The sequence below is a fragment of the Eutrema salsugineum genome, unplaced genomic scaffold, assembly GCF_000478725.1.
Source record: "Eutrema salsugineum unplaced genomic scaffold, Eutsalg1_0 scaffold_12, whole genome shotgun sequence".
In the NCBI taxonomy this organism is placed as follows: domain Eukaryota; kingdom Viridiplantae; phylum Streptophyta; class Magnoliopsida; order Brassicales; family Brassicaceae; genus Eutrema; species Eutrema salsugineum.
Genome location: NW_006256895.1, coordinates 9,136,425 through 9,208,513, shown reverse-complemented (window position 1 = coordinate 9,208,513; position 72,089 = coordinate 9,136,425). Strand labels below are relative to the sequence as shown.

Below are 72,089 nucleotides of genomic sequence, written 5' to 3'. Positions count from 1 at the left end.
AGTTAAAGTAAGGAAGTCTAGAACAAAAACGGTTTTGTGGGGGTTGGTAGTGTGTTTAAAATGTAAAAACGAAATATTAAAAAAGAATACGGGAATTAAATGACGTAATAACTAAACTTAATGAAAATGACTAAAAATGATAAAAACGGATATTCTAATGCTTAAATGAAAATGAACTAAAAAGGAAAGACAATATTGAACTAAGGTTGAAAGAAAAATCGGTGTAAATCAATAAGGAAGAAAGCGTTGGGGTTCGGGGAAGTTTTCTCAGGGGTACGAACGATTCAAAACATTGCTAGAGAGGAAAATTGATAAGATCCTAGCTTAAACTTTTCGAACTGGAGTCACTGTCGTGATCATAGACAACTATCTCTCTCAACCCTTACCAGTAGGTTTCCACTCTATCCTTGGAAGAGAAGAGATGCATTATGTTTAAGACTCGTCCTAATTCACAAATCGCCCATAGGTAGGTTTCCACTCCTATGTTTGTTTTGCTCTCCCAAACTAGATCTGATACCGGATGAACACTTTCGTGTCACCAAGCATCTGGATCAGATTGTAGTTCATGACGCTACTCTCATGCAGTAAAAACGAATTCAGAAGAAAACGTTCTAAGATTCGGCTCAAAAGCTCATGGAATCCTCATCGAACATATAAATCTCCATCGAAAATCCCTTAATCCCAACAATAAAACTACTCAGACATAATGAACGAAATCAAAGACATAGTATTAAGAAGTAGAATAGAAATCGAAATTGAAAAAGAAAGAACAAGGGTTCAAGAGAACAAATCTCTCTCTCCCTAAAAGCTAAAGCAAAACAAGTATTCTAAAACAATAAGAAAGATAGAAGATGATCGATTAGGGTTCCTAAGACATGTATTTATAGTGCTCAAGACCTCTCTGGACGTCACTTAGGGTTTCTCCAAATGAGGGAATCATTGTGGGCTTCAGAAATGGGCTTTTGGGCTCGGAGGTTGATGGCCGCGGTCGGGAGTGCTCTGACTGTGGGGAATAGGTGGTTTGCCGCGGTTGGGATGCTCCTGACCGCGGGAAATTGATTGATGGCCGCGGGTGGAAGTGCTTGCCGGCTGGTTTACGGGACATCTTGCTCTTCGCGTATCTTTTGATTGAACCGTTGGATTGCCAAGCTATAAAGTGCACTGGAAAGCTGATACTTCCATCTTTAAGGTCTCCAAATTTGAGCTGGATCAGACGGTGAGAAGTCCTTCAATCAGGGGTGAACTTTCTGACGGTTTGACTCTGAGCTGAAATCTGGTTTTCTATCCATTTTGTTAAGCTTTTCCCTAAGTTACCTGAAAAGAGTCTTGGAACTACAAATACTAGAAAAACGTGATAAAAGTAATTAAAAGAAATTAAAAACATAGAAAAAGTATTTCAAAACGATCCATAAAAGTGGTCAAATACGGTGTTATCACAAGATTGCGTACACTCGCTTCCACTAGATGAGCCAGAGTGGAAACCTACTCGTCAGGGTCTTTGGTGACAGTTGCTTGCGATCACGACAGTGATGTAGTCATACTTTCGAGCTCGAGTTCTAAAAGTTTTAGCTAACATCTTTTAAATCATTTAGCAATGTTTCTAATCGTTCATACCTTAGAGATATCTCGTTTTTATAAGTTCACATCAATTTTTATTTCAAGCTTTTAGTATTAGATTATTTCTTCTTCCCAGCCAATTTTTATTACTTTTTAGAATTAGTTCATTTTTAGTTCCCATTTTAATCGTTTCTTCCTTTTCCCGTTTATTATAGGATTTACGTTTCAGTGACACCCCAAAACCCCTTTAAAATATCGATTAGTTCTAGATTTTGATAACACCGTATTTGTACTTATTTTCACCATTGATTTCAGATGCTTTTCAAAAGTTTTAATCACTTAAGAAACTTTTATTATGATTTCTCTATGTTTGTAGTTTCAAGGCTCTTTTCAGGAAACTTAGGGAAAAAGATAGCAAAATGGAAGAAATCCACATTTTTAGCGCAAAGTCTGACCGTCAGAATTTTAGCCTCAAATGAAGACTTTCGCACTATCTGATATAGATCAAACTTGGAGACATTCAAAAGGAGACAACAAGCTTTCAATAGCACTTTACATCAGGAAAATCCAACAGTGCAATCAAAAGATACATGAAGAGCAAGTTGACCAAATTCACCAGTCCCGGAAGACCTTCACCCACAACAAACAAGTGTTTACCTGCCCTGGATGGCTCTCACTAGCGGTTGACCTATGCCGAATCACAAGGCCCAACATCAAAGCCCATTTCGTCATTTCTCTGCAGAGAAATCCTAAATGAGACCTGGAAGACCTTTGGACCTATAAATACATTTCTTAGCAGTCCTAATCGGGTGTGTGCTCCTGTAATGAGTTTTTGAGCCACCAAACTTTGTTTTCTTAAGGTTAAGCGATGGAAATGGGGATTCTTTCCCTGAACCATTGTTCTTTTCTGCTTTTTATCTAATTAGCTTTCTATGTCATCTTATTAATTAGCTCCTTGCACATGTGAATCACCATTCAGGCGTGATTCACACCACATGGATCGGATCCCTCAGCCGAACCACCACCTTGGAGGCTCGCGAACTCCAATCTACCGAGATGAACCTTATTTGCCACCTCTGGTGAACCAACGACCATCTCACCCCCTACCTCATCAGATTCTGCACCAGTTGAATTAACATCCTGCTTAATCGATTGGAAGCCAAGCTGAATCAGTTCCTTGATTCCCAAGCCATAGTCGATGCTGCCCTGCACGCGTAGATAGACACCATCACGATCAACCTTAACATGAGGTTTGATGATCTCTCTGAGCACATGAAGACACTGGAGGATCAAATAATGAAGTACTGAATGAGAGGATGTGCTCGCCAGCAGTGTTTAACTTGTGCACCATTATACTTAGGGTTAAAAATATTTTTTTTTGAACCATAAATATATTTTTCTGTTGAATATCATTAGAGGTCATTGCTATGCATATGAGCTTAGGGTGGTATTCGGATATCTTCATAACTGCAAGGACCTCTAAAGATATTCAACAGAAAACCCAAATAAAAATATCTCCATCATAAATTGAATACTGTTGAATAATAGTTCGATTTCCTGAACTCTTCACATGTGGCCTCCACTCATGCAATGTGGCATTCCAGACAAATTGATGAGATAATTCAGTATAGAGCAGGATTCTGGCAGTTGCGTATATCTTGTTACACTTCATCCAAGCAATAAATTTTGTATTTTTCATAAGTTTGTCGACCTTGTTTCGCTTAGAAAAATTTGTTTTTGGTAAATGAAATTGAATAATCTCTGAAAACAATCATAAAACTCTTGTTAAAACTGTTAAAAGGAAACAGATAATGTATTATAATAAATTATAAAGGGTAATTCTTTATAATTCTATCAAAATAATTCTTAATCGATAAAAGTAGGACGCATAAGGCTTACATATCCTGTTCATAACAGTAGAAATGGGAAATATGGAGATTTTTTATTCAGTGTAACAAATGAAGTTGCAGGTCACAAATGTATGATGTAAATATATAGATGGATTAAATAGGGCATACACGAATATACGAAAACTTTAAAGATTGCAATATGCATCTGATTTTAGAAAGTAATAACAATATATAAATATCCTTCATATTAACTTTTTTTTAAAAAAATCAGAATATATGGTTAGATAATTCAATTTGTACATAATAGCTTCATAAGAATATTAGTTCAAAACTATCTGAGCAGAATATTATGTTACCATATAAAAGTCATATTCTGATCCAAAATGGCATCATATTTACAAGAGGGAGTTCTGAGCTTACAAATAAGAATTAGAGACTCCTAAATGTGGAAGGAGATGCATCATTTACTTGTTTTCTTATTCCATTAGCTACACCAAAACTCTCCTATATAATCAGAAAACTGGGATTCAATTTAGGAAAAGACATATTCTGATTCAAAATGGCAATATATTGACAATAGGGAGTTCTGCGCTTACAAATAAGTAGTAGAGGCTTCTAAATGTGGAAGGAAATGCATCATTCCAATTATATACACTGGAGGATCAAAGAATGTACTGAATGAGAGGATGAACTCAGTTGAAGCATAGCAAAGCAAAAATAACTATGACATTCGACAAGATGAAAGGGAGCTGCAAACCCTAATTTTCAAGATAGATGATTTAGATAAGGAGCTGAATGAAAGCAAGAACCAAACATACGACTACACATTGGATGATATGATCATGAAAGCACCAGATAAGACCCTTGTGCATTGTTCGACACAAACGAAGTCCAAGGTAAACTGTTTCAGCCCAAATACCACTTGGGATACATTCTCACCTCATCTAGAGCCAGCCTCAAAGAAGATTCAGTCCAATCCGAGCTCAAATGAAGGAGTTATTCACTTTTACAATCAGGCAAACTCAAGCTTACTCGATTTGGAGAGACGCACGTTCAATGGAAGATTCCGACCAATCCAGAAGGAATCAATATATGAAACAATTTTTTCTGGACTCTTCATTCATCACAGAAGCAGGGAGAATTTTATTCACATCAAAACGTCTTCATACATGAAAGATATGAATTTTACAATTCAGCGGATCTGCTTCTGGCCCGATTACACATCTGAGCCAAAGATCGAGCTCCCGAGCCTACCTCCGAAACAATTTCGACATGAAACCACTTGGAGAATCTTAATGGATCTCTTCTGGTTCCAACAAGCCTAAGATCAGGAAAAATGGACATCGGATCACAAAGATACTCTTTATTTCCCAAAATGGGTCGTTCTGGTTCTATACCTGAAGTGTTTTAGGCCTGATTGGTTTGGAAGTTTGCAAACTTATGTTTGGCATCCAGGAGGACTTTCTAAAAAGCCCAGAGAGCAGATTTGTCTTAGCCCATCAAGGAATTCGTCCAAAGATATCAAGAGACAAATCAAGTGAAGAAGAAGTTCAAGAGTTAGTCAAGATTCAAAGTAGATCAAGAGTTATTCAACTCTGAAGTTAATGTTTTGACTAGTCTTTTGCCTAGTTACGAAATTTCTTTGTTTTCTACATCTTATTTCCTATATAAATTCATGTAAGATCTCAGGAATAATCATACTGGATTGGATCATCAAAATTAATCAATAAAACTCTTTTCTCTTATCAAAACTTGAAGAAAACTTCTCTTGTCTTTTGAGAGTGATTCGTTGCCTTGTGTAACATCTTTATCATTTCTCATCTATCTTTGAGAGTGACTCGTTGCTTTGTGCAACATCTTTATCATCTCTTATCTCTCTTTTGTGATCGATTCGTTACTTAGCAACATCTTTATCGATTTATCTCTCAGAACAGAGGTTATTCCGCACCTTCTGTTTCTATTATATCTCTCTCTCAAGCCTCTTTGTGCCGATCCTTGGGAAGATCACATCAAGTGGTATCAGAGCACACATAGAAGCTTGGGTCAAAGATGGATGATCATCAAGATAAAACCAGCAGCAGCAACGATAACAACAAACTCCTGATGGAAGCATTGGCGGCTCGGTTTGAGCAAATATTGAAAACCCGAGGAGAAGAGTTACATCGGATGATTGATCAACTACAAAGAAAGCATCAGAAGCCAAGGAGATCTTCTCAATTGACTTATGGAGTTTCCAGTCCGATTTACCAACAAGTGGAGAAGCAGCCCATTGCCAAACAAAAGGTATTCACTAAGCCTTTCACAGAAACTCAAAACCCTAAAGGCAAGGTTTTGGCTTCCACATCACCAACCTTTGTTGTGAGATGTCTTAAGTGTCTAGAGGAAGGGCACTATGCCGATAAATGCACCAGCAAGAAAACATGTGTTCTTCTAGCCAATGGGAAGATAGAGTTCAGGGAAGAAAATGTTGTTTCTGATTCAGTTCCATCTTTGGAGAAAGATGGGGAGTTACCGGTTAAGGGCGATCTATTGGTGACAAGTTCACTAAGTGAGCAAACTAAAGCCGAGGAGCAGAAACAAAAGGAGATCTACAAAGATCAGCTGAAACTTGAATCAAAGAATGAGGAAGCCACGAAGCACAGTATAAGGGGAACATTTGATTCAGCTGATGCACTCTCAGAGAGGCCAAGAAAAACAGAGCAGGGTTTCGATTTTGAAGGAACAAAAGGCAAGTTAGGAGACTTCCCACAAAGCGGTGCAAACAGAACTCAGAGTCAACAACAGGGAGTCATCTATTCTATGCTAATCAAGGAGAGTTTCCCAGTCTCATGTCAACAATTCCCAACCCAAGGTTTTGCAGTTTCGAGGACGAAACTTTTTGAAGAGGAGGGGAATGATATGATCATGAAAGCCCCAGATAAGACCCTTGTGCATTGTTCGACACAAACGAAGTCCAAGGTAAACTGTTTCAACCCAAATACCACTTGGGATACATTCTCACCTCATCTAGAGCCAGCCACAAAGAAGATTCAGTCCAATCCGAGCTCAAATGAAGGAGTTATTCACTTTTACAATCAGGCAAACTCGAGCTTACTCGATTTGGAGAGACGCACGTTCAATGGAAGATTCCGACCAATCCAGAAGGAATCAATCTATGAAACATTTTTTTCTGGACTCTTCCTTCATCACAGAAGCAGGGAGAATTTTATTCACATCAAAACGTCTTCAGACATGAAAGATATGAATTTTACAATTCAGCGGATCTGCTTCAGGCCCGGTTACACGTCTGAGCCATAGATCGAGCTCCCGAGCCTACCTCCGAAACAATTTCGACATGAAACCACTTGGAGAATCTTAATGGATCTCTTCTGGTTCCAACAAGCCCAAGATCAGGAAAAATGGACATCGGATCACAAAGATACTCTTTATTTACCAAAATGGGTCGTTCTGGTTCTATACCTGAAGTGTTTTAGGCCTGATTGGTTTGGAAGTTTGCAAACTTATGTTTGGCATCCAGGAGGACTTTCTAAAAAGCCCAGAGAGCAGATTTGTCTTAGCCCATCAAGGAATTCGTCCAAAGATATCAAGAGACAAATCAAGTGAAGAAGAAGTTCAAGAGTTAGTCAAGATTCAAAGTAGATCAAGAGTTATTCAACTCTGAAGTTAATGTTTTGACTAGTCTTTTGCCTAGTTACGAAATTGCTTTGTTTTCTACATCTTATTTCCTATATAAATTCATGTAAGATCTCAGGAATAATCATACTGGATTGGATCATCAAAATTAATCAATAAAACTCTTTTCTCTTATCAAAACTTGAAGAAAACTTCTCTTGTCTTTTGAGAGTGATTCGTTGCCTTGTGTAACATCTTTATCATTTCTCATCTATCTTTGAGAGTGACTCGTTGCTTTGTGCAACATCTTTATCATCTCTTATCTCTCTTTTGTGATCGATTCGTTTCTTAGCAACATTTTTATCGATTTATCTCTCAGAACAGAGGTTATTCTGCACCTTCTGTTTCTATTATATCTCTCTCTCAAGCCTCTTTGTGCCGATCCTTGGGAGGATCACATCATTGGAGCTGTGGCAAGGAGTATCTAAGGTTGAAAACAAGACTGAAGAGCTTGATGCTACTTTGGATAGAGTTCTCTATGCTCTAGACGAAGTAGAACTGAAATTTGAGAAACCTTCTAAAGATCATAAGGAGAATGATCTGCACATTGGAACCAATGATTTCGATACCCAAGACGTGCCAAACGTGGAGCCTGATTTTTCAGACTGGGAGTCCTTTCAACCTTTTCCTAAAACCTGTTCAACTGAAGACCGACCCCTAGAGACCAGATCTAGGTTGTTTGACCAAGCTGTTTTCTCAATCACAAGCACCAAAAGAAAAGGAGGAAGCCAATGCACCTTGCAACATGGTTTACACTTGTGACAATGAGCTTCAAGAGCAATTTTCGGAAGATGAAGAGTATGGTTTGTTTGTTGAAGATGAAAACCCTGGAGACTATATATCTAGTAGCAACTCAGAACCAATAACTAAGATCATATCTAGAGAGAGACTAATCGAATTCAACAAATTTGTGAAGTTCATTCCTCTCTTCCATGGATTCGATGACATCTCGAAGCAAGGCTGCGTTCAAATTTTCTTCAGATACAGCAAGGAGACTAAGGAGAACATCTACACTTATTTCAGAAGAGCCACATATATATATATTCCTAGATCATCACCTGATGCAGCTGTTTACAGGATCCATCTCAAAGATCCCCAAGAAGCCAGTGACTACACAAACAAGTTCAGAAAAGAAGCACTCGAAGAGTTCAATCAAGTAGTTCAAACTCTGCCCAAAGGAATTTCATTTGCCTAAGCATGTAGAGACTACATGATCGACCACTTCTTCTGTGACAGCAAAGAATCTATCCAAGAGATGAAAGACTTGTTCACACACGCCCAAGAAGGTAGACCAGTTTGAACTCTGCACAAAGTTCAAGACAAAGATCAATTTCTTATCTCTAGTGACATAAGAGGTGAAAGATTTCTTAATATTTTTTTGTGATTCTGGAGCTTGTATTAACATAATGTCCAAGGCTACTGCTTTGAGACTTGGCATAAAGCACTTTAGAGTACTAAAACAAAGATTAGCTTAGCAGATGATTCAAGTGCAACTCCAAGAGGGATAGCTCGAGACATTCCTCTAAGGACTGGAGATTGCCTAGCACATGTCGATCTCTACATAGAGAAGACCCAAGATGACTCATATCCAGTTATCCTTGGATGGCCTTTCTTAGAAACTGCTGGAGCCATCATGGATTGCCCTAACCGGAGAGTTTCTTTTGCAAATATCAACAAGGACATCTTCTATGAAGCTACACCACTTAAGAGCAAATGAGCAAAATATAAAAGCACAAGCATTCAAACCAGAATAACTCTGGAGTGATGAAGAACATGCAAGAAAAAACAGGAAGATTTCGAAAAGGACTTTTCTTAGGACAAAATCTTATTTGAAATAAGTCTTTTTCTTTGCAAAGTCTAGCTAAAAACTATAAACCAAATTGCTTGATAGGAGGCAATGATGTGTCTGTCGTGGTGAGGGTTGTCAAGTTTTACCCTAAATGAAATCAATAGCCGCAAGTGCACAGCTGATCGATTGTAGTACTTAGGGATCGAATCCACAGGGAAGGAGGATCTTTCCTGCAAAAGCCTTCGAAAGAAATATAAAGTAAGGAAGTCTAGAACCATATTTTTGTGAGGGTTTTGGTGGTGTCTTTAAAGCGTAAAAACTAATCTTAAAGAGAAAATACGGGAATTAATATGACCTAATAACTAAACTTAATGAAATCGACTAAAAACGAGAAAACGGCTAAACTTAATTGCTTAAGTGAAAATCGATTAAGAGAATGAAAATACTAGACTAAAGCTTTGAATAAAAATCGGTGTAAATCTATAGAAAAGAGGGAGCTGGGTTTCAGGGAGGTTTTCTCAGGGGTATGAACAATTCAAAACATTGCTAGAGAGTAAATTTGATAAGATCTTAGCTTAAAATTTTCGAACTAGAGTCACAAACGTATGAATACGCCACTGTCGTGATCATAGACAACTATCTCTCTCAACCCTGACCAGTAGGTTTCCACTCTGGCCATGGAAGAGAAAAGATGCATTATGATTAAGACTCGTCAGCAATCACAAATCGCCCATAGGTAGGTTTCCACTCCTATATTTGTTCTGCTCTCCCAAACTAGATCTGACACCGGATGAACAATTGCGTGTCACTAAGCATCTGGATCAGGTTGTAATAAAAAAACATAGTATTAAAAAGTAAAGCAATAGTTGAAATTGAAATGAAAGAACAAGGGTTCAAGAGATAAATCTCTCTCTCCCTAAAACCTAAAAACAAAACCTTAAAGTAAAATTTCTTGTAAAGTATTTCGTCTCTCTTCTTCTCTCCTAAAAAACGACCTAAATGATATGTATTTATAGTCTCCAATGCTCTCTGGTCTTTAGGGTTTCGGAATTGAGGCTGGGATAATGATATGAGCTTCAGAAATGGGCCTTCGAATTTGGAGTTGGCTGGCTGCGCTCGGGATGTGCGTGACCGCGGGGAATGGATGGTTGGCCACGGTCAGGAAGCCTCTGACCATGGTGAAATGGCTGTTGGCCGCGGGTGGAAATGTTTGCCGGCTGGTTTACGGGACATCTTGCTCTTTGCATATCTTTTGATTGAACCGTTGGATTGCCAAGCTGTAAAGCGTGCTGGAAAGCTGATACTTCCATCTTTGAGATCTCCAAATTTGAGCTGAATCAGACGGTGAGAAGGCCTTCAATCGGGAGTGAACTTCTGACGGTTTGACTCTGAGCTGAAAATCTGGTCTTCTATCCATTTTGTTAAGCTTTTCCCTAAGTTTCCTGAAAAGAGTCTTGGAACTACAAATACTAGAAAAACGTGATAAAAGTACTTGAAAGCAATAAAAAACATAGAAAAAGTATTTCAAAACAATCCATAAAAGTGGTCAAAATACGGTATTATCAGGCAACCTATCTAGGTACTTATTTATTTTTCTTCAACTTTTTTATTTCTATTGAAGTTTTTTTTATTATATAACAGGTCTTAGTATGCATTCAAAAAAAAAGAAGAAGGAAAAGAGCTTACTGCGCCCGAGGAGCTTTCAGCCGTGGCCAGGAAGCATTTCACCGCGGCCGCGATAGTCTGACCGGCGGCGAAGCTCAGTTCGGCCACCCTTGGCCACTTCCACCTCCACCTTGATCCAAATCAGCCCTAATTTGGTCAAGCACCACTCCACATCAAGCACCATCCATGATTCACCATCTTATCATCTCCACAATCACCTATCACCAACACCAGGTAAGTTTTCTTTCCCTTTATCTTTTCAATTATCACATACTCTATTTTTTATCCTTACCTGATTTATTTCACACTGGGGACAGTGTGATTTAAGTTTGGAGAGGATTCCATCCTTTACTGACCACCTTTTATGCATGAGCCCTTGCATTCTGCATTTTTCTTTAAAATTTTTTAATTTTTTCGGTTTTCTTAAAAAGCTCTTTCAAGGCGTAGCTAGAGTATGTACACTACGAAATCCCACCAGATGAGTTCTATTCATGGAGATCTTTCTGACAGGATATACTAGCTCATTTTACTTGGACCTAATTTTGACATCTAATTTTCTCATAAATGGTTTTAGGAAAGCATCATGATTTACATCTAGGACTCTTTACCTTATTGTTACCAATCTTTGTTGTCCTAGATGGCTAGTTCATCTTTAGCTGGTACCACACCCTTAACCTAAATCTCTATGTTTGAACCTCATACATTCTCTCTTAAGTTTTTATCGGCAGATATGCGCAAAAACACCAGAGAGGGAGGAACAACATAGTTTTCAGTCACTCAAGAGAAGAACTGAATGAAACCAGGAAGGAAGTGTACCATGCAATCTTTTCAAGCCTCACGATGTCTCAGAAAGCTCACTCTTAAAGGTAAATTTCGTGCTCCCAAAGACTCTATGTCAAAAGGCGGTTTTCCTTTAAAAAAACAAAAAAAAAGAGGAAACCAAAAGCAAAGAGTCTAAGAAGCCGAAATCATTTGAGCCAAGGCTACAAGTATTCATCTATGGAGTTACGGTATCACCACCTGGACAAAAATCCAAGTCTGGAGGAGTTATAAGGAGAACCTAAAGAAAAAATATCAGAAATCTTAAAGTAAGAAGAATGTGACTGGAAACTGTGGACATTCAACAACTCCATCCTATCTTAAAATCATGTCTCTCCAGAAAAGGTAACCCTAAACACATAAAACCTCACCATTGAAAAGCCCCTGAATACCTAGCCTTGAATGCCTTGTTTAATACTCTTCTGATGAGTATCAATGAAACCTTTAATGAATTTTAAGAGATAGTTGACTAGAAGTTAGTTATAAATGTGTGGATTTTCACATGACGAATTAACATATTAGTTATGTTTGTATTTTGGTGAGATTTTTCTAGACTTGATCTGATCGATGCATTGTCCCTAATTAAGGTCTAGAAGTATGGTTACTGATATTTTTGAGTTCCCTATGATTTATGATAATGATATTTTTCCAGATTGGATCTTGTTTTGTTTAAGGACAAACAAACTTTAAGTCTGGGGAGTTGATAACACCGTATTTGTACCCATTTCACCATTGATTTCAAATGTTTTTTCAGTGGTTTTAATAAGTTTAAGGAACTTTTATTATTATTTTTCTATGTTTTTAAGTTTCAAAGCTCTTTTCAGGAAATTTAGGAAAAAGATGGCAAAATGGAAGAAATCCACATTTTTAGCTCAGAGTCAGACCGTCAGAAGTTCAGCCACAAATGAAGACTTTCTCACTGTCTGATACAGATCAAATTTGGAGACATTCAAGAGGAGACAACAAGCTTTCCATATCACTTTACATCAGGACAATCCAACGGTGCAATCAAAAGATACATGAAGAGCAAGTTGACCTAATTCACCAGTCCCGGAAGACCTAATTCACCGTCAGACCTAATTCACCGTCAGAAGTTCAGCCACAAATGAAGACTTTCTCACTGTCTGATACAGATCAAATTTGGAGACATTCAAGAGGAGACAACAAGATTTCCATATCACTTTACATCAGGACAATCCAACGGTGCAATCAAAAGATACATGAAGAGCAAGTTGACCTAATTCACCAGTCCCGGAAGATCTCCAACCGTAGCAAACAAGTGTTTTACCTACCTTTGAGGACTCTCACCCACGGTGGACCTTTGCCAAACCACAAGGCCCAACATCAAAGCCCATTTCATCATTTCTCTGTAGAGAAGCCCTAAATGAGATCTGGAATATCTTAGGACCTATAAATACATTTCTTAGCAGCCATAATCGGGTGTGTGCTCCTGTAATGAGTTTTTGAGCCACCAAACTTTGTTTTCTTAGGGTTAGGCGATGGAGATGGGAATTCTTCTCCTGAACCACTGTGCTTTCTCCTTTTTTTTTTATCTAATTAGCTTTTCTATTTCATCTTATGCATTCTTTCATGTCTTTATCATTTCATGCATCATGTATATTTGTCCCAGACAGTCAAGTTTCTAAAGAGTCATCGATAGGATCTATGTACGATTAGGATTTCTAAGTTTCTAAACCATAGTCTAGATCTCATCTCTTCTAAGTTGTTTATATTGCATGAGGATAGATTCATGACTTATTCTCTAAGCCTAGGATCGATCAGAGCCACGATAGTGCTGTATCAGATCATCCGTACCTAGCTTCAGAAGAACATAGTCGCTATAGAAGTCAAAAGCTACCTATAGAGAAGATTGAGCATATGAATTCAGTAATAAATGCATGATCTTATTCCTGGCATGAGAGAAAGAGTTAATTTTCAGATTTAAGTGATTAGTTGGTTAAGATGACGAGAGTTGGTTAGCCATACATATGTGTATTCCAGTTCCATGCAGATCCCAGAAATAGATAAGGATGAATCGCCTGAAAGCGAATCGGAAGATGCTTAGCCTATCGATTAGAGTAAACCGGAGAAGTCTAAATCGCCTACTATGAGTTCAGAATCCTTAGATTGAGTTGAGCACTCTTTTAGATATTCTCTAACAACTCATTTGCATTGCATTTAGTTTTGAAATATTAGGTTAGAATAAGTTTTAGTTCCCATAACCAAAAATCCCAAACCCCCATGAGTTTATGACTTCGCTTACTATCCCAGTTTGGTGTTTTTTTGCAGATTAGACATCTTCCCTGTGGATCGATACCCTAAATCTTACAATGTACATTTGTGCACTTTTTGATATTAAAGTTTTATAAATTTAAAACTCCGGACCAGCGGACTTGCAAAATACCTGCGACCCTAAGGCCCATCAGACTTCCTTACGTTAATTTCTTTCAAAAGTTTTTGCAAAAAAGATCCTCCTTCCCTGTAAATTCGATCTCTAAATACTACAATCGATTAGCTGTGCACTTGCAGCTTTAATTGGTTTTATTAGGGTAAAACTTATTCCCTCATACCGCACACATCAATCAGCCAAATTTTTTTTGATCAAATATAATCCAATATTATCATCCTATTGGAAAGCAATTATCGTATTGCGGCATGTCTTCGTCTATTATGCCTTGATGTACCATTATAAATCATATTTTTTACTCTATTTAAGGCAGCCATACTATTACAATAAATAGACAATGCCGGTATTGGTTTCAGCTACTTTGGAATATCTTCAATAAATTTCTAAGCCACTCGGCTTCTTCTGCAGCTTTATCTAATGACGTAAAACCAGATTCCATTATATAACGTACAAATGTACAATACATATTTGTTTAGATGACTTCCAAGACATGGCACTACCACCAAATGTAAACACATAACTACTTGTAGGTTTACTATCCGTTCTTCCAGAGATCCAATTTGCATCATTATATCCTTCTAAAACAGAAGGATATTTTGTGAAATGTAGACCGTGATTAATTGTATGTTTTAAGTATCTTAATACTCTAATTAAAGCATGCATATGTTCTCTGTTTGGATTACTTGAGTATTAACTTTATTGACTCAATGAGTAAGCCAAATCTGGTCTTGTACAATTTGAAATGTACATGAGGCTTCCTTTTGAGTGTATTCCACTTGAGACACACTTTCACCATTATTATTTGAAAGCTTACACATTGGATCAAAAGGAATAACCACCGGTTTATCATCATAGTGACCTAATTTCTTTTGGATATTATCCATATAATGAGATTAAGTGAGTGAATAACCATTTTTATCTCATTTCATTCTTATTCCAAGAATCAAATCAACCATTCCATATCATTCATTTCAAAATTGTCACTCGAAACTTCTTTGTAGCATTGATAATGTCTTTAGTTGTTCCCATTACCAACATATTGTCCACATAGAGAAATACAAAGATCATATTATTTATAGTTTTCTTAATGTAGACACATTCATCACATCTATTTATGGTAAAACCACACGATTTCATTGTATTATCAAACTTCTCATGCCATTGTTTTAATGCTTGTCTTAGTCCATACAATGGTTTCAAAAGTTTAAAAAAAAAAAATTCTTGACCTTTTACTATAAATCCTTCTGGTTGTTCCATATATATTTCTTCATCTCATTCTTTATGTAAAAAATGATGTTTTGACATCTGTTTGATGAATCTCTAAATCGTATATGGTAGCAATTGCGATAGAAATTTTATAGAAGTTATCCTTGTGACTGGAGAATATGTATCAAAGACATCAAGACATTCTTTTTGACGAAATTCTTTTGCCACCAGTCTTGCTTTCTATTTCTCACTGTTCCATCTGGTCTTAACTTCTTTGTTAAAATCCATTTATGTCCATTGGTTTATTCCCTGGTGTTAATCAACCAATTTCCATGTATGATTGTTCATAATGGATTCTACTTCACTTTGAATTGCTTCCTTCCACTAAGGTACTTCTGAAGAATCAATTGCAGCCTTATATGTTTGAGGTTTATATGTGTTAAAATATGTCATAAAATCTGTACGGAAGGCTTTGGGAACTCATGCTCTTTTCATTCTTCTGGTTCATTTTCTTCATCTTGAGTCCTTGATGTTGATTTATTATGTAATATCATCACGTACCCGTCTAATACTTGTACATTTTGGTTCTTTGTATAGAAATACATCCTCATAGAACTCAGCATCATTTGATTTAATGATTGTGTTAACCTTAATTTCAGCTTTATCAGATTTATGAACCAAAATCTGTATGCAGCAATGTTTTTTGCAGGACCAATATAGACACAATCAACTGTTGTTCGTCCCATAATAGTTCTTTTGGGAAAAGGTATTTGAACCTCCTTTAGGCAACCCCACAATTTCACATTTTTATATGAAGAGATTTTTCCATTCTATATTTCATATAGGGTCTTATCATTCTTCTTTGTATGGATTTTATTCAAAATTGAATTTTCGGCAAGAATCTCTCCACCCCATAAGCTGTGTGGTGCACCAGAGTTGTTTATCATGGAATTCATCATTGCTTTAAGCGTTCTATATTGATCTATTTCAGCAACTCTGTTTTGCATTGGAGTAATAGGGCGCTGTAGTTTGATGAATAATTTTATGTGTAGAACAAAATTATGAGAATATATTTGACATTTATTCTCGGCCACGATCTGATCTGAGAATTTTTATTTTCTTATCTAATTGATTTTCTACTATGCTTTAAATTTTTTAAACATATTCAAAATCTCATCTTTAGTATAAATCAAATAGATATGGAAGAACTTTACTGCAATCATCTTTGAAAGAAATATAGTAATTCTTTCTTGCACAACTTGGATTTGAGTGAAAATAACAGAGATCACTATGTATCAATCTAATTATTATGAGATAATTCTTGGGTTCATCCTTAGGGGTGAATCTCTTTATTCACTCCCTTCCATTATAACCAATTAAATATTACCATATAAGATTTAAAGTAAATTAAAAAAATAAAAAAAAATTAAAATAAAATAATGAAAACGAATAAATAATAAGAAATAAATAAATATTAAACTATAATCTCTGTACCGGAAACCATAATTTAGAAATTAAAGAAAAAAATAAAAATAAAAACTAAACCCTAAACCTTAAACCCTAAACCCTAAACCCAAATATTTATATATTTTTTTTTCAATTAAAATTAAAAACTAAACCCTAAATCCTAAATCCAAATATTAAATTTTTAAAAAAATGAAAAATAAAAACTGAATCCTATACCCTAATCCCTAAACCCAAACATAAATTTTAATAATATATATTTGGATTTAGGGTTAATGATTTAATTTTTATTTTTTATTATTAAAATTAAGTTTGAGTTTAGGGAATATGGTTTAGGTTTTAGGTTTCATTTTGAATTTATTTTAAAATTTAATTTATGGATTTAGGGTTTAGGGTTTAGTTTTTTTTTAATTTTTTTATTTAAAATAAATATTTGGGTTTATGGTTTAGATTTTAGTTTTTTATTTATTTTTTTAATTTATAAACTATAGTTTAGTGAATAGAAATTAGAGTTTAATATTTAAATATTAATTCTGTTTTTTATTATTATTTCGTTTTATCGATTTTTTTTTTTTAATTTACTTTTTAAATCTTACATGACATATTTTGATTGGTTATAATAGAAAAGAGTGAATAAAGAGGTTCACCCCTAGGATTGACTCCAAGAATTGTTCTTATGGTGAGAGCATTTTGGTTACAATCCTAAATTCAGCATTCTATATAAAGAACGATAATGAACATGGCGAAGACTTTAATGCCATAAATCATTTGAATTTGCCATAAATCATTTGAATCAAGCAAGTAAACTGAAGCAGTACACGTACAGGCTTGCAATTTTATTATTAATAGGTACAACATTCAGTTTGAAAAAAACATCACTTAGATAGTCTTTACCCACATACAACCCACCTTTAGTGAGTACATATTTGTCAGATTCAGATACAAGCTCACTGCTACAATTCTAGCATTTACCATGTAAAGTTTTTCTCCACCAGAATCATGTTCTTAGGAAGAGAGCATGTTCATATCAGAGCACACATGTTTCGTTGCACCTGTGTCAACCCACCAATCATTAGAGTTGATTATCAGATTTGCCTCAGAAACAACATTAACAAAATATTTTTCAGAAATGTTTGCAGTGTTGGCATCTCCACATGTCCTTCCTTTTTATGGTGACACTCTTTGGCCCTATGATCAGGCTTCCCACACATCCAGCATTCCCCTTGAGTGTTTTTTCTTGAGGTCAGAACCCTTGAGGACAGTAAAAGTTTCTTAGTTTTCTTGTTATTCTTTTAACCCTTGAATTTTGAGTTATAGCCCTCAATCACATTGGCCTTTGCTTCCATAGAAGAGAAATCAGATCTCTCATTTTTACAATTTTCTTCTTCCACACAAAGTTTGAGAAGTAATTGCTCAAGATTCATGTCTTCAGATAGGTACTTATAAATCTTGAAGTCTTTCTAAGTTGGAGGCAACTTTTAATGATGGAAGCAACAAGAAAAGTTTCATTTATCCCTGCTCTCAGTCTTCCGGATTTCCTCTAGTTGTTTTACCATAGAGATGGTGTCACTCATCTTAAAATTTAAGAGTTTTCCCATAATGAATTTTTCGTGGTTCCCACTTCAAACTTGTACTACTTCTCTATTTGATAAACATCATAAAGAGAATCATCCAATGCATTAAGAATATAATTACAATTATACAAAAACTTGTTTTGTGTCTATGCATCCATAGCCCCTTGATGGTTTCATCAGTAATATCGCTCTCTCCAGGTAATTATGGTCCCTCCAAAGTTAAGCATTATGCCAGATTTAATGTTGTGAGATAAACCAACATCTTTAGCTGCCATCTTTTGAAACAACATCTTTGGTTTTTAATGTGACTTTCCACATTGACAACCGCAGCAGATTGTTACATTTTAAATTTCAGAACAAAACAGAAAATTCTATCTTAATTGTTATGGAAATTCCAGTCGAAGATCAATCTTACAATATAAACGATGTTGCTTTAATAAATAAATATGATACAAATATAAATATGTTATACAGAGAAACTAACTTGATGTTTCTTCTTGATCCAAGTAGTAAAGACTTTCATAATGATAGAGGCTTGCTTATGGAAATCTTCTAAGACAGAATTTCGTTCCTACTATAGTGTACGTAGTTTCTTGAATTTTATCTTATAGGATACAACTATCGAACTCTATTTAGTAAACCTTAAATAATTCCTAACAAATTGTATTTTGTGTTTCTTAGAAACTGTTTAAAAAGATCAAGAAGAAAAAATTAAAAATTCTATATCCCTCAATTCTCACTCCTTTATCTATCTATATAGAATACCAAATGGTATGTTGACTAAAGAGATACTTTTATCAAAACACCACATATCTTCTTTTTTTTTTTTGTTGATATATTCATAATTTGTCATGATTAGGACTGCATTTTTGTCCAAATATTGAGTCTCATGCATACATTTAGCTAGTTTTGTTAGAGTTTGTCTTTGGTTCTAGCTTTGTCTAGGATTTGCATTAGGTCCTAAAGTGTCCTGCATTTTTGGAGTGTTCTCAGGTTATTTGGAGAATTTTGGGAGCAACTTGGAGCTGGGATCATGGAGGAACCCTCACCTGTGTACAGCAACTCGGACAGATGGTTTGGTGCAGACAAAACCCTCACTTTGATCGCGTGGGACGAAGGACTTGCAATGCGATTCAACCTCCGGTGTCTTCATCAAGAATTAAGAGGAATACTTCTAGTTTCCGGAACACCTGAGATCGTCCTATTTGGAGATGTGAGCAGAGAGTTAAGCTTGTCGGAAGGCACGCCCATCTCGCTGCCATTTTAGACCGACCCGGTGAGCTCCAAAGATTGCGAAGGATGATGCATTTCCAGACCGATTCAGTCTACAGGGCCTTCATCAAGATTTAAGATAATTGAGTCCTCTTCCAGAACAGTTGAGATCGTTCTATTTGGAGTTGTGAGGCGTGAGTTCCGGAAGAATAGAGACACACATATCCTTCGAGCATCAAGAGCATGGAAATTATGCTAAGTGAAAGGTTGGCACGGTGGAATGCCACGGTCCACATCTGACCGTGGCCCTTTATGCAATCCTTCGGGATCTGACACGGTCTCCACATCACGGTATTGGACTTGGCCATGGCAAACTCCGAAGCGTTCTAAAAGCTGAATGGTCCAAGATCACGATGAACTACCACGGTCTACACTTGACTGTGGCAAGACAACACTTGGGATCATGCGTGCATTCGGGATTTGCCACGAGGTAACGCCACGGTCTACACTTGACCGTGGCAAGACACACTTGGCCGCGACAAGATCATGCAGACATTCGAGACTTGACACGCTCAGTAGACACGGCCTTTCATCTGGCCGAGGCAATCACCGAATGTCCAACTCCTTCGCCACGCCCTGGAAACACGGTCCAAGCCAGACCTTGCCATCTCCAACCAGTTCTTCATCCGAGCCCAGAAGACCCAGACGCGGCCATGCATCACGACCAGAGAGAATCCGTGGCACCAAGATTCATCGAAGAACAAAAGATTCAGCCTTGACACGGTCACATGCCACGGCTTGACCAGGACCTGCTTGACCGTGGCAAACCTCATCTTTACCCATCAAAACCGGGTCAGTATCCGGTTTGTTCCGGGCTGACCCGGTTTGTCCAAGACCAATATAAATACATTTTAGACCTAATTTGTGAAAAATCTTTTTATCTTATCCTTAGTCTCCTTTCCTTTTTGGTAAAAGAACCATTGGTCAAGACCTTTGTTTTTGAGTTAAATATCGATTGAAGAGTGTTTTTCCATCTTGTCTTATCATTTCTCATCATCAAATCACACTTCTAATCATGATTAACAACACATCTTGCAGAGGATCTAGTGTGTTGGTCATGATTAGTGAGTAATCCCCATATTAAGGTCTTAGATATGTAGATTAGGGTGCTTAAGTGGTAGATTAGTGAGCTTAGGGGTTAGATCATTCATATTCCATTCTCTACAACCTGTTCTCAATGCTAGATCCATACACATCATATGTGGTCTAGATTCTGGGCATTTCATGCATCAAAAGTGTTTGATGAAATGCCTGAACCAAGGTTGTTAGAGGTTTAAGTGTTATTCATCATGGGAATGATTGTTTATATGCTTAAATGACAGATTAAACTGGTTCTTAATGCTTGTTAATTCATGTTTCACTAATGATGATTAGGTTAGAAACTGTTTTAGCATAGAAGTTGATACCTTCATGAGAGGATTAACTTAATCAATGATGTTTATGTTGAATGGTTTGCTTGATCACATGATTCATTAGCTCACTAGTTTAACACTGAAGGCACCCTAATCCACTATCATGTCTAAGACCTTTCTCATCATCATACATACATTCTCATCATCATTTTGTTATTTGCTTGTCTTTGTTTGCTTTGCTTATCACTGTTATCTTCTCTTTATATTGTTTATTTTCTTGTTTTAATCATCAGTTCAAACCAAACCTCATTTGTTTGCTTGAATTAAGATCAGTTCATAGTCTAGTGTCTAGCTTCCACATTCTTGGATTGACACCCCTTATACTACTTTGACAAAGGGGATTGATAGCCCTTAAGAGCCTAAAAACTCTTATCTATCAAGCGTGGGTGACTATGCGCAGCTAGTTTTCTGTTGATAAGCGTTTCTAATTATCTGATCTATGTTTAATGCGATCTGTATTGTGGCTTGGTGAGAGGGAATGACCGCTCTCACTAAGCAATTATGTTGCTTATACCTTGTTTTTATGAATGCATGTGATAAAGATGTCTGATCAGCGTGCACAGACAAAGGCTGTAAAAGAAGGGATGGTAAGATGTTGGGTAGTTGGTATAGATCAATGTAATAGCTTATATGCGAATTGATAATTGTACTACAACCTCGATTTAATTCTAGTATTTCCTTTTAAATTTCATTTGGGTAGTTGACTTGTCTTACTGATCCGTTGCACGTAAAAATATTATCCAGATAAAAATTTGACTAAGTATAAAACTAAAAGTAAAATCCAGATTTGAGTGCTACAAGTTGGTATCAGAGTGCGGTTGGTTCTAGACAGAGTCGAACATAAGTAGATTAGTGAGTATACTATCTTTCCAATGCTTGAAGTCCTGCAATAAGACTGATGTTTTCTATGAAAGTGTTAAGTTAGTTTGCCGGATAACTTAGTAGTATCTTTGTCAATGTAGATGGTGAAGGGAGACCAAATATGGCAAAGAAATGAGGAGAACTCTGCTGAGGATTCCAAAAAAAAATACGACAAGAAATCTTGAAGATGTGATTGGAAAAGTCCGTTTGAGAATGTGGACATTTCTTGGGCCGAGAATGAGGCTGATGCTGTTATCGCTGGAGATATTCCTAATGTTGCTGCTTCCCTACTGAAAATGAAAGTGGTGTTGGGATTGTTAACCCAAGGGTTGGCAAGACTGTCGGCTGTTGCGGCTGCAACTATGGCACCACCGCCGGTCGTGCAGCAGGTGATTCCACTGTTTGTGGAAGTTGAAGAAGAAAATGTTAGTATGACAGTCCCATCGTCTTACCTGAAGGTGATGAACTACATGCGAAATCTGGGAACCAAGTTTTTTCTGGTGGAACGAAGCCTACTGAGACTGACGGGAGGATGCGAAAGCTTGAAGAGGAATTTTGAATCAATCCTTTGTCCTGAGCAGTATAAGAAGGACATTGCGTTCACTACCTGAAGGTGATGAACTACATGCGAAAGCTGGGAACCAAGTTTTTTCTGGTGGAACAAAGCCTACTGAGACTGACGGGAGGATGCAAAAGCTTGAAGAGGAATTTTGAATCAATCCTTTGTCCTGAGCAGTATAAGAAGGACATTGCGTTCACTACCTTGAGGATAACGTGCATGTTTGGTAGAGTGGAGCGGCTATGCAGCCAAGTAACATAGATAGTTCATGGGATATTTTTAGTGATTTATTCTAAGCAAAGTACTTTCGCCTGATGCGCAGGATCGGCTTGAAGGTGCCTTTCTTGAACTGCGCCAAGGGGCGAAGACAATGCAGGAGTATGAGGCCAAGTTCAATAGGCTGAAAAAAACGCTGGCTGAGACATGACAAGCGAATGTAATCAGGTTAAACATTTTTTACATGGGTTAATGATTTTTCTTTGTGAGCTTTGTGAAAATTCAGAATTATTGCATCTTCCCTGAACAGGTGGAGAGGGCGGCCCAGTGTGAGGCTATTTTCTCCGAGAAGCTAAGTTGTTAGATAATGTTCTGCTGGGCAGAAACAGAATTATCCTTCGGGAAAGCCACATATGAGTAGCAACATGGGTTTAGCCATTGGGAAAGGAAATGTGCGTGCAAGATGGCATGTGTTTGGTGCATGTCTCTGCTGTGAGTGTATGGAGCACAAGGTGTGAGATCATCCTTAGCATTTTAGATGAATGTGTAGGGACCCTTTCCATGGGTGGTGTGGCAATCCATGTCATGTTTGATTCGGGAGCAACAAATTGCTTTGTGAATCCTGACATGATTGAAAAAGGTTCTAAAGGGAGCTAAGGAAAAACTTTGGCTTGGTCCAAGCTGCTGAAGGACAGGTCATGTTTACCCTTGGCAAAGTTTGAAACGTCTTAGTGATGATTGGTAGCATGAACATGCCGGCAGATCTAGAGATCTGTCAAGTGAAATCATACAATGTACTTCTCAGTATGGATTGGCTGGAAAATTATAAGGCGCATCTTGACTGTTACTGTGGCCGGTTTTTTTAGACCGTGGAATGAATTCTAAAGTATCAGGGTATCAGACAAACCAAAAGAAGCCTGATGTCGTGTCAACTGCGTGAGGGAACAAGTTTTACCCTTAACAAAACAAATGAAAGCCGCAAGTGCACAGCTAATCAGTTGTAGTATTTAGGGATCGAATCCACAGAGATTTGTGTGCCTGGTATTCTTCTACGGTTTTTAACTTTATGTCTAGACTAGATTGGTTTTTAAAGGTTGGTTGTTTGTCACGAATTAAACTAAAGCAAAATAAAACAAATAAATCTATCCTAGAAAGCAAGTAGAAAAATCGAATGGAAAGCAAGTAAAGCGAGTAAAATATCAAACTAAAGTAAATTAAAATGCAGATCTAAATAAGCAAGTAAAAATCGATTGGTTGGTAAACTATGACTAAAAACGCTGAGCTTTTGGGAACTCTAAGGGATCATAATCGGTTTTAACATTAGGGTAGATAGATTGGGATTAACGGATATCGATATATAGGGTTCTAGAGCTAGAGTACGGCGGTATGACTACGTCACTGTCGTGATCATAACCAACTGTTTCTCGCAACCCTGACCAGTAAGCTTCCACTCTGGCCCTGGAAGGGAGAGAACGCAAGAGCTGCACAAGACTCGTCAATACTCACGATCTCGCCGCAGGTAGGTTTCCACTCCTACGGAAAAATCGCCTGTTTCATTCTAGGGCTGATACTTAATGAAAACTTTCGCAACACTAACTATCTAGATCAGATACTAGGTGATCAATCAAGCATACATGCAATAAGAACAAGAATAAACAGAGAACAAAGTTGAAATCCCAGATCTATAAACCTAGATGTCTTAATCGATTATGAGAGCCCCTTTCGGGAACCCTAAGCCCAACTCAGGATCTACTCAGACATGGCTGAGGTCGACATCATCATTGGTTTTAATAAAAGTAATGAAAAACAGTAAAGAAAAGAGATGAAGAAAGCTTCTCTATTGAAGAACTCGGACTTGAACAATCTTCTACAAAAATCGCATAAAAAACGGCTAAAGGAAAAGGGTTTCTGTAAAGTATGAAGGGTTCTCTCTAAAAACGACCTAAATGACAAGTATTTATAGTCTTCAATACTCCATGGTCTCTAAGGTTCTGGAATTGAGGCTGAGAATGACTTTGGGCTTCAGAAATATGGGCTTTAATTCGGAGCTTGATGGCCGCGGTCGGGAGTGACGTGACCGCGGGGATTTAGTGGTTGGTCACGGTCGGGAGGCTTCTGACCGCGGGAAATAGGCTGTTGGTCGCGGTCGCGTGACTTGCTGGCTGTCTTCGAGTGGCTCCGGGGCTAATGGAATATCTTGAGATCCAACCGTTGGAATGTCTCCAAACCAGGTGAATTTGAAAGCTGGTTGATTCTTCTATAAGTTGTCCAATTTTGAGGGTGATCAGACGGTGAGAAGGTCTTCGTCTCTACATGAGAGTTCTGACGGTCTGCATTTATCCAAAAGAGTCTTTTTGTTCCAATTTGTGCCTCTTTATCCCAAATTACCTGAAAAGTCTTTTAAAATCCGGAAACATAGAAATATTTTGAAAACCTTTGAAAATGGAGTAAAAACACCTGTAAAAGATATTAAAGTGATCCATAAAAAGGGTCAAAATCCGGTGTTATCAACTCCCCCAGACTTAGTCTTTTGTTTGTCCTCAAACAAAACAAAGGCTAAATCTCGGTGAGAGGTTTGAAAACGCAGGAACTAAACAAAATCTCAAAGACCAAACTTCTAGACCAATATCAATTAGTATGCATCAATCGGGAATAGCCTAGAAAATTCTCACTAGCAATACAGGCATAACTAGTCCGTTAATCCGTCATGCGGAAATCTATGCACTAAGATCTAACTTCCAGTCAACTAGCTCTTAATATTCATTAAAAATCTCGGTGGTTCTCATCAAAGAAATTCTAGGTAAGGAAATCTAGGCTAGGTGTCAAAAAGGATTATTCTAGGGGTAAGGCTTAAAGTGTTTACGGGTTACCTGAAGATCTGGAGGATGCAGGATATTATGCAAAACCGCAAGAGAGAGTGAAGCTGTTAGTATTCACAGTTTTCAGTCACTTTCTTCTTGCCATAGATTCCTGGTCTTCTTCCTCAGGTTCTCTCCTAACACCCCCAGACTTAGATTTTTGTAAATCTTTCAAAACCATAGCTCTTTAAACAAATAGTGGTTGCTTATTGTTCCACAAATTTCGACAATCTAAAACTCATTAGGCTTTTTGTTTCCCTCTCTCTTTTTATTCGTTCTTTTTTTTTTTTTTTGAAGAGAGGGAACACCTTTAGATATAGAGTCTTAGAGAGCACGAAATTACCAGTTAATATCTGTCTTGTAAAGCTTTATGAGGTTTCTGATACTCTTCCTTCCCAATTCAATTCAGCCTCCTTTGCGAGTGACTGAAAACTGCGTCGCTCCTCTTCTCTCCGACGTTTTTGCACATATCTGCTGATATAAACTAAAGAGAGAATGCATGAGGATTGAAAACAAGGGTTTCGGGTTTAGGGTATGGTACCAGATAAAGATAAACTGGTCATCTAGATGACAAAGAGTGGTAAAAGTGAGGGTAAAAGACGTCCTAGATGTGTATGTCGATGCCTGCCTAAAATCAATGATGAGAAAATTAGATATCAATATTAAGTCCAAATAAATTGAGCTAGTATATCCTGTCAGAAAGAATCTCCATGAATAGAAGTCCTCTGGTGGGAGTTCGTAGTGCAAGTACCGCCTAGTCTAGTGCTAACCACAAATGAGCTATCATGCAAAGTGTAGAAGTGTGCAGGTCTAAATCATCATAGTTTTGCGTCAAACATTCCTGAAAAATACTTAATGTCGAATAGGTTACATATTAAAATTAAAAAAGTGCTTGAAATTTAAAAGCAAAAGCAAGAGAATGATTAGTAAGGATAGACATCCTCCCCCAGACTTAAATCACACTCCCCAGTGTGAAAAAGTTGGTGAGAAAATGGTGAATAAAAGCGAAATAAAATAAGATAAAAGAAAATAAAATGATGATAGAACCGTGATGGTAGTGAAGTGCTGATCAATCACTCATCCTCCGATGTGTCTGCTGCGAACTGGTGCTGCTCCTGTAGGAAGGTGACAACGCGCTCAAAGCGTCGTCCCTGTCTCTCAACTCTGCGCTCCAGATCAGAATGTGTGTGCGATGATGTCGATGATGAGGTGTGGCCGGTCGAAACAGATGGCTGAAAGTGAGCACAGGCCGCAGCTGCATCCCGTTTTGCCTTGGCCACTATGTATTGGCCAATAGTGAATGGTAGACGAGGTACTGATGGCAGAAAATCATCGGGTGATATATTCATAAAAAGGCATCATTTAATGTACATATTCTAGTCCAAATCATGTCTCATTTGCATGCATTTTAGGTCTTTAGGCATTGTTTTAGGACTTAGGAGATTGCATTAGGTCCAAGAGAGTTTTGCATGTTTTGGAGTGTTAAACAGGTGCTTTTGGAGTTTATTTGGAGTGGAGGATGTGATTCAGATGAAGAAATGGAGTTGAAATTATCAAAAATGGTGAAAAGGAGCAATTTTGGGTTTCTCGGCAAAATAATGTACTGATGGCCGAAGATTCTCGGCCAAAAACACGTACCACGGTCAAGTCTCTCGGCCAAAAATCCCGAGTGCAGATACATTTCCGAAATCACGTCACCGGAAGATCTTTCCGGCCGATTCAGCTTACAGGGTCTGCAGTACAGTTGTAGATAATTGAGTCAAGAACCCAGTACAGGTTGAATCAGGGCATTTGGAGCACTGAGCTGAAAGATACGGTCACCGGAAGACAGACCTCTCTCGCATCCATTCCAGAGCAATCCGATACTCCTGAATGATCACCTGTCCGGGGAACCTTCCGGTCCAATTCAGCTGTCGGGTGCTTCATCAAATTTGGATATTATTGCATCATGTTTCCATACCAGGTCGAATCATAGGATTTGGAGGCGTGAGTAGAGAGTTAAGCTCACCGGAAGGCACGCCTGTCTCTCTACCGTTTTGGACCGACCCTATGAGCTCCGAAGATTGCGAAGGACGACGCACTTCCAGACCGATTCAGTCTACAGATCCGTCATCATGATTTTAGATATTTTAGTCCTCTTTCCAGAACGTTTGAGATCATTCAATTTGAAGCCATGAGAAAGACGATAACGTTTCCGGAATGGACACATGTCTAGAAGCCTCTTTCTGACCGTGTCAGTGTACTGCAAAGATGAGCCCTCCGGGAAACCTTCTACTTCCCAAGCGCTGAGGGTTTCGTCACCAAAGTTTGAGATATTTGAGTTGTATTTCCAATGCAGTTGAAATCATGCCATTTGGAGCCATATCCTGGAAGTTACTCTCTCCTCAATGCAAAGTTGTCCGAGAAGGCTTAGGCTGTGCGATACGGGACTGCGACTTGATTAACTCGCACCCATGAATATTCAACGCTCTGGAAACAAGTTGAGACTTTAGAGATGAGTGTAAGGAGACTCTGAGCAAGGTAGAGACTTCCAGAATCAAATTTGAGTAAGTCCACAATGCTGTGCGAGATAGACCTGCGAGTTGGACATGAAGTGGAACCATGTAGCACATGTGTTCGCAAATTACACCGACTTGGGCATGCGACTTGGGCAAGGAAGTGACCATCTCGCACACATATTATCTCCATAATGCGTCCTAGTTGTGCGAGTTGAAGAGAAGGAATCCTGAGCAGCACAAACATTCGCTGTTTACACCTAGATAGGCATGCGGCTGAGGCTGAGGGATTTATGGCGCACAAGGCTGCTTCTATAGCTGTGCGACTTGGGCCTGCAACTTGGGAAGCACCTGACCATGTCGCACACCAACCACCAGACCCAACTGAGCCGGGTCAGTACCCAGTTTGTCCTGGGCTGACCCGGTCCATTAGCACTTAGTATATATAACTTTTTGGAGAAAACCCTAAACATCTTATCTTCTACTTAGTTTTCTCTCTAGTTTTCTTTCCTTTTTAGTGTAAAAACTTTTTTGATTAAGAGATATCTGAAGGGATTTGATCATTCCAAAGCTGTTTCTTATCATCTCATCATCTCATTTCTGCTTCTAATCATGATTAACATCATCTCTTGCGAAAGATTAGATGTGTTCTTCATGATTAGTGATTAGTCATCTTTTAAGCTTCTAGGTGTGTAGATTACGGTGCTTAGATGTTTGATTTATGATGTTTAGGGACTAGATTCTCATTTCATTTCCTTAGTTAGCTGTTCCTAATGCTAGATCTTTGCACATCACTCTGGTCTAGCGCTTAGGCAAATCTCCACCCACAAGGTGTTTGATGAAATGCCTGAATGAAAGCTAACTAAGGGTTTATGCATTAATGCCATGGGAATGTTTGTTAATTGCATAAATGACATATTAGAACTGTTTCTTAATGCTCATTAGTTCATATTTCACAAATGGGAATTTGGTTTGAAAGTGGATTAGTGTAGAGATTAATGCTTTCATGAGAGGATTAGTCTAGATTAGAGTTCTAAGTTGAAATGTTTGAGATCATGTGATTGCTTGCTATGTCTTTCTGTGTAAGATTCAGTCTTCTTGGTTGAGAGATTGTTTGGTCACTATTTAGGCTTGATGCATTATGCTTGTTGATTGCTTGATTATATCTAATGGTTGTTAGACTTGATTAAGTGATTAGCAAAGGGATTATTGTCATGGGAATGAATTAATCTGCTTTTGAAGTCTAGACTAAAGAGTAACTTGCATTGCATTATTGTTCTTAGCATCATGAATTGATATCTACAGCACCCTAATTAATGATCACATCTAGAGGTTTATCTTTTATCATTTGCTTAATCATCATCACTTTTTTTTGTTGCTTGCTTTGTTTAGTTCATTAATCATTGCTTGTTTGTTCCTTGTTTATATTTTCACTTGTTACTTGTCACCAAATCTTTCTTGTTTTACTTGACTTAAGAACTTGTCTTATAAACTAGTGCCTAACTACCACACATATGGATTGACACCCCTTATACTACTTTGACAAGGGGATTGATAACCCATCTAAGACATAAAAATCTTAGTTATCAATTGGCGCCGTTGCCATATTGTGTGGGGATTGTTAGCATTAGTTTCTGATATAGTTTGTGAGATCAAGTTTCTTTTGTTTTACTGATCACCTTTCAAGTTCTGTCTTTGTTTTCAGGTTTATGATCACAAGAAGCCAAGCAAGAAGACAAAGAGAAAGAGCTGTTCACTTGGAAAGGTTAGGAATGGATCAGCAAGTTGGGAATGAGCATCAGGCTCAAGAAGCTGATCACGGTCAAAGAGCTGGTAATGGGATTGGAATTCAGGTTCAACAAGCTCCGGTCCATCAGGGACAAGCTCAGGGTAACCAGCACCAAGACCGACCTCAGGTTAATCCACCACAGCCCCACCCGAACCCACCCATACGTCATCAGCCTCCACCAGTCTTTGTTGGTGAGAATGACCGAGCTTATGCACACCAATATGGAGCAGGAATCAGGCCACATCCTGTCCAAAACAACAACTTTGAGGTGAAGGCCTCTTTGATCAATATGGTTCAGAATCAGAAGTTCCATGGCTTACCTATGGAGGATCCCTTGGAGCATCTGGATCAGTTTGACAGAGTTTGTGATCTCACTAAGATCAATGGGGTATCTGAAGACAGCTTCAAACTGAGATTGTTTCCATTCAGCCTTGGAGATAAGGCACATCATTGGGAAAAGAACCTCCCAAGAGGATCCATCCACACATGGGAGCAATGCAAGATTGCCTTTCTATCCAAGTTCTTCTCAAGCTAAAGGACTGCAAAGCTAAGGAACCAGATTTCCAGCTTCACTCAACATTCTAATGAGACCTTTGGAGAAGCTTTGGACAGGTTTAGAAGCTACACAAATAAGTGTCCACATCATGGCTTTTCAGAAGCCTCTCTCCTTAGCACCTTGTATAGAGGAGCTGTTCCTAGGATCAGGATTCAGTTGGACACAGCATCAAATGGAAATTTCTTGGCAAAAGAAATCAATGCAGCTATGGAACTTGTTGAGAACTTAGCCATGAGCCAAGACACTTATGGGGAAGATTATGATAGAAGCTATAGAGGAGAGGACTCTAGTACCCAACAAAGGTTGGAAGAGAAGATCAAAGAGCTGCATATCAAGCTTGACAAAGCCCTGGTTGCCACTCAAAAGCCTATACACTATGTAGGTGAGTCTCAAGAGAGGAGTTGCTTTGAGAACATAAATGAAGTGGGCCTTACACAAGATGAGCTAAACTACATAGGTAATCAGAACAAGTTTCAGGGTTACAACAACTTCAACAAGAACCAGAACTTGTCTTATAGAAGCACCAATGTAGCCAATCCCCAAGATCAAGTATACCCTCCCCAACAAGGTCAACAAAGCTTTGCTCAAAAGAATCAGTTCCAAGGTAACTTCCAAAGTCAACAAGCTTTTCAGCAGCCAACAGCTCAGCCACAAGGGAACAGCTTCAATAACCAACTCAGCTTCCAGCAACAAAGGCCACCACCTCCTGGTTTTGCCCCACCACCTGTTCAACAAAGTCCTGATTTCAATGTTGTTCTTCAACAGCTCTTAATAGGACAACAAAAGATGGTATCCGACCTGGAGATACTGGGCACTGAACTAAAGGCTATTAAAAAGAACAAGGGCATCTGCACTTCTGAACCACAAGTCTCTTTTTCTGGTAAAGCTGTTCAAACCCCAAAAGATTATTGCAGTGCCATCTACTCCAATGATGACCATTCAGCTGCTGTGCAAGAGATTGAAGACCTCCTTTATGGTCAAGTTTGTAATGAGAATGCACACACTCATGTGGATGAAGACGCCATTATAGATGACTTCATGGGCTTCCTACATGAACTCAATGAGGACATTGAGGAAGAAAGTGTGGGGGCAGCCGGTTCAGTTTTTCTGTTCAGAAAGGGAATGATTCAGAGTCTCTTGAAACAAAGGAGCTGCCAACTGATCAAGCAATACCAACAGATAGTGACTCCACCTCTGAATCAACTCAGATGAAGCCCACCTCTCTTCCAAAGCTGGGTAATCCAGGGAAGTTCACCATCTCTTGCACTCTTGGCAACTTTAAAGTGGAGAATGCTTTGTGTGATTCAGGCTCAAGTGTTAGTATAATGTCTAAGGACATGATGGAAAAGCTAAAGGTCAAGTCTATAACTTCCTACCCTTCTTCTATCACCTTTGGAGATTCCTACTCCAAGAAACCATATGGGTTTTTGGAAAATTATCCACTACAGGTTGGTGAATGCATAATTCCCACTGATTTTGTGATCATGAAGATGAAGAAGACCAAAGAACTCCCGCTATTGCTTGGAACTTCATTTCTCAACACCACTGGTGCAATGATTGACTTTGATACTCAAAGAGTGGTGCTTTCAGAGGTGGATAAGGATGTATTTTACCCTGTTACACCCCCTTTGGCTGAATTTTGTGGATCAGTTGTTCAAGAGATAGAACCCCTTAAGGTACTTGAGATGAAGTATGTAGGCACTGCTGGAATTCTAGATGGATCCCAATCTTTTTCAGTTTTGGAAAAGGAGAGAGACTCTCACCCCAATAGTTACAAGTATGAGAATGGAGGGTCATTGATCAGAGAAGAAGACATCTTGCTCTCATGGTCTCCTACACTTAGTGATCTAAGGATGATTAACACCAAAAGTGATGGCTCAGCATCAGAAGACAATAGTATTAAACCTGATCTTTCTTCTCAAGACTTTAATCTCACTCCTTTGGTTGATGATGATGGATCTCTGAAGTATAAGCTGGATTGCAATGGGAAACCAGGTCTGTTTGCTGAAGTGAGGGCTTGTCTCACAAAGGCCATCTTTGATAAAGTCCCAGATGGTATTCAAGAGCTGGTGGACAAAGGTCTCAAGATGGGATCTCAAGGACAAGGGTCTAATGGTTCACAAAGGCAGCAAACCAACTCAGATTTCTTGCTCAGGCCCATTGAAGTGCTGAAAAGCATCAGTGCTCAACCTCACCCCAGCTAAAAACAGGGTTTTCAAAGTCAAACTTAGTGACTTTAAACAAAGTGCTCTTGGGAGACACCCCAAGCTTATCCTTGTATATAATCTTTTTAATATTTTCTCTCCTTTCTTTTTATGTTTTAGAATCTTTTGATGGGTTTGGTGAGCTGTTCTCAGGTCCCAGGTAACTTTTGGAGGCTATGGCTCAGGGACAAAGTGGAATGAAGCATGTGAGAAGGCTGAGAAAAGGGTTTAAGGCATGGAAACTTGATGGACGCCTGTGTGCTACTTGGGTGTGCGGCTCAGTCAGGCCATATACCAACTCGCACAAGAACTCGCTGTTTACACCTACTTGGTCTTGCGAGTTATTCACCTAGCAGCAGAAGATTTGAGCAAGAAAAATGCTAAGTGTTGCTGTTCTGCGAGTTGGGTCTGCGAGTTGGATGCATGATAGACCAAGCCGCACTAATGTTCGCTGTTTACACCGGCTTGGGTCTGCGAGACAGACCAAAAGGAGACCAGGCCGCACACCAGGAGAAAGAGTCCAAGGCGTTTAAGGATTGATCAGTGAGAGATGAGCATGCAGCTTGAACAAAGGAGGAACCAAGTCGCAGGAACACTTGCTGTTTACACCTACTTGGTCCTGCGAGTTGATTCAATAGGATGCCAGGCCGCACGCTGAGAAGAAGCAAACAGCTTGACCAAGGTTTAAAAAGTGCGACCTGGGCATGCGAGACAGGAAGGAGATGGTCCCAAGTGGCACAGATACTCGCCGAACACACCGGGTTAAGTCTGCGAGTTGGTCCAAGACAAGTCCATGCCGCACAAGGGAGTTCAGGCCAAGCCAAACCCATCTCCAGTGATGTCTGGCCTCATCTGGTGCAGATACTCACTCCCCTTTTGCATAAGAACCACACCAGGTATCACTCCAAACACTTGTAAATGAGCATTTAGCATTTTTCTTTATCTTTTGCATTTCATGTTTGATTTTTCCTCTTTCTCATGCTTTTATAACACAAGGGACTGTGTTATTTAAGTGTGGGGGAGGGGCTTTGTGTTTACTAACCATGTTTTCTCTTGTTCTTATTTTGATTTGCATCTTGAGTCTGCATCTAGTGCATATAAAAACCAAAAAAAATTGAAAAATCAAAAAAGTTTCACAAAAAAAAAAATGTTCATTCTAGTTGCATTTCACATTTTTAAGATTGAGTCTAGTTGCATCATATAGGTTTCATTGTGCATGAGAGTAATGATAGGTTCTTTCCTTGAGAGTACATCACTTTGAGAATTTGGATTAAATATGCTTGTGAAATGACTTATGTGCTTGCAAGGCTTGAAATGGTTTGAATCTGAGAAGCAAGTTTGAATTGAACTCAACTCTAATAAGTGAAAACCTTGAACTTGACTTGAAATTATCTTGTGATGCATTGTTTGAATAAGCTTGTCGATACCTATATACATATTTGAGCTAGAATCCTGTTTTTACCACCCTCTTCCTTAGCTCAAATAGCTCAGTCCACATCTGGATCAGTTTTCCTCACCCTGAACCCATCATTCCTTCAAGCCAAATGTTTGTGTGTGATTGAAAGGCCACCTTGGATCAAACTTAGCGGAAAGTGTTAGGTTTAGAGCGACAAGGGCAAGTCTCATTGAGTGTTAAGTTCCATCATCAAGGAGCTGAGAGATTTGGTGAGAACTAAGTGTGGGGGAATACTTGTTGGTGAGTGGAAAAAGGAGAGATGAGTGGAAATAAAAGGAGAATGGTGAGAACTAGAGGATAGAAAAAGAAAAGAAATCAGTCTTGGAGTTTTTAGTCAAAAAAAAAAGTGAGCTCTAGTGTTTTGAAAAGAAAAAGTCTAGCCTCAAGGTGAAAAGAAAAGAAAAGAAGCCCAAGAGCTCAAATGTTTTAAAAAGAAAGAAAAAGAGGCTAGAGGTTACAAAAGAAAGTGAAAAAGAGCTATGTAAAGTTTGAACTCCAAGACTTAAGTGTGAAAATGAAAAGTGAGTCCCCTAGTGAGAGGAAAATGAGTGTGGAAAGTGAGGTTTTTGAGAGGTTGAGCAAGTGAGAAACCTTTGAGTAGAGTGTGGGGTGGGATGAGTCCTTGCCCTTGTATGCATAGGTTGCTTTTTACCTTTAGCATTCTGCCAAAGTTTGATCATTCATAGAGAGATCCCCTTGCTGCATTGAACCCACTCAGGCGCTGATGAGATCATTTTAGTCTCATTACCTCACCCTAGCCAAACTTTGCTTGTTTGAACATTGCATCATTTGATCCACTTGGTAAAGAGCTTAATGAATGTCAAAGAGTTGAGGAATAAGAGAACTTGTGGAGATTACTGTTGAGTTGAGTTGATACATCAGAGTATGGTCTTGCATTCCATATTGAGCATGAACTTGAATTCTCTTAGTGGTCACTTCTCTCTTTCAAAGGAAAAATGAGCTCCCAATGCATTCAACCTTTTCCTCTCATTTGTTCCTTTTTGCTTGAGGACAAGCAAAGGATAAGTGTGGGGGAGTTGATATATTCATAAATTGCATCATTTAATGTACATATTCTAGTCCAAATCATGTCTCATTTGCATGCATTTTAGGTCTTTAGGCATTGTTTTAGGACTTAGGAGATTGCATTAGGTCCAAGAGAGTTTTGCATGTTTTGGAGTGTTAAACAGGTGCTTTTAGAGTTTATTTGGAGTAGAGGATGTGATTCAGATGAAGAAATGGAGTTGAAATTATCAAAAATGGTGAAAAGGAGCAATTTTGGGTTTCTCGGCAAAATGATGTACTGATGGCCGAAGATTCTCGGCCAAAATCCTTCCCGCGGGTAGCTGTCTCGGCCAAAAACACGTACCGCGGTCAAGTCTCTCGGCCAAAAATCCCGAGTGCAGATACATTTCCAAAATCGCGTCACCGGAAGATCTTTCCGGCGGATACAGCTTACATGGTCTTCTTCAATGTTGGAGATAATTGAGTCAAGAACCCAGGACAGGTTGAATCAGGGCATTTGGAGCACTGAGCTGAAAGATACGGTCACCGGAAGACAGACCTCTCTCGCATCCATTCCGGAGCAATCCGATACTCCTGAATGATCGCCTGTCCGGGGAACCTTCCAGTCCGATTCAGATGTCGGGTGCTTCATCAAATTTGGAGAAGATTGGATCACGTTTCCAGAACAGGTCGAATCATAGGATTTGGAGGCGTAGGTAGAGAGTTAAGCTCACCGGATGGCACCCCTGTCTCGCTACCGTATTGGACCGACCCGATGAGCTCCGAAGATTGCGAAGTACGATGCACTTCCAGACCGATTCAGTCTACCGGTCCGTCATCAAGATTTTAGATATTTGAGTCCTATTTCCAGAACGTTTGAGATCATTCAATTTGAAGCCATGAGCAAGAAGATAACGTTTCCGGAATGGACACATGTCTAGAAGCCTCTTTCTGACTGTGTCAATGTACTGCAAAGATGAGCCCTCCGGAGAACCTTCTACTTCCCACGCGCTGATGGTTTCTTCACCAAAGTTCGAAATATTTGAGTTTTATTTCGAATGCAGTAGAAATCATGCCATTTGGAGCCATATTATGGAAGTTACTCTCCCCTCAATGCAAAGTGGTCCGAGAAGGCTTAGGCTGTGCGATACGGTACTGCGACTTGATTAACTCGCACCCATGAATATTCAACACTCTGGAAACAAGTTGAGACTTTATAGATGAGTGTAAGGAGACTCTGAGCAAGGTAGAGACTTCCAGAATCAAATTTGAGTAAGTCCACTCTGCGAGTTGGACATGAAGTGGAACCATGTAGCACATGTGTTCGCAAATTACACCAACTTGGGTATGCGACTTGGGCAAGGAAGTGACCATCTCGCACACATATTATCTCCATAATTCGTCCTATTTGTGCGAGTTGAAGAGAAGGAAGCCTGAGCAGCACAAACATTCGCTGTTTACACCTAGATAGGCATGCGGCTGAGGCTGAGGGATTTATGGCGCACAAGGCTGCTTCTATAGCTGTGCGACTTGGGCCTGCGACTTGGGAAGCACCTGACCATGTCGCACACCAGCCACCAGACCCAACTGAATCCCCTTGTCAATGTAGTATAAGGGGTGTCAATCCATATGTGTGGTTGTTAGGCACTAGTTTATAAGACAAGTTCTTAAGTCAAGTGAAACAACAAAGATTTGGTGACAAGTAAAAAGTGAAAATATAAACAAGGAACAAACAAGCAATGATTAATGAACTAAGCAAGTAACAAAACAAAGTGATGATGATTAAGCAAATGATAAAAGATAAACCTCTAGATGTGATCATTGATTGGAGTGCTGTAGATATCAATTCATGATGCTAAGAACAATAATGCAATGCAAGTTACTCTTTAGTCTAGACTTCAAAAGCAGATTAATTCATTCCCATGACAATAATCCCTTTGCTAATCACTTAATCAAGTCTAACAACCATTAGATATAATCAAGCAATAAACAAGCATAATGCATCAAGCCTAAATAGTGACCAAACAATCTCTCAACCAAGAAGACTGAATCTTACACAGAAAGACATAGCAAGCAATCAAATGATGTCAAACATTTCAACTTAGAACTCTAATCTAGACTAATCCTCTCATGAAGGCATTAATCTCTACACTAATCCACTTTCAAACCAAATTCCCATTTGTGAAATATGAACTAATGAGCATTAAAAAACAGTTCTAATATGTCATTTATGCAATTAACAAACATTCCCATGGCATTAATGCATAAACCCTTAGTTAGCTTTCATTCAGGCATTTCATCAAACACCTTGTGGGTGGAGATTTGCCTAAGCTCTAGACCAGAGTGATGTGAAAAGATCTAGCATTAGGAACAGCTAACTAAGGAAATGAAATGAGAATATAGTCCCCAAACATCATAAATCAAACATCTAAGCACCCTAATCTACACACCTAGAAGCTTAAAAGATGACTACTCACTAATCATGAAGAACACATCTAATCTTTTGCAAGAGATGATGTTGATCATGATTAGAAGCAGAAATGAGATGATGAGATGATAAGAAACAGCTTTGGAATGATCAAATCCCTTCAGATATCTCTTAATCAAAAACGTTTTTACACTAAAAAGGAAAGAAAACTAGAGAGAAAACTAAGTAGAAGATAAGATGTTTAGGGTTTTCTCCAAAAAGTTATATATACTAAGTGCTAATGGACCGGGTCAGCCCAGGACAAACTGGGTACTAACCCGGCTCAGTTGGGTCTGGTGGCTGGTGTGCGACATGGTCAGGTGCTTCCCAAGTTGCAGGCCCAAGTCGCACAGCTATAGAAGCAGCCTTGTGCGCCATAAATCCCTCAGCCTCAGCCGCATGTCTATCTAGGTGTAAACAGCGAATGTTTGTGCTGCTCAGGCTTCCTTCTCTTCAACTCGCACAACTAGGACGCATTATGGAGATAATATGTGTGCGAGATGGTCACTTCCTTGTCCAAGTTGCATGCCCAAGTCGGTGTAATTTGCGAACACATGTGCTACATGGTTCCACTTCATGTCCAACTCGCAGGTCTATCTTGCACAGCATTGTGGACTTACTCAAATTTGATTCTGGAAGTCTCTACCTTGCTCAGAGTCTCCTTACACTCATCTCTAAAGTCTCAACTTGTTTCCAGAGCGTTGAATATTCATGGGTGCGAGTTAATCAAGTCGCAGTACCGTATCGCACAGCCTAAGCCTTCTCGGACCACTTTGCATTGAGGGGAGAGTAACTTCCAGGATATGGCTCCAAATGGCATGATTTCTACTGCATTGGAAATACAACTTAAATATTTCGAACTTTGGTGAAGAAACCATCAGCGCGTGGGAAGTAGAAGGTTCTCCGGAGGGCTCATCTTTGCAGTACATTGACACAGTCAGAAAGAGGCTTCTAGACATGTGTCCATTCCGGAAACGTTATCTTCTTGCTCATGGCTTCAAATTGAATGATCTCAAACGTTCTGGAAATAGGATTCAAATATCTAAAATCTTGATGACGGACCGGTAGACTGAATCGGTCTGGAAGTGCATCGTACTTCGCAATCTTCGGAGCTCATCGGGTCGGTCCAATACGGTAGCGAGACAGGGGTGCCATCCGGTGAGCTTAACTCTCTACTCACGCCTCCAAATCCTATGATTCGACCTGTTCTGGAAACGTGATCCAATCTTCTCCAAATTTGATGAAGCACCCGACATCTGAATCGGACTGGAAGGTTCCCCGGACAGGCGATCATTCAGGAGTATCGGATTGCTCCGGAATGGATGCGAGAGAGGTCTGTCTTCCGGTGACCGTATCTTTCAGCTCAGTGCTCCAAATGCCCTGATTCAACCTGTCCTGGGTTCTTGACTCAATTATCTCCAACATTGAAGAAGACCATGTAAGCTGAATCCGCCGGAAAGATCTTCCGGTGACGCGATTTTGGAAATGTATCTGCACTCGGGATTTTTGGCCGAGAGACTTGACCGCGGTACGTGTTTTTGGCCGAGAGAGCTACCCGCGGGAAGGATTTTGGCCGAGAATCTTTGGCCATCAGTACATCATTTTACCGAGAAACCCAAAATTGCTCCTTTTCACCATTTTTGATAATTTCAACTCCATTTCTTCATCTGAATCACATCCTCCACTCCAAATAAACTCCAAAAGCACCTGTTTAACACTCCAAAACATGCAAAACTCTCTTGGACCTAATGCAATCTCCTAAGTCCTAAAACAATGACTAAAGACCTAAAATGCATGCAAATGAGACATTATTTGGACTAGAATATGTACATTAAATGATGCAATTTATGAATATATCATCGGGTTCCGGAGTCCATCGCGGACGTCCTCCGTTACACAATCTCGGGACTGTTGGTGAAGGCAAGCTGACTCGGTGCTCCTCAGTGCCAGTGCAATACTTTTAGCCAAACCTGTCTGGATCGAAAGCGGCACGAGAGATAGTATGATTGCGAGAGAGATAAAGTAGGTCATACCAGACATCGGGAAGTGGATCATCAGATGAGAAATCAAATCCTAAAGCCTGTAGTATCGCTGTAATAGCACTCCCGTAAGCTGGAGTAGCGTCCTCGCAACCATGTAAATCATGCTTCACCTTGACCATGTTCTGTGCTATGATCCAGGCAAAGCAAGAAAGTCGTGGGTCGTCCATAAACGAAATCTGAAGTGTAATGAGCTCAGTCTTCAAAACACATCCCATGTTGGCTCTAGAGAAAATCGTGTGTGCTAAGAGTTTGTGCACAACTCTCACTGCGGGATGAGTAAGAAGGGCTGACTTGGATCTCTCGCTATCATAGACTCCATGACCCATCTCTCTCCACAAGTTAAGATCGGGTTCATCTTCAAGGTAAATGTCATCGGTGTATGGAAGCTTAAGAGCTTCGCAGAGCTCAGAAATGGTGAACGAGTAAGGCTGTCCGCGGATAGACAATGACAGGATGCCATCTGATGCTCTGGGGTTCCTCCTCTTCGTGTGGTGGAGTATAATAGTTGCTAAGAACTCGCGGACTAGCTCAGGATAAGTCGGAAGGTTCAGCTCCATGTAGGGTCTCAGCTTAAGTGCATCGATGTACCAGATCACATCCTCTCTGATTCCAAGCATCTCAAGTGTATGATAATCAATGCAAGGCGTGGGTTTGATGTTCAGCTTCTTGAAACATATTGCATAGTCCACTCTCGGGTTTGTCTCCCTGCCAATGTATCGAATCTGTGGTGGCTCGGGAGCTGCTCGTGTTTCTCTTGAGTGCTGGAGCAATCTCATCACATAGTTTCTTCTTCTCGGTCTGGCTTGGTTCAGCATGTACTCTCCTAGAGTAGCATCATCGAGAATGTCCTCAGAGCTGTCACCAGTGCGACGGCTTCTTCGGGATCTGGTTTGTTCCATTTTTCTGCAAAACGAATTGATTTTTGGAAAAAGAGTGAACATGGATGCTGATTTTAACACATTAAGATCAGTTATACTAATACTACTTTAAGAGATTAATTAAAACCATGAGCAAGCAGAATTGACATTAAATCAAAGAAATCAAGTAGTTCATGACTAGATTCGGATTTTTGATGTTCTCAACATAGAAATCTTCTAAAAATCGGTTTTTATGAGCAATTTCCATGTAAAATATAAATATTACCCAATACTAATCACTAATCACACAAGACTTAATCAGATTAATCAATTTTGCTGTTCCAAATTCGATTTTTATAAAGCATGTAGAATCCAAGTTTCAAAAATCTCAATTCCTCTTAAGCTAGGTGTTAAAAACGATTTTTAGATAACCTAAAAGGATAATCTATTGTTCTTAAGCTATTTCCACCATCAATAGATCACGATTTGGGTTTTTTTAAGAAAACCTAAGTTCTAAAATCAAGTAAAAATGGCGAGTTTGAGGTTCATACCTTGTTGGAAAGAGAGATTTGATGGCAGAATTGAAATCAGCTTTGAAAAAGAGTGAAGTTTGGGCCAAGAACTTCTTAAAAAGTTCAAGAATTGAAAAATGTGTTCTATCTCCTAAATCTCCAAATCTTTTGGAAGAGAAGAGAAAAAGGAGTTTTGATCCAAAATGTGTGTTTCTTTTCTTTAAAAAGCGTTTTTGTAGCAAAAACGGAGAATTTCCGGGAATTTTTAAGTTTACGGGAACTTACCTTTCTTGTTTTGCACGCAAGGAAAGTTTAAAACTTACGGAGAAACTTGATGTCGTGTCAACTGCGTGAGGGAACAAGTTTTACCCTTAACAAAACAAATAAAAGCCGCAAGTGCACAGCTAATCAGTTGTAGTATTTAGGGATCGAATCCACAGAGATTTGTGTGCCTAGTATTCTTCTACGGTTTTTAACTTTATGTCTAGACTAGATTGGTTTTTAAAGGTTGGTTGTTTGTCACGAATTAAACTAAAACAAAAGAAAACAAATAAATCTATCCTAGAAAGCAAGTAGAAAAATCGAATGGAAAGCAAGTAAAGCGAGTAAAATATCGAACTGAAGTAAATTAAAATGCAGATCTAAATAAGCAAGTAAAAATCGATTGGTTGGCAAACTATGACTAAAAACGCTGAGCTTTTGGGAATTCTAAGGGATCATAATCGGTTTTAACACTAGGGTAGATAGATTGGGCTTGACGGATATCGATTTATAGGGTTCTAGAGCTAGAGTACGGCGGTATGACTACGTCACTGTCGTGATCATAACCAACTGTTTCTCGCAACCCTGACCAGTAGGTTTCCACTCTGGCCCTGGAAGGGAGAGAACGCAAGAGCTGCACAAGACTCGTCAATACTCACGATCTCGCCGCAGGTAGGTTTCCACTCCTACGGAAAAATCGCCTGTTTCATTCTAGGGCTGATACTTAATGAAAACTTTCGCAACACTAACTATCTAGATCAGATACTAGGTGATCAATCAAGCATACATGCAATAAGAACAAGAATAAACAGAGAACAAAGTTGAAATCCCAGATCTATAAACCTAGATGTCTTAATCGATTATGAGAGCCCCTTTCGGGAACACTAAGCCCAACTCGGGATCTACTCAGACATGGCTGAGGTCGACATCATCATTGGTTTTAATAAAAGTAATGAAAAACAGTAAAGAAAATAGATGAAGAAAGCTTCTCTATTGAAGAACTCGGACTTGAACAATCTTCTACAAAAACCGCATAAAAAACGGCTAAAGGAAAAGGGTTTCTGTAAAGTACGAAGGGTTCTCTATAAAAACGACCTAAATGACAAGTATTTATAGTCTTCAATACTCCATGGTCTCTAGGGTTCCGGAATTGAGGCTGAGAATGACTTTGCGCTTCAGAAATATGGGCTTTAATTCGGAGCTTGATGGCCGCGGTTGGGAGTGACGTGACCGCGGGGATTTAGTGGTTGGCTGCGGTCGGGAGGCTTCTGACTGTGGGAAATAGGCTGTTGGCCGCGGTCGCGTGACTTGCTGGCTGTCTTCGAGTGGCTCCGGGGCTAATGGAATATCTTGAGATCCAACCGTTGGAATGTCTCCAAACCAAGTGCATTTGAAAGCTGGTTGATTCTTCTATAAGTTGTCCAATTTTGAGGGTGATCAGACGATGAGAAGGTCTTCGTCTCTACATGAGAGTTCTGATGGTCTGCATTTATCCAAAAGAGTCTTTTTGTTCCAATTTGTGCCTCTTTATCCCAAATTACCTAAAAAGTCTTTTAAAATCCGGAAACATAGAAATCCTTTGAAAACCTTTGAAAATGGAGTAAAAACACCTGTAAAAGATATTAAAGTGATCTATAAAAATGGTCAAAATCCGGTGTTATCAAAGCCTAATTGTCGATAAAGCAGGCTGAGCGGATGATTGAGAAGGGGCGTGAGGCGTACCTGCCTACGATCATGATCACTGAAGTAAGACCGGATGCAGAGTTGAGCAACATCCCGGGTTGTAAGTGAATTCACTGATGTGTTTAAGGCGCTAATGGGTTTATCACATGTGCAACCCGTTTACAATTGAGTTCTATCCTGGTACAGCTCTGATCTATAAGGCTTCATACCGGATTGCTCTGACAGAGATGGCCGAATAAAAAAATCAGTTGTGTGAGCCAAAAGTCGCACAATCGAAACTTGTAACAGAATTTAGGGGGATCTGAAATCTCTAGGGTTTCCTCGCAAGAACACAAGATCAAAAGAATGGTTTATTGATGTAAAAAAGTTTAGTCTTTTTGCTTAGGATTGCAAAAGTTACATAATGAATTGTCCACAGCCACTATTTATACAGAGTTTAGGAACCGCCTAGCCTTATCACCCTCGGGCGGCTGCTGCCTTAACATCTCGCTTGGGGTTTTTCATGGGCTTTTTCCTCCGCGGCTAGGCCTGCTAAATGTTGAACATCATTCGGCTCGGCCCAAACATCTTGCAACGCGGCTCGCCCTTCATTTCCCTTTTTCAGCTTGGCCCACTTGCTCTTTCTCGCAACTCGGCCCAACTTACACATCAACAGGGCTTGGCCCACTTTCTCTCTCTCCGCGGGTCGACCCAACTTGCACCTCAACGGGGCTTGGCCCATTAAGGAAAAGGGGCGTAGCTTGGATCATAGCTTGACACAATATCTCAAACACTTAGTTTTTTTCAGAGGTGGGTAAACTTGTTGGGATGGAAACCGACCGCAGCTGTTAGCCCCCCAACTTGTTAACTTTGAAGACAAAGATGGCGAGGTCTGTTACAAATTTAGCCATCGATTCGAGCCGTTACGAAGCAGCTCGTGCTTAAGTGTTGCAAAACCGTGAAGAAACGGCAAAGTTCTCGAGGCTTACTGGTTTCACGTTTCATGTTTGTTTTGTTTGTTTTTATTATCCTTTGGACCTTGTGCCTAGATGGCTTTATCCAACCATTCTTTTTGAATAATGATTTCGTTGATTTTGCCTTAGCTATTTCTTAGAAGTCTTCGTATTGGTACCGAAGCATTTTTGTAAGATAGAGCCTTATAATGATGATTTTTTTTGGATCAGAATTCTTTGACGACAAGTTGAGGATCAAATGGGTCTTCTCTGAGTTGCAACTAGTGAAATCAATTGTATGTTCCGAAGTGTTTAAGCTTTAAGAGATAAAGTTTTTATCGTGACGAGGTGTTAAAGCAGAGTTCTTTGTCGACGAGCCAAAAATTGAGATGAACTTTAGAGTGATAAGGTTGAATAGTTCTCTTTGAAATATGATTAAGGACCGGCGTTTCCTTAATAAAATGTTTAGGTAGTTTTTTTAGAATTCTCTTCGGCTTTTAGGGAATGGGATGTAGTCTTGACTTATGTTCTCGTGTACTATAGTGAATTAATGCGACCAATGCGTTTTTTTCTAGAATTTTTATAGCACACTTTATTTTTATCCGTAGAGGATGTCTGTTGCACCCATGTCCTAGGAAATGTTGTAAAATCCTATAGAGAATTTTGTTTATATTGTCTTGTTGTGGCCAGAAATGAGACGAAATGTAAAGTTTCTAAATGTTGTCTCGTCGAAGAGTAAGATAAGTATCTTTTTGCCGAAGCAAAGCTTTTGTTCAGAGTGAGAAAGATTTCGCCGAAGCGAAGTAGTAGAGTATTCTTTTTGAAGCAAAAATAATGGATATGTGAAACGTTTGCCGAAGCAAGATGATATTAAAATTTTGGTCGAAAATCTACGTAAAAGATGAGCTAGTAATGGCTTAAGTAAATGAGCCAAAATCTATCGAAAAGATGTAAGTATATGTATACGTACCCACTCCCCCCCCCATTTTAGGAAGGGGGACAGCTGAACCCATACGAGGATGTGCTGCCTACGTACCTTTTACAGGGATCAAGCTGTCTGTAGTTTATGGTTGTCACGGCGTGCCTTCAGTGATAGTACTTCTTCAGGTGCATGGTGTTTCACGATCTCGGGATTTCTTCGTTCGCTATTGTTGTGAGTTTGTAGACCCCTGGGCAAACCACCTTAGTGATTTTGTAAGGTATTTCCCAATTTGCTCCGAGCTTTCCTGCGTTTCTTTCGGCAGTGTTTTAGAATACTATTATGAGAACCAGCTCTCCTTCTTGGAATCTTCGGCTTCGGACGTTCTTGTTATAATATCTTACCCTTTTTTGCTGATAATTCTGAGACTGAACTAAGGCTTGGTCGTGCTTCTCGTTGATTAAGTTGAGCTCGTCCAGCATCATCAAGTGGTTCAAGCTTTTCCGTCCGGATAAAAGTTTTTGTCGTATTCCGGGTAAGTCCACTTCGAGAGGAATTACATATTCAGTTCCATAAACGAGGACGAACGGCGTTTCTCCGGTGGCTCGGCGTGGAGTCATTCGGTATGATCAGAGGACCCGTTCTAGCTTGTCTGCCCATCGTCCCTTCTTAGCTTCCAGCCATTTCTTCAACCCGTCTAAGATTGTCTTGTTGGCCGTCTCAGCCTGCCCGTTTCCTTAAGGGTATCTCGGTGTTGACATATTTAAGCGAATTTTCTATTTTTTGCAGAAAGCTTCAAAACGGGTAAAGATGAATTGTGATCCGCTGTCAGTAACTATCTCATAGGGAATCTCATGCCGGCAGATGATGTTTTTCCAGACGAAGTGTTCGACCTGGGCGTCTTTTATGCTTGCATAAGAATCTGCTTCAACCCACTTTGAGAAGTAATCAATAAGCACCAGTAGGAATGGCTTATGCTTCAATCTGTGAAGGAGCCCGATGATATCCATCGACCATCTCATGAAGAGGTAAGGCGATGAGATTGATTATAACAGCTCAGTTCGTTGGTGTATGGTCGGCTGGTATCGTTGGCACTTTTCGCACTTCATGGTGAACCTCTCGCAATCTTTTACTTATGTTGGCCAGTAGTAGCCATGTCGTTTTATCTTGATTGCTAGAGACCTGCTGAAGTGATTTCCGCATGCGACGCTATGCACTCCATGCATTATTTTCCTCGCCTTGGCTCCTTCTACGCACGTCATCACTGGTATCGAGAACCTCCACTTGAAGACTTCGACTCGGATGAGAATGTATCCCGCGGCCTGGACCTTTAGCTTACAAGCTTCCCATTTAATGGATGGGATCTCACCGTTGGCAATGTAAACGCGAATTGCTCTGAGCCATTCTTTGTCGTACCATATTCCGGTTCTGCTGACGAGGTGTTCTCTTCCATTGTTGTTGCTTTGTCGTTGTTCTCGGGCTCGGGCCCTTCTTTTGGGGGATCGATTAGTTGAACTCCTTCTATTACTTCGATGCTTGATCGTTCGATAAATTTGACAGGGATCGTCCTTCTCAGATCAGGATGTGATGTCGAGGCGAAAGCTGCTAAAGCGTCTGCCAAAGCATTTTCACCTTGGGAATCCGAGTTAGTTTGAATTCATCGAATTGTTTTACCAGGTTCTGGATGAGCTTGAAATAAGCTTCCATTCTTCTGTCCTTGGCTTTATACTCTCCGTTGAACTGTTCGCCATAAGCTGAGAGTCGCAGAAAGCTCTTATCTTTCGACCTCGATTCCGAGCGCCAATTTTAGACTAGCAATCAATGCTTCATACTCTCTTTTGTATTTCCATTATTGTATTTTCAATTTTGTTCCTCAAGCAAATTGAAAATAATAAAGTTAAATAGTATCACAGCCTCGAAGAGGTAAAAGGTTGCTAAAGTTCAAGATAGAGAGAATCAATGCAACAAATAAGATATGATCACAGATCTCTGTGATGGTGGTGGTAGATCGCATAGGTGGTGTCGTGGTGAAAACTCATATTTTGCTCTTATATTTTTACACAACAAAATTTAAAACTAATTAAAATATCACGTTACTCAATTAAGAGAATTTAAAAGTAATATTAAATTATTCATACCCATTCATTACCCACATAGAAGGAACGAGTCACCTAGTAAATAATAAAATTACCAATATGGAAATCGATATGCAGCTAAATTTACAATAAATGTTGACAGTGGGATTTGAACCCACGCCCTTTCGGACAGGAACCTTAATCCTGCGCCTTAGACCATCTCGGCCATATCAACACATTTGAACGTGAATCCGAAAACTTTATAAAAAACCTGTGTGTTCTCTAAAATTTACAACATATTGCAATAAATTCTCATTTCATCAACTAATATTTAATTTGTCCACGCCATCTATCAAATATAATTTTTTAAATAAATGATTTTAAGAGTATTAATTTTTTTTCATCTCTGTTCTAAATTAGATGAATCCAAAATTTACAAATAAACTTTTGATTTTAGTAAAATGGTAAAGAGGTTTGAAGTCGTATATAGATAAGAAATCTAAAATCATAATGTAAATATCATAATTAACAATATCAATCATAATGTAAATATCATAATTAACAACATTTCATTAGACAATATTTATTATTTTTTTCTTTTTCTGTTATTTGTTTCTAAATTTCGATTTTATAGTTTTAAAAACGGTTTGATTGGACATTCCATTATTTTTTAAATAGATTTCAGTTTTTGTTTCTTGTAACATTTTTGTTATTTTTTTCTTTAAAATTTTGGTAACATAAAAATGGTAATCATTAATTTTTTTGTTTTTTAACATTTTTGTTAGATTTTTTTAAAATTTCGATAACATAAAAAATAGTAATCATTAAGAGATATAGTTTCCATATTTGTTTTTTTATTTTAAAAACGTTATGTTATTTTTTTAAAAAACTGTTTTATTAATTTTTTTTCTAAATTTCAATTTTATATAATTTTAGAAACGGTTTGATTGACTATGAAATTAAACATTAGACCATAATAATTTAAAACGGTTTGTTTTAAGTTATTTTTTACACATCAGCAGATAAGAACCAATCAAAAATTGACACGTAATTACAAAATATGACTAAACGGTCTTTTTACAGCTGAAACTCATTCTGAAACTCACACGAAAGCAAAAAACTTAAAACTCGCTGTGTCAACTTAAAACTCGCTGTGAGTGTGACACGTAAACAAATCACTACACAAATAAATATATAGATAGATTTTCATATTTCAATATTCAAGTGTTGGGTATGATTTATCTACCCTGAGGTAATAACCTTTTGAACACTAACATGATGTAAAATAAATCAAATAATATATTGAATGAGATATCTTTTACAAATCAAACAAGATTTTTACGTATCATCTGTATCATCATCACCCAGTGTCTAAACTGGGCTCATAAACCTAATTTTACAAAAAGGGATCTCAGGTATCGGTCTATATATAAAACTTGAGTATTTATGTGGTACATCTAAAAACAACTATAAAGATCAGATCATGTAAGAACTATGAAGTCATCTTTTCCCTATATAGCTCCAAGGATGTTGGAACTCCAGTGTTTGTGAGATCATATATTCTGTAGAACTGTCTCAAGGCAAATTCTTGAAACAAACTACTGATCGACGTCATCGGAAGGCAATGTCGGACTCTTGGAGCACATTTCCATCTTATGAAGCTCCTTTAACCGAATCTCCGGGTTACAAAGCCCTAAAGATTTGAGAAGAAAAGGTTGGATATCTTTTGTTCTTGTTACTGCTATTACGTGAAACCATATTTAGGTTACCTGAGCATTTGGGAATGTCCCAGACTGCTATGGACTTTGGGGAACAACGAGGATCACATAAAGCACGGTTGTCTTCATGATGTACATCCATTGCAAGCATCCAAGATCCGATGCTAACATCTTCATTGTTAAACATCCTCAGGCTGGAAGGAAAAGACCGATAGTAAATGAAAGTTGTCTATCAGAATCTGCAAGTGAGGTACATTAAAAACCATTTCAAACCTGCCATTCCTAGCTGCTGCAAGTGAAGCCACTATCTCGGCTGAAAGAACATATATCGGCCCATAAGCATGTAAGAAATATTCATTTCCAATCAAATTGCCCTGTTTCTCGTACCTGAAAAATTAAATATCTGTCAACAAAACCGATAGCTTCCGCACAGAATCACAGCCACGGGTGAAGAGAAGGCAATTTAGTACCATTTTAGTTTAGGGTCAGTTATAACTGGTCCTTTCTTCATGCAGCCAATGTATGTCTGCGAATGAAGTCTTTCTTTGGCAAGAAGCGTCCCAAGCCGATCTGAACAACAACAAATAAAGAGGAATTGGAATACTATTGTGATGCAGAGGAAAAAAGCCTCAAATACTGTAAAATACCTGGTCTCAAATATATGTCATCGTCGGCTTTGACATAATAATCAGCTTCAAAGAGTTTATACGCAGCTTTGAAGAAAGCCAACCTATAAAGAGGAGACAGGAATCGGTCATCGATGACAATGAAAGAAACAGAAAAACAGAGATCAGCGACCAAAATAAACATTTTTTGTACGTTTTATATGGAAGTCGTAGATATTCTTCCTCAACATCAAGAAGCAAAAAATCTCTGTATTTTTTTATCTCCTTCTCTAGTTCAGCCATCTTCTCAGCATCTTTTGACCGTCCAATGACAAATCTAAAAGCTAATCCAGTCGCTTGTTCCAACCTGAGTTCAGGTCAACACACAACACAACATCAGACTCAATTCCGAAATCAGCAGAATGCAAACAGAGCCAAGGGAAGTAATGTCAGTAAATCTGCATTGGCTTGTGGGTTGAACAAACACTTTTCCAAGTAACTGGCTGCATTCTCCGCACAAACTGAAGCCGCTCAAGTCCTATGCTCGACACAAGATACCGATGAATCAAACACTTAAGATCGCTTAAGTACCGTATTGACATCAAAAGGTTATGACATTTTGAAGGTGGAAAAAACCCAATCATGCCATATTTTCAAATCTTATCTAAAAATAAGGTCCTTTAAGATTCAAGAGGTAACACTTCATCATACTCAACTAAGAACAAGATTGGGATACAGAAGAGTTTCCCCAACAATTGCAAACACTGAACTATAGAAACCGATTGAATCTCACTGATGGAAATAACCAGCATTTCAGATTGTAAATCAGAATTTCAAAGTTTTCGTTATACCTTAGAAGAGCATCAGGGTCAGAGGGAAACCAAGTACTTCTCAAAGCGGCTCGACGATCACCGGAATCGAAACTAGTCTGGATCCCGACGAAACCTAAAAGCTTTTGTCTTCCGGGCAATACGCCGCCGTTACCACCGTCTCTACCCAGTTTTCTAGAAGCAGACACTCGCGAAGTGTCTTTAGATCCGCCGCATCGATAAACAGAAGAAGGACCTCCGGCGGAAGAGATTGCGAAGATAGTTCCGGCGACTCCTATGAAAACAGAGACGAGGGAGAAGAAGATAATGGAGACATGAACACGGGACGAAGCAGAAATAGAAGAGTTGGGTTTATGGCTCTTCGAGGGTTTACTGTAGTAGGAAGGAGTTGCAGAGGCGGTGGAGGAGGAGGAAGATGCGGTGGTGAAGCGGTGGGAGAAAAGTGGCATTATCGTAAATCTGAGGTTGGTGCAAGGGCAATTTCGGGTTTTGCGATTAATTGGGAGGGTTTTTTTTAGATCTGTGTATTTGCTTTAGTGACGGTGGTGAAGTGTGTGTGGCTTCTGATTGCGAATCTAATTATTTTCTTCTTTTTGAGCTTTTTCGGTAATTCTCTTACAGGAAATCTATAGTTATGTAATAATTCTTTTTAGTTATTGTACGTTTTTTATAAGTTAGCAAAAAGTAAGAGAGCAATGAATGCGTTCACATGACAATTTATGAGATTCAGTTGCCCTATATTGTCGAACTACTACAAAATTTAATGTCATACAAATAACCTAACATGTGAATAAAACAGAAACTGCCTAACCAATTATTGAATTATGTATGGAAGTGGGATAGAAAAATCTCACATACCAAAAAAATATATAAATTCACTAATGACGGTCTCCTAGTGGAAACCCATTTGACTCAAGAGAGATTAAAACGAAATTTTGATATTTAAGTTATTTTGATACAAAATGTAATATCAATTATATTTCAAAAAAGTAAAGCAATAAATATATATGAAGATAAATAAATGTTAATGAAATTTTTCATGTCAAGTTTTTAGAAAAACCGATTATGAACTTTTTTTTGTAAGATTTAAGAAATTTAGAATAAGTCTTCTGCTTTTTTATATAGTCTACTAGTTTTTGCGTCCACGTTAGCGTGTGGATATTTTGTTGATAAAAATTATATGCAATTAATTATATTTATTAAGATATAATTATATATATTAGTGTTTTAATAATATATTAAAATATTATAGTGTTGATCTAATAATTTTTATGTAAATTATGATGTTTTATATATTTTGTTTTGAATCTATATACAATATATCATATTTCAAAAATGTATTATTTGGTCAAACACTTATAAGGTAATATACCAAAACCAACTAAAATTTTTACAAATTAATCAAATATTACTTTTTAAATATAATATTAACATGATAATAAAATATTATACATTCACTTCTTTAATAACAACTTTAAATTTGAAACCAAAACAATAGTTGAATATGAAATGAATAAAATCACACAAAATTTTTGAATAATTATATTTTTGTCAATTGGAATTGTAAAATTTTAAATAATTTTTCAATGAGTATACATCATCTCTTCTAATAAGAATGAAATTGTTTTTTCATCTTATTCATTTTTATTCTTGTTATATCTATTTTTCAATGAATTTATTGTATTTATTTATTTTAATAATTTTTGTATGATTATATTCAGTTACATCATATTCATTTCCACTTCTAATTGTAATTCAGTAGAGAAAACCAGTACAAATTAGTACATACAAATTTATAAAAATGAAATAACAAATTGAACAACTCAAAACTAAGAACTTCTACATTAATCTATTGAATTCCAAATTGAATATATATATATATAATGTAAATTTTTTGATCATTTTTGCATGATATATTACATGAGAAAAAATATTACATATTTTCGCATAATATATTACATATTTCGATGATATGTTTTGCATATGTGAAAAAAAAAATTAGATGGATATAAATCATAAATATTATTTATTTAACATTCTACATGAAAAACTTTAAAATCAAGTAACTTAAACTTGTATAAGTATCATATATTTTTTTATAGATAATAAATTAAATTTGTGATTTAAACAGTGATAATGGAAATTTGCTTTTTTTTGTTAATAGAGATTTCTTTATTTTTTATATATTTTTTAATTATAATATTAGAATTATGAAACTTTTTTTAATTTATAATTTTGATATATACAAATAAAAATGAATTTTTAAATGCTGATGTGGATGCCTTGAAAATAATATAACTTTAACTATCATTAATATTAGAATAGTTTTAATTAACAATTTTTCCTATATTATTTTGTAATAACAATGTAATTTTATAATTTAAAAAAAAATAATTTTAGTTATTGATGTGGAATAATAAAATTGACATTTTAAATCTTATATGGATGTGCTTAGAGGTATATAACTTCAACTTTTATATTTGTTTGTTAACAATATAATTTAAAAATTTCTTTATTTTAAATATTGATATGGACCAATAGAATTGAATTTTTAAATCATATATGGACATTCTTAGAGGCATATAGCTTTAACTTTTATTAGTAATAAATTTAGAAATCATTTTTTAGTGAACCTTACTCTATCTTTTGTTTTTGTTTATTTTATATGGTTGCACACACATGAAAAAAATACTTAAAATTATTATAATTATGTGACAAAAATATTGGATGTTAATGTAAGAGTCTCTAAATATGTGTGTATATATCTAATTTAAATTAAAAAATTTTCTATTTTAATATTAATTATTTTAGGTTTTTATTATTAATATCAATTTTATATACAATTTCTTTACTTTTAATAATTTTAAAAAAATAATAGAATTTGGAAATTTTTCAATTTTCAATGTTGAGGCGGACCAATAAAAAATTTATACAAACATTTTTCAATTTTCAATGTTGAGGTGGACCAATAAAAAAAAATTTATTGGACTAATAAACTTTCTTAATTTCCTTTTTCAGCAATAATATTACAATTTGTAAATTTTCTTTAATTTTGAATGTTGATGTGGACCAATAAAATTGATTTTTTTAATTATATATGGACACCTTCTTAATTTCCTTTTTTCCGCAATAATATTACAATTTGTAAATTTTCCTTATTTTTGAATGTTGATATGGACCAATTAAATTGATTTCTTAAATCCTATGTGGACACCCTTAGAAGCATATAGTTTCAACTTTTATTAGTACTAGGAGAATACCCACGCATATGCGTGGGTTTTTTTATATATATATTTTTAATTTAGTTTCAATAATTAGCTTGTTTTATTGGTATTTTCAACTTGATATTAGATATTTTATTGTAAAACTATAAATTCTGGACTCAAACCAAAATTTTGTAAGTTTTAGAAGAGGTTCTTACAGTTTTTTTTTGTGAAACAAAATGTAATCGGATAGTGAATCCATTAACGGCCAAAGTTAGGAAACCAATTTTACCAGTGAGCACATCAAGATGACAACATGAATGAAGAAGGGATAAAAGAATATTGATGATATATTATGAAATGTGAAGAGCGAACAAATGGTTTGAAAATTTTTTTTGTGAAGAACGAACAATAAATGAAGAAGGGAAAATTTACATTCTAAAGACTTTTAAAAGTATATTATTAAATTCATCTTTGATTGTATATTTTTTTTATCTTTTTTAAAAATAAATTTTTGAAAGCTGATATGGTAGAAAAAGAGATGCTTAGGTGTCACACTTGTGAGACTTCACTCACTCTTTATATAATACTAGATAAAACCCCGCGTGTACACGCGGTAATTTTTATATATATAATAGTTTAGTTTATCAATAATATATATATATATATATATATGTGCAAATTTAAATTTTCAAAATCACGATAGAATTACATAATCGTAAATCACTTTCTATTGTTATCTCTTTAAATTATTATTAGACATATATTTGTCTGTTTATTACATACTTTCTGTTTTTTATTAATGAAATAAAGTTAACAAATACATACATTCATCGATACACAATAAAATACCAAATATTGCATTTGTTTGTTTCAGCTTAGCTTTAAATCTCATCTCAAATCCTTTGAGTTCTGCGTAGGGTAATAAATATTAAAAGCAATAATTTCTTTCTAAATATTCATTTTTCTGTTAAAAGATATAAAGTTCGAGCGTCAATAGAGTAAATATGATAAAGTTTGGGCATTATATTCTCCTGATACATAAAGAATTTTGTCTATGTGACAGAAAAATAAGGCACTACGTAAAAAATTTTTATAGCTAATTTTAGATTGAGTGAAGCATTCACTATATGTTAGTCTTATGTATCTACAAAAGATGTACGAAAACTATAAACAGAAATTGAACAGAAAACAAAATGCCTCTAAAACTTTAACTTCTTTTGTTATATCATCTGCTCTAAACCTAATATTGTTAGGCACCAGAGCATTACGCATACAAAGATATCATAAATTTTCATGAATGCAATAAACAAAAACTATTTATGGTTTTTTCAATGTTTTGCGAACAACAAAAAACGTCGTATAAAACTCTAAATTAATATGGAAACAAGAAATAATTATTTTAATGGCTCATAAAGTTTTTCTAATGTATATATACATAAAACAGGAATATTGATATATATAGTATAATTACACTACATACAGCTTGTTCCTAGCTCTCTTTCTATGAGGGAAGGATTGGTTATCATTGCTTCCTCGTAGACACGTAAAGTGATTATATCTATGAATTTGATCACCTTTCTGATCTGAAACACCAAAAGCCACAATCACTAAAACAAAAGTAACACAAGAAATCTGCATTTTGGATATGTTATTTCAAGACCTTAATTCTTTTACAATGTTGATTATGAACGTTACTGCAGTTGCGCTATATCTGATTTCTGGAGCTCTTTGAGCGTGTAAGAGAAAGATGAAAAATAGGTGGAATGCCGCTCAATTTTATAATAATATATGATTATGGCTCTTGATTCTTCGAATTTATTTTAGCGTCGTTCAATTTTTTCGGGTGTCCTTTACGAAGTGGTAACACTACAAGTTTAATGCATTTCATTTTTATTGTAAGAGAGTGACTTTTCGAGATGAAAACTACATTTGTACTTGTGTCATGGCTAATGAATTATATTTTTTTTGGATTGAGAAAATTAATTTTTTCAAAAGCTGATGTATCAAAAAAAGAAGTGCTTATGTGTCAAACTTGTGAGACTCAACTGAGTCTTTATATAATAGATTATATTATTAAATTCATCTTTGATTGTATATTTTTTTATCTTTTTTAAAAATAAATTTTTGAAAGCTGATGTGGTAGAAAAAGAGATGCTTAGGTGTCACACTTGTGAGACTTCGCTCACTCTTTATATAATAGATAAAGATGTATTTTAAAATTTGTACTTTACTTTTCTTTATATGTTTTTAGGTGCTTTAAAAAATATATTCTGCATTGTCGATATGTTCTATGAAATTAAGAATATGTATTTACGAAGCTTAAAATACACATTATATGAAGTTTAGAATATGTTTTTTTTTTCAACAGCTTAAGTATTTAGAACGGTTCGACAAGCCAAATCGGTGGTATTGAGTTTACATAAATAATATCGTGAGGGTAGATTCAAGCACTTCTTGCTAGGTTGTCTGCTTTCAAATTTTTTGCAAGTGGGATATGCGATATCGATAAAAAGTTGAACATATTCTTCATCTTCACAATCTCCTCCAAGTGTAGATTAAAAGCTTGTCATTCTTCGGATGTATACACCATCTTCACCACGTGCGAACAGTCTGTTGCAAAGGTTATAGATGTCTTTTGATTTTCTAACATACAGCGCATAGCCCATATAAGGGTTTCCAACTCTGCATGTAGAGAAGTAAGACTACGCCTTATATTTTGTGCTCCCATTGTAATTTTCCTAGTTCCGTCTTTAAAAAAATACCACCCTAAACCTGCAACTAATCTGTATCCTTCCAAGAGTCATCAATATAACACCACCATGCATCATACTCCAATGGTACTGATAATTCCGTTGTATGACCAGAATTCGTAGATGTTAATTCCTATTCGGATATTTGAGCCTCTTCCCATAATTCTGCCTCAATTTCCGCTATTTTTAAAGTTATTTGTGGATCTATATCAATGTTCGAAAACGCTTTCTCATTTCTTGCCTTCCAAATGTACCAAGCAATCCATGGAAATTGTGTATTTTTTGTCTCTTTTGAGAGTCGCCAAAATAGGTGATCAAATTTTGAATAAACCAATGTCATTGGAAAACTTCCGAGGGGTGTTGGTATCTGCGATAATGCCCATGTTTGTAAAGCAGGTGGGCATTCAAAAAGAGTGTGGTTAATTGTTTTTTTCTCTGCTCCACACCGCGCACAGTGTGTATCACACTGTACTCCTTGAGAAAGTAGCCAAGCCAATACTACCCAGATATGTATTATGCTTAGTTTGGAGATCTAGGATTCTTATGACACTAAGAAAATTCATGAAACTGAGAAATTGCAGAAACACAACGGCTGAACAGGGAAAATAGCCTATTCCCCTACAAACTTTATGCCTTATGAAAATCCATATACCAACTATTGAACCATGTTTCTAACTACATTGCTAAAGGTCAACCTCTCTACCTCTCTGTTTCTCTCTCATTCTCATTTTAATCTTTGTTCAATTCAGTCATCTCAGCCTCTTCTTCTCCATTTCTCATAATCTGCAGTTTTGGTGATAAATTTTGAAACTCAGTGGATAGTGATTTAAAGTAGACACGCGAAATTAGCTTATTCTCGTAATTTTTGTCCTCATCATTTTTATGCATACATCTAATATCACAAACTCATATACAATATATATATATATATATATACATATTATAATGTAGATTTATCGAGTACATATAAAGAGAGGATTCAAATTTACATCTTGCCTAAAATGAAGAAGAAAAAGTTGATGAAAATTTAACTCTTATGTCCTTGAGAATATTACTATTAGGTGTATTTTTTGAAAGTATAATTGCTAAAAAAAGCAATTTCTGGAGATGGTGGACTTATGTTATTTTACTCCCATTTTTTTGACTCTTTTACCCTCCTTTTCCTTTTTCATTCATTTCCATTTTTTGACTTTATATTTATATACTTACATCTATTTATAATAAATACACATGGATATGCATATATATTTATATAATTATGTCTATGTATATGTAATTATATAGATACATATGTATATGTATGCATATATATCTATATATTTGTGTTCACGTGTACAATAATATATGGATATGTATGTGTATATATATATATATACCTATATAATTGCATATATCCATATATGTGTGTCCACGTGGACACTACTATATGGATACGTATGTGTTTATCACTAAACAACAAAATAATTTAAATTAAAAAAAATATAAAATGGATATTAAAGTATTAAGAAAAAAATTATATAATTTATAGTGTCAAAATAATTATTCGATTATTTTTTACATAAATATAAATAACAACAAACAATTATAAGGGGTGTGTGAGAAAAAGAGGCAATAGAGATAAAACAGTCATTTATCTCAACCAATAGTAAAAAAGTATGTATTTTGGTAATTAAAACTTAAAAGTACCTGTTTTAGACATTATACTTTCAAAAAATACACCTAATGGTAACACACTCTATTTTCAATTGCAAATCCTTTTTTTTCTAGTATAAAAATGTTCATGAATTGATGATAGTGACCGTAAAATCTTTAACACTCAACGTAAAGCCACACGCCCACACAGAGATTTACAAGCTAAAATTATCAATTCTTTTTAAGGAAAATAATTAAATTAATTTTTAAAAGTCTTGAAACTACAACAACAATATAATTTTTTCAAAATTATTAGATTAACCTAAGATGCCAATTTTACACTTTTGGGCTTTGTTAACAAACATATTATTATAAACTGCCATTACTATTTAAATCTCACATCACCAAAAGTTCGAGATGCTAACAAAAAAATCAGTGCACTCAGAAATGAAAATCTATCAACATTTGATGGTAGATATATTTTTGTTTTTGTATATGTAATTTATGGACCATAGACTTATTTTTCAGTCAGTAATCTTATTTTGTATCGTGAAAGCCCTATTGACCTGATGGTTAACTAAATGTTTATTAATAATTTTACAAGAAAAGATTCGAGCTTCGAATACTAAAAAGTGTGATTTATTAACAAATTAATGGAGATAAAATTATAGGAGATATTCATCATGGCGTATGTGAAACTGTTTGGCGTGAACTGTCTGTTGTAGTAATACTTTTCATAATTTGTAATAAATTAATAAATCACTGTTAAAAAAAGAAATTATTTTGAGCCAATAGCTTTGTTAAAAAGACAGTAGATTTAATGAATTTGGTTGATTCATCTTGCCATCTTGGTAGACTTAATTTTTTTTATTGTTGCCAGATTAAATTTATTGCTTCTAAACAAAACAAAAAAAGAGTTATTTACAAAGCTGAAAGGAGCGAAACAAAAAATAGAGAAAATTAGTAAATAACAGACAGAGGATAAAACTATAAAACAGAGACCTTTGAGTAACAGTCTCAATGATGGCTGTGGGTATGTTTGAACCATAGCTGTAACAGATATTCGAGGTGTGGATGTTTCCACAGTAACGGAGAGAGCTATTGTGATTCAGATGACTTTGTCAATGTGACGAGTGATGCAAGGTAGAACAAGACTGGTTTTACTAAACTTCAGGTTCTAAATTTATAACTCTTGAATGTCTGCAAGTGCACAGATGTGCACTGTAGTACTTAGGGTATCAATCCACATAGACTTAGTTTTTTTAGTACGAATTATGCTAATGCTCAAATCAGACTAGAACTAAACAATTTTGGTTTTGATATTTGGATGTCACTAAATCTAAGCTAGAAAGCAAAAAGCTAATAAAAATCAAACTTGTAAACTATGAAAAACGGACGCTGGGCTTAAGGGTATTCGCAGGGATTCAAGGACTAAACAAATAAAAAAAATAAACGATAAAGATAATCAACTATGGATATTCTAGAACTCGAGCATGGTTGTATGACTAACCTACTTTTGCAGCATTAACCAACTGCCAATCACGACCCTGACCAGTAGCTTTCGACTCTGGCCCCAGCCACAACTGTACGCAATATTTTGAACAAGACTCATCTACATTCACGATTCAACCATATGTAGCTTTCGTCTCCTATGGCAGAATCGCTCGTTTCACCCTAGATCGGACAGATAATGAAAACTTTCGCAATACTAAGTATCTAGATCGAATTCTAAGTGGCCAACAGAGAATCACACAATAAGAGTAAGAGTAAACAAAGAACACCTAGAGGATTATAAACCCTAAATCTAATGATTCATAGATAAAGACACATAAAATTCTCTTTGAAAAATATCTTTAAACCTAAATGGGAAACTATTCAAATATATTGTATGTAAACATCATAGAGTAATAAAAATTTCTGGAAATTAAATAGAGCAAGGGAGAAGGACGAAAAACAGAGGTGAAGATGGAGGTGCTATGATGCTCTCCTCAGTGGCTCCTCTTCAAAGACGGCTTCTCTCTAGAGTTTGTGTAAAAATCGAGCACACCCCTTTTAGAATGACCTAAAAGAGGTATTTATAGCTTCTGGAGCTGTCTTGGATGCTTAAAGCTTCGATAATAAGTGACGAGATTGACTTGGGCTTGATTTGGGTCTCTCGGACCATAAATGATATCCAGCTGTGGTTGTGGTAGTCCTTTCGAGACTGCATCATCTATCTTTAGTGCATCAAGAATATCTGAAGATGAAACCGTTGGATGGTTTCCAAACCAATTGTATTTGAAAGCTGGTGGTCTCCTCTATGTTTTCTCAAATATTGGGGATGATCAGACGGTGAGAAAGTCTGCATCGCTTGTCATACTTCTAACGGCTGAATTTATCCAAAATTGCTCATTTGTTCCAAATTGCACATCTTCAATTTAATTTCCCAAAAAGTCTTTTGAAACTCTAAAATATTGAAATTACTTAAAAAACATTGAATAAAAAGAGTTAAATCACCTGCATAAGACATTAAAACAATCCAGAAAAGTGGTCAAAAATCCGGTGCTATCAACTTCCCCAAACTTAAATCTTTGATTGTCCTCAAACAAAACATAGATCAAGCTCGGAAAGGATCTTAAAATTGCAGGAACTAAAGAATATCTCAGTGACCGTCCTTCTAAACCATAACAAACCGTAAAACATCTATTTGGATCTAGTCTAGAAAATTCTTACTAAACACAAATGATACTAATCCACGGTTTCCGTCAGCAAAACCTATCCTACTTAAATCTCGATTCCGGTCAACTAGCTCTCTACATTCATTAAGCAATTTCGTGAGTTTCTCATTAAAGTTATCATCCAGGGTAGATAGCGTTTGGTATTAAGGACTATTTAAAGGTGGAGTTAAAGTGTTAAAGGTTACCTAATGTTTTAGGAGGATGCAAGATATTATGCAAAACCGCAAGAGAAAATAGATATGTTGATGTCCACAATTTTCAGTTACTTCTCCTTTAACAAGATGATGTCACAACTCCTCCTCTCTGATGACAATTCCATAGCTCCCCAGACTTAGATCTTTTCTGGGAATCGATGTGATAATCTTTCGGGCTCCAAAATAAATGAACCAAGGTCGCCTCAATGATAAATCGACCCACTTAGACTCTCATAAGGTCTTTATTTCCTTTACTTTCTGATTTTTTATTTCTTTTTTTATATATATCATTATTTTTTCTTAAGGGGAAACACCTTTTATTGAGAAAGAATCTAACAGGCACAAAAATATACCATGTTTTAAAAGAATTTCTTAGGTAAACCAAGTTTACTTCTCTATTGAATCTATCCCAAAAATCACAAGCTCTCCGTCTTCAGTGACTGAAAACTGCGCCGGTCCTCTTTTCTCTGACGTTTTTGCACATATCTGCATATAAGACAATAAAAAATAAGAGTGCATGGGGTTTGAAATAGGTAGGGTAAGGTAGGGAAGTAGCTTAAGATGAACTAGCTATTCAGGATCAGCAATAAGTGGTAAAACAGATTAGAAGTCTTGAATGTATGATTCGTTTCCCTGGTCTAATGCGTTCAACGAGAAGATTAAGTCAATATTAAGTTCCAATAAGACAGAGCTAGTGTATTCCATCATCTAAATCTAAGAAACCTAAAATCCTCTGGGGTAATTTGGTTCATAAGTGCTGGCTACCGCCTAGTCTATGCCTAAATCACAAAAGAGCTATAACGACGAAATAGCGTAGAAGCACACTGGTTTAAATCATTATAGTATTGTTTCTTATGTCCCTGGTTTGAAAACTTTTTGAAAAAAATTTATGCATCCAAAACAAATCAAAATTTGTTAGTGACAGATGAACATCCTCCCTCAGACTTATGTCACACTGTCTTCAATGTGATAAAATCTTGGAAAAGACGGTAAAGAAAATAGAAAACTGAAGTGTTTATGTGTACTTACCTGGTCGGAGAATGTCATTCGTAAAAAAGATGGTACCACGGGTATAAAAGACATGACCGCTGGTCCAAACCTTTTGACCGCGGTCGAAGAAGAATGTTCTGCGGCTGGTCTCTTCATGGTCACGGTCATGAGTCCTTCTCCAGTTTATGATCTCTGCTCGTCTTTTATTCATTCTTCTTTGTAAACCTTAAAATTAAATGAAAAAAAAAGAAATCAATAAACATAAAAAGTAAAGGTCAAAGGGAAATAAATAAGATACTGAGTGGGTTGCCTCCCACTAAGCGCTTGTTTTAAGTCACTAGTTTGACATTGTTGATTGATCAAGCTGATGGTGGATCGATTAAAACCATAACTTCCCTCTCGTCTTCTCCTTCTTCGGCGAGATATGGCTTGACACATTGTATATTTACTCTCAACGGATCTCCACTTTTTCCCCATATGACAATGGCTCCATATGGATTGACTTCCTTTATCGTGAAGGGTTCAGGCCATCGAAAACGTAATTTTCCTAGAAAAAGCTTAAGACAAGAATTGAAAAGAAGTATTTTATCGTTAATAGCAAAAGATCGATGAACAATATTCTTGTCATGGTATGCTTTAGTCTTCTCTTTGTAAATCTTTGAATTCTCATAAGCATTGTGTGAGATTTCTGCTAACTCATGAAGTTGAAGTAGTCTTCTTTCTCCAACTGTTTTTATGTTCATATTCATGGGCTTGGTAGTCCATTGTTCTTTATCTCGAGCTCTACAAGAATGTGACATGTTTTTCCATAAACTATATTGAAATGGTGTCGTCCCTAATGGCGTCTTAAATGCTGTCCGGTACGCCCAAAGTGCATTGTTAAGCTTGGTAGACCAATCCTTGCGATTCACTGCAGTTGTTTTCTGCAATATTGACTTGATTTGTCTGTTTGAGGTTTCTAATTGACTGCTAGTTTGGGGATGGTATGGAGAAGCGACTTTATGCATAAGTCCATTCTTTTTTAGAAGATCCTCGAAAACTTTGTTGATGAAAGGAGATCCTCCGTCGCTTATAAAGATTGTAGGAACTCCAAAACGCGGAAAGATGACTGATTTAAACAGCTTAATAACGAATTTCACATTATTGGTGGGGCTAGCGACTGCTTCAACCCACTTAGAGACGTAGTCTACGGCTACTAAGATGTATTGGTTTCCAAAAGAAGTCAGGAATAGTCCAATAAAATCAATTCTCCAAACATCAAAAAGTTCGACTTTGAGAATGAAGTTTTGAGGCATCTCATTCCTTTTACTTATATTGCCATATCCGTTGGCATGAATCACAATGCGAGATGTAGGTTTGTGTGTCTTTAAACATAGTAGGCCACCAAAAACCTGCTTGTACGATTTTACAGTTTTGAATGTTGCGAAATGACCTGCGTAAGATGAGCCATGACATCCAAATAATATTCCTTCCATCTCTTCTTCGGCCACACATCTTCGAAATAGACCATCAGCAAATCATTTATGAAGGTATGGTTCATCCCAAAAATAATGTCGTACGTCTCGCAAAAACTTTTTCTTCCTATATCCAAATATTGTGGTGGTTCCACGTCTACTGCTAGGTAATTGGCTATATACCTAAACCATGGAGCATTAAAAGCGTCCGACTGTCACATAAGCTGTTGCGGTGGAGCTGAATCAGCATTTATGGTAACCGTATCCATTGCATAGATGTTTTCTTCTGGCAAACCATCATTTAAAGGCAATTTGTCTTCTACTTGAATTCGTGAAAGATGATCTGTAACTCCGTTATCTGCTCCTTTCCAATCTTGAATTTCGATATCAAATTATTGTAGTAGAGGATCCATCTTATCAACCTCAGTTTTGCGTCTTTCTTATACATTAGATACTTGATTGCTGCATGATCGGTATGAACTATGACCTTATATCCTACAAGATAAGAACATAACTTTTCAAAGGCAAAAACGACAGCTAGGAGTTCTTTCTCTGTTGTGGTATAGATGCATTGAGCTTCTTATAGAGTTCTACTTGCATAATAGATTACATGCAAATTCTTATCTTTTCATTGGCCAAGAACAGCTCCGACTGCATAATCACTTGCTCGCACATGATTTCAACGGTTGTTCCCAAACAGGTGGTTGCACGATCGGAGCGGGAACAAGGGCTTCTTTTACTTTATAAAACGCTGCTAATCACTCATCATTGAACTCGAAATTTATTTCCTTGGAAAGCAAATACGTAAGAGGTCTAGCTATTTGAGAAAAATCTGTTATGAATTGGCAATAAAATCCAGCATGTCCAAAGAAACTATGGATACCTTTCACATTTCTGGGAGGTTGTAGGGTTGTCATGACTTTTATTTTTGCTTTGCCAACTTCAATTTTGTTTCCAAAATTCTGTGCCCGAGCACAATTCCGTCTCATACCATGAAGTGACATTTTCTCCAATTTAACACTAAATGCTTATCTTCACATCTTTGATAAACTTTACCAAGGTTGGCTAAGCATTTTTCAAATGAAGGTCCATAGACAGAGAAATCGTCCATGAAACCTTCCATGAAATCTTCGATAAAATCGGTGAAGATCGACATCATGCATCACTGGAAGGTTGCAGGTGCATTACACAAGCCAAATGGCATACGTCGGTAAGCGAACGTGTCGTATGGACAAGTGAATGTCGTTTTTTCTTGATCCTCTGGTCGAATAAGAATTTGGAAAAATCCCGAGTATTGATGCTGTTAGGGTTTACTTTGCGGCTTCATGTTTTAAATTTATAACACTAGTTATCTGCAAGTGCACAGCAGTGCGTTGTAGTACTTAGGGTGTCGATCCAAAGAGAATCCACGCTTTACCTACAAAACCTTAGAACCTGAATTAGTAAACGAAACCTAAGATGAAAAATGGGGTTTCGGATAGGTTGTTATGATATATATATATATATATATATATATATATTTATGTTAAGAAAGAAAATAAAACTAAACTAAACTAGAAGTGAATAAATCAATGTTGAATAAAAAGGATTGTCTACGGGATATGATCGATTCAAATCATGCAAATCAAAGCTCTATAAATTGATCCTCGTAAATTCTTAGAACTCGAGCAACGATGGTATGACTATGCCACTCTCTTGGTTATAACCAACTGCCACCCTGACCCTGAGCAGTAGCTTAGGTCTCTGGCCCTGGTAACAGGTGCGCACAATAGTTCGGACAAGACTCGTCTACATTCACAACTCACCCATTGGTAGATTTCCACTCCTATGGCATAATTGCTCTTCTCAAGCTAGATCTCGTACCTAATTAAAACTCTCGCAACACTACGTACAAAGATCAGTCTCTTGTTCGCGACGTTAGATCCATGCTTTAAGTAAAAGCTTAGAAGAAAGATTTCTAGAATTCGGCTTGGTTTATCTCGCGAAGATCCCTACCGAACATAGTTGGTTCCCTTTGATGGAGCCTTTAAACTCATACCTCATTATTCAAAAACGTGCATAAAGTAATTAAAAGAAAGAAGTAGAGAAAAAAGACAAGGAGATGAAGAAGAAGCATCTCGATTTCAAGAGTTAGGCTCGGAGAAAACTTCTCTTCCAATCCTTAGGATTTGAAACAACTATCATAATGAAGAAGGTAAAAAAGAAATTGAAAGACATTAAGGTAAAATCTGTACTTAAATATTGTGTAAAGTAAAGGTAGAACATAAAGAGGGTTCAAGAGAAATCTCTATCTCCCTAAACTAAAAAGTAAGAACATAAGAGCATAAAAACCCTAGAAAAACTAAATTTGGTGGCTCCCAAAAGGGGCTCTTTTGAGGCACACGAAAATAGGTAAAATACATATTTATAGGTCTTCAACTCTGTCTATTCGTCCGTAGGGTTTTCTTTGAAGAGAAGACGAATTGGGCTTGAAACGGGGTCTTGGGACAGCCTTTTAGTCAGTCCTGGTCGTGAGGCTTCCACCCGTGGTGAATGGGGGTTTGGCCGCAGCCAGAGACTCCTAAATGTGGCCAAGAGTGTGTTCTCCGAGGTCGTGGACCCTGGATCTGCGGGGATTGGCTTGTGAGGTTGAATCTTCATTCTATGCTTGCTTCCTTCGCGAGACTGCAGAACATGTCTTAGGTGTATTAAGGATGTCTGGAGATCTAACCATTGTATTGTATTGAAACCAATTGCATTTGAAATATAGTTGTCACCTTTATCTTAAGTTCAATTTTAGGGAAGATCAGACGGTGAGAAGTTCTTCATCGGATGTGTAACTTCTGATGACCTGAAATTATCCAAAATGATCTTTTGCTCCAAAATGCATTCATTTTGCCATAATTACCTGAAAAGAGTTTTGGAACTACAAATACTAAAAAACCATAATAGAAACACTTAAAAAAAACATTTGAAAAGCATTTAGAAACGATCCACAAAAGTGGGCAAAATACGGTGTTATCAAATATCCATCAAGGAAGCAAAAGTATTGGTAATTGGCTAACTTTTTTAGCATCTGATCGATAAATGGAAGAGGAAAGTGATATTTTATAGTTGCTGCGTTTAGTTTCTGGTAGTCGATGCACATACGATTTCCGGTGACTGTTCTTGTAGCAATCATCTTGTCTTTATCGTTCTTAACAACAATGACTCCTCATTTCTCCGGGACAACATGGACTGGGCTAACCCAAGTGCTGTCCGAGATTGGGAAAATAATTACGGCTTCTAGAAGCTTCATGATCTCCTTCTTGACGATGTTCATGAGGTTAGGATGTAGTCTCCTTTGACTTTCGATCGAATTCTTAGCATTATCCTCGAGATTAATCTTGTGCATACAAAGATCAGGGGAGATTCCAGGTATGTTATCACGGGAATATCCTAAGGCTTTTCTATGCTTTTTCAATTCAGACAAAAGCATGGTGGTCGCAGCTTCAGTAAGACCAGAATTTATAATGATTGGATAAGTCGAATTTGGTCCAAGAGAAGCATACTTAAGTCCAACGGGAAGAGGTTTAAGCTCGACCTTTGGGGCTTTGAGCTCGCTCCAAGGATCTTTTATGGCTGCATCTGTGTCTTAAGATCTAGATATGTTTGTTTGGACCTTAAGATCTAGATAGTTCAAGGGTTTTGTAAACATTTCAACCTTATCAAGCATACGCGCACACTCACTTGAAATTTTTCAAGAAAAGTGTGTTCGTCTTTTGTAGTTGCGAGTGTGACACTTAAAGGGTCGTCAAGAAGTAGTTCTTCATAGACTTCCTAAATAATTTCTTCTAGCTCATCAATCCAACAAATTTTGCCGTCCAAAGTCAGTTTATCAAGGTTTTTGTTCATGTGGAATTATATAACTAGATCGCCTAAGTGAAGATTGATTTTTCCTTCTGGAACATTGATTATTGCTCCTCCTGTAGATAAGAATGGTCGTCCAAGAACAAGAGGGTCTCTAGGTACTCTTTCTAGTTGTAGTACTACGAAATCGGTGGCTATGCAACATTTTTCAATTTTGGTGATAACATCGATCAAGATACCTACGGGTTATCGAACAGAATGATCAGCTAGAACTAAATAAAATTTAGTATGCTGGAAAGTATGATGTCCTAAACATTTTTCAACTTAAAGAGGCATCATGTTTATGCTCGATCCCAAATCGCAAAGAGCACGCTCGAAAATCATATTGTTGATAGTGCAGAAAAGTACGACGCTCCCATGATCGTCTTTCTTTTGAGGAATCTGGATTTGTAGAATAGAACTACATTCATGAGTTATCATCATAATGCCTTCTTCAATAGTTAAGAATTTTTTTAAATTCCCTTCATGTATTTTCTCAAAGCGGGTATCATAGCACAAGTTTCTACGAAAGATTATCTCATATTTAGGTTATCGATTAACTCCTTCAACTTAGCTTTTTCTTTCTCCTTCTTTGGCGGTCTTAAGGCTCTAGGGTATGGTGTTTTGGCTTGTAAACACGAGGTGGTGGAGGTGGGATTGGATCTTCTCTGAGGATTTCTCGGGACGTATCTTCTCTTACTTCCACTACAAGAAAACAGGTTTTTAGCGACGAACAAATCAATCGCAAATCAATCGCTATAAGTGGTTTTGCGACTGAGTAGCAACTAAACAAATTAGTCGTTAATCTAACGTCGCTAAAATAAAGCATCGCTAATCAGTCGCAAACTAATGACTAATTCGCGACTGCTTAACGACTACGTCATTCAGTCGTTAATAGTCAGCACTTAGTAGTTAATTTAACGACTAATAAGTGACTGCAATTGTGACTAATTAGCGACTTTTGATTCGGTCGTAGGAACGTCGTGTAAATTCAGTCGCTAATTAGTTGCGAACGTTGTGACCATTTTGCGACTGATTAGTGGTCGTGAAAATTCAGTCGCGAAATAGTCGCAATCACGACTACTTTGCTTTCACTTTATCGACTGTTTGAAGACTGATATCACCAAAAACATGATGTTTTGTTATGGTTTAGCGACAGATTTACGACGAAGTCGTGACTAATTTACGACGAAGTTGTGACGAATTTGCGACTACATAGATCAAACGGATTCAGGTTTGGTAATCCATTATATTTCCTATTTTCATTTGATCAAATTTGTTCATTACACCAAAAAGCTAAACTCGAAATCAAATAATTAGAAGAACTTGTAAAAGCAAATATATATTACATTAAACATAGGCATTGTTCCAAAATACCAAAATAGACATTGTTCCAAAACATTGTGATCAAAATACCCAAATAATATATAGCATATCATTGTGATAAGTTCTTAAAGAGAATAAAGGAGCAAAGAAAAACAGAGGCCAACCAGAACCTACGGAGTTGTAGAGTGATTAGGTGAAGTCATTGGATTACTTGAAACTTGATTTGCAGCCACAAAATCTAAGAACCCTGGATCAGTTTGAGTCAAGTACCTTTCCACCAGAGCTAACTTGTCGATTCTGGCTTGTTGCTCAGCAGAAACTTTGAGAAGCTCTGCCTCACACCTTGAGTTCTGATCTGCTTGTTCTTCTATTAGGCGTTGAGCTTCTTGAAGCTGCTCCTCGAGACCCTTGTATGTTGCCGAGGTTCCTGGGTACTTCCTTTTTCTAGTCGTTTGTGAGAGGCTTCCAATTCCATAAGGAATGCCTCTTTCATTTGTGAAAGTCGCCTGCAAAACAGTATTAGAATAACAGAACTGTCAAAATCCAAAGAATAAAAGCATATCATAAAAGACAATGTAAAAAAAGTCTGTACCTGAAGAAAGAGTTCATTTTCCTCTTCTACGGACAGCACCACAGGCGGTGATGTACCATCTGAAGTCTCGGAGTCTACCCCAAGATCAGCCATCTTTTCTTCCAGTTTCTTCTTATACGCTTCAGCCACCGTCTTGGACTTTCGGTCTACAAATGTGCCATCCGATCTTGTATGAGTCTTGATGAAAACTTCACCAAGACTCACCGGCCTTCCAAGTTCTTCTTCTTGCAATGAAAAAAAAAGTCAAACAAAAGAGTTTAAAGATGTATAGACATAAGTGATGAATGAAAAGGGAAGAGAACTAACCATCTCTTGTTGGATTTGTATGTACGACTTCTGGCCTGAGAAGTGGACATGAGGTCCAAGACCATCACGTTCAGACATCCTTGCAGCTGATGTAGTGGCACTCTTTTCCTTGGCTTCTTTAGTGTTCCAGTATTCATTCATTTGTTTCCAGAGAGTGTTGCCAGTCCAGTTGGGCTGCTCCCGAGTAGTCCTTGCCTTGCTCACCATATCCTTCATCCGATTAAGACAAATGCTCTCAAACTTTTCTTGGACAACACCGGTTACTAATGGATCCCAGGTGTGTGTTTTCTACATTAGAAACATAGAAAATGGTATTAGCGAGTGAAAAAACAAGTCAAATTAATCAAAGGAGAAGAAACGATGAAGTCTTATGCCACAAATGCCTAAAATGCCTCAAATGAATCAAATGAGTAGAAGATCTTTTAAGCGAGCCTAAACTAAGAAACATCTAATCTAATGCCTCAACTAACTCAAAGAATGAAATGCCTCAATAACTTCAAATGAAGCAAACAAACAAATGCTATAAATAACTCAAACGACTCAAACAAACAACTGCTTCAAATGCCTAAAATGACTGAAAATCATCAAAGAAACAAATGAGAATAAGAATGAAATACTTACCGCAAATTCAATGAAGTACCGTTCTTGTCTCTCTCGAGGCACACAGGTCCAGCTGTAAAAGGGACCGTCAAACTTGTTTGTAAAGATCTTGGTGATCTTTCGGGTAAGTTTAGATTTGTCCTGACCAAACCTACAAAGTCAGATACAAACAAGTTACCAGTTATCAAAACATACATAATTGTTACCTAATCTAAGCAACGAATTCGCATACAACACCTAAAATCAAGTTCCAAACATAAATATGTAAACTAAGCAATGAATTCGCATACCATGTTGAAACCTAATCCGAGTTCCACACCCAATCAAGTTCAAACCTAAACAACTAAACTAAGCAATACAAGCTGAAAATGAAAGCATTACCATGTTGTATTAGGCTTCGGTAAAGGAGATAGGACTGTGGTGAAAGCTTCCCTTCCTGGTTGTGTAAGCAAAGCGTTCAGGATTCTCTGATGGTCAGGAGCGAGATCGGGGCTGAATAGAGCTTCTTCACCGTCGTTGTGGCCTTCATGGGAGTGCGAGTAAGTCCCTTCAGCATGCGGAGATGTTTCTTCTTCAGAGATTGCGGCTGGTCGGTGTTCGGAGTTATTGGAGCTTCGGGGTTGAGGCGGTTGAGTCGACGGAGCATTAAGCGGCGGAGAAGAGCTTTGATGTTGGCTGCGGTTCTGGAACAGATGCGTCGGTGGTGGATAATCTCTCACCGAGATCGACGGTGCCCTCTCCGGCTGAAGCGGTGGTGGAGACTGGTTAGACGGCGACGGAGTGAAGGCGTATCGACTTGGGAGAGGCGTCTTTGCAGTCGATGCCTTTCCACCTCCTCTTCCTTTCTTCGAACGACGAGTAGGCATCGGTTTCTGGGTTTCGGATCGGTGGAGAAGAAAGGGGAGTGAAGAGAAGAGAGAATTGGTGTGGGTTAGAATCGATAAACAGGTTGAGAAGAAAGAATCGGTGTGAGAGAAGAGGCGGAATGATCGAGAGAAGAGAGAAAGAGGAATTAGGGTTTAGATCGAGAGAAGAGAGAAAGAGAAATTTTCTAAGTGTTAGTGGGCTTAGGATTTAGTTGGCTTCGGGTTTTAATTTAGTGGGCTTAGGGTTTATTGGGCTTAGGGTTAAACTTTAATGGGCTTCGGGTTAATTTAGGGTTAGTGGGTTAATTTTGGTTAAGTGTGGTTGGTTTAAATGTAATCTGGTTTAATGTGGTATAATTATATGGGTTTAACTTGGTATAGTGTGAATATGGTTTAATTAGGTTTTATGGGTTAACCAAATTTTAATCTGGTTTGATATGGTTTAGTTTTATGGTTTAATTTGGTTTTAAGATTAATCTTAATCTGGTTTAATTTTGATTTAGTTAGATGGTTTAGTTTGGTTTACAAATTGATAATATCAACTAATATCAACTGATTTAAACAATTTTTTTAAAAATGAAATTGGTAATGTTCATCTTAATCTTCATCATATTATCAACTAGTTTAAACAAAATAATTAGTAAGGTTCATCTTCATCTTCATCTTCATCATCATCTGAGGATGATAAGTTACACTGAAATTCATCAGCTGGTTCTGCATCTTCAACATCAAAATCAAGATTTATGGAGTTTACTCCGAGTACTCGATTATCGACCACAAGATCCTCAATTGTAGTCAGCATTACAGCATCATCATTTACTTGTTGTAAAAGAGTTGGTTCTTTCTCTTCATAATCTCCATTAATGTTCCCTCTTGGATTTACTTTTACCACGTTCAACCACAATTGCTTCGGTTTCTTTCGGTATGGATAGGGAATATAACAAACTTGGTCAGCTTGAGAAGCTGTGGAAGATCAGCAAAATAAAAAGATTCTTTCAACAAAAAAACATATATATTTTAAGTCTATATATATATATATATGTATCAACATACCTAGGATAAATGGTTCGTACTTATTGTATCTTCTTGATGAATTAACGTCAGTGAGGCCACCATTGTTTCTTCGTGTGCCTCTACCAATAACAGGGTCATACCAATTACATTTAAAAAGTGTGATTTTCAAATTTACCATTCCCTCGTACTCGAGTTGTATGATATCAGTTAAGATTCCATAGAAATCGGCTTCATCAGATGCATCCGTATAATTTTCTCCTTTCACACATATCCCATAGTTACAGGTTTTTCGGCCCACACCATGCTTCTGCGTATGAAACAAATATCCCCTAGTGAAGTAGATGGGCCACGTTTTAGCCTTATTCACTGGCCCATGAATTATATCTTGAACCCAAATTGGAAAAGAATTCGTGGTGTTCCAATAAGTTACCTGCATACATATACATGAATGTTATCGCTTTTTAATTAGATAGTATGCAATATACATATATATATATTGCTATATATATATGAATTAGAGTTAAGCATACATAATCTTTCACCCATGCTGGATATTCGGCGGCTCGTTTTGCAGCGAGATCTTTTGTGGAAAGATCTGGAAATTTTGCACATATATAGTCTTCAAACATTCTGTACAAGACAGACACATACATGTTTTATATGAGAACTCATGTGGAATCTAGTAAACAGGTTGAATCTAATAATGTTAATTCTATATACCTCTCAAATGGCTGAAAATATTCGCAATTTCGCAAAACATATGCATGTGCAATTTGATGGTCTTCTTCTGAAAGCCATATTTCGTGCATTTGCCCACTAGGACGACCTATATGAGTAAATATATCAGGAACTCCAGGGACGGTAAAGACTGGGACTTCACCTTCATTGAATCTTGTTAGCCTGAACAAACGAGACAAAAGTTTTATTAGTGGAATTTGTTATCTCTTAACCCAATAATTATTTATGAATATAATGAGGACATAACCTT

At 37.2% G+C, this 72,089-nt stretch overlaps 1 protein-coding gene and 2 non-coding genes across 3 annotated transcripts; all 3 read right to left on the bottom strand.

Moving 5' to 3' along the window:
* Positions 1-30,009: 30,009 nt before the first annotated feature.
* LOC112089538 lies at positions 30,010-30,116 on the bottom strand. The gene has a single exon (XR_002901176.1). It is a non-coding gene; the product is annotated as a small nucleolar RNA R71 (small nucleolar RNA).
* A 16,472-nt stretch (positions 30,117-46,588) lies between these two features.
* Positions 46,589-46,669, bottom strand: TRNAL-AAG. The gene has a single exon. It is a non-coding gene; the product is annotated as a tRNA-Leu (tRNA).
* A 1,117-nt stretch (positions 46,670-47,786) lies between these two features.
* Positions 47,787-50,181, bottom strand: LOC18025732 (probable beta-1,3-galactosyltransferase 12). Its single transcript, XM_006408787.2, has 7 exons — positions 49,609-50,181; positions 48,972-49,124; positions 48,800-48,882; positions 48,623-48,722; positions 48,426-48,539; positions 48,204-48,346; positions 47,787-48,127 (listed from the first exon to the last, which is right to left on the bottom strand). The coding sequence occupies exons 1-7, from the start codon at positions 50,034-50,036 to the stop codon at positions 48,033-48,035; spliced, it is 1,116 nt and encodes a 371-aa protein (XP_006408850.1). The 5' UTR covers positions 50,037-50,181; the 3' UTR covers positions 47,787-48,032.
* Positions 50,182-72,089: the final 21,908 nt, after the last annotated feature.

Coding starts and splice junctions, on each gene's coding strand:
- LOC18025732 (XM_006408787.2), bottom strand. CDS start 50,036: ATGCCACTTTTCTCCCACCGCTTCACCACCGCATCTTCCTCCTCCTCC. Junction 48,883..48,971: donor CTACGACTTCCATATAAAAC/GTACAAAAAATG, acceptor TCCTCTTTATAG/GTTGGCTTTCTTCAAAGCTG. Junction 48,128..48,203: donor GGACATTCCCAAATGCTCAG/GTAACCTAAATA, acceptor TCAAATCTTTAG/GGCTTTGTAACCCGGAGATT.